General features: G+C 25.7%; 2 protein-coding genes across 2 annotated transcripts; one reads left to right on the forward strand and one right to left on the reverse strand.

Moving 5' to 3' along the window:
• Nucleotides 1-2561: 2561 nt before the first annotated feature.
• On the reverse strand, nt 2562-13466 carry LOC145832302 (tryptophan 5-hydroxylase 1-like). Its single transcript, XM_082939620.1, has 9 exons — nt 13308-13466; nt 11874-11941; nt 11645-11695; nt 8720-8837; nt 7692-7822; nt 6580-6739; nt 4491-4586; nt 3178-3311; nt 2562-2661 (listed from the first exon to the last, which is right to left on the reverse strand). The coding sequence occupies exons 1-9, from the start codon at nt 13464-13466 to the stop codon at nt 2562-2564; spliced, it is 1017 nt and encodes a 338-aa protein (XP_082795746.1).
• Nucleotides 13467-19162: 5696 nt separating this feature from the next.
• Nucleotides 19163-36550, forward strand: LOC145831880 (heparan sulfate 2-O-sulfotransferase 1-like). The gene is made up of 9 exons (XM_082939230.1): nt 19163-19289; nt 23312-23412; nt 28025-28122; nt 28227-28364; nt 33334-33417; nt 33929-33998; nt 35253-35347; nt 35782-35939; nt 36019-36550. The coding sequence occupies exons 1-9, from the start codon at nt 19169-19171 to the stop codon at nt 36186-36188; spliced, it is 1035 nt and encodes a 344-aa protein (XP_082795356.1). The 5' UTR covers nt 19163-19168; the 3' UTR covers nt 36189-36550.
• Nucleotides 36551-57461: the final 20911 nt, after the last annotated feature.

Here is a 57461-nt window from a genome sequence, read left to right on the forward strand (position 1 = left end):
GTGGGCTAAGTTTAAAAGCACTACTTATGGACAATCTAATTTTGTTACATAAATTTAAATTAATCTTGTTTTGTAAGTAAGAAGAAAATTATTAAGTTTTTAATTTAAATTAGATAAAAAAAAACTGAATATATAGTATTTGTATACTATAACTATAAAATTTCCATAATTAAGTAATTACTACCTTAATTAGCTTTTTATTTACAAAAAATGCAAAAACTAAAAAACTATGTCTACAACTTTAACCGGAGCATTTAAACTATTATTTCTATGCTATAAGTTATAACTATTTAATAAATGAATAAAGCAGTTTTTTATTCTTCATGTACAAAATATTTTAATAACAAGATTGTTTAAATTAAAGCAGTAATATGTTTAAAGTATACCAAAGATAAAACTTAGTATACAAATATTTAAAAAAAAGTTTAATAAGCTAAACTTATCTAGTATAGTAAGGTTACAATTAAGGGTATTAACACTCATGATGCTCTTACTTAAATTATTTAAAACTAATTTTGACGAAACTAAACTGTTAAATATTTAAATTTTAAATATAACTTAACAAAACATTAATAATTTTTAAAAAGTCAAACAAGCAGAGCCTATTTTTGTCTTAAAAGTATTTGCGTATGACTTCCTTTGTTTTTATATTTTATTTTGTAATTTAAAAATCAAACTTTAAATTAAAACTTTAAGTTAAAGAGAATGAACATTTTAAACAAATTTAGTTATTCTTACCAAAAATTGTTTTTTTTTTGATCGTTAAAACAGTCGATACGTGAAAATGAAGACTATAAAGTTTTGTTCAAGTTTAAATTGAATGTCTAAAACTCTAAAACTTAGTGCCTTGCTACATAAAAATTTGATAACTACTTGGCGATGAAAAATATATAAATTTAAAGTTTAAATGTCGCTGTTAAACAAATATGTTATAAACAAAATGTCATCGAGATTTTATTTAATCACTTTTTGTTTACGAAGATTTTTTGTACTGTATTAGAGATCAAGGGTTTAACCCATCTTGTTCAAAATTAATTTCTATTTGAATAACATAAGGTTTGATAATACCACTTCGATCATCAGACCACAAGCTTTCGGTAGACCGAGACCAGGGTTTCGTTCTCATTGAAACTCATCAGTCAGTCGCAACCGAAAAACTTGCTGTCGCAGTCTACAAACAGTCTATGATGTTTTACAACGAAGTAACCGTTGGCTGGTATTGATCAGTGACGTAAGTATTGTCTTTTACCATGCAACGTTTAACACATTGTCCACTAGGCAAGACGAGTAGGTGTCAGAAAAGCACAGTGTCACTTTAGCAGGGGGTTGTCACTTTAGCACGGACTGACACTTTAGCACGGCGTCACTTTAGCACAGAGTGAAACTTTAGCACGGCGTCATTTTAGCACGAAGTGACTCTTTGGCACGGCGTCACTTTGGCACAGAGTGACATTTTTGCATGGTTAAATTTTAAATATTTTAAAATGTTTATTTATATAATGTTTAATTATTTTATAAAATTTAAGTTAGCAAACAAATAAATGTGAAAGTTAGTTCTAACACTTTTGAAATTATGGTCTTAAAAAAGTTATAGATAAAGTTTTTACTATGAGTACTATAAATTAAACTGTTTCTTAAAGATTTAAAACAATAAAAGTAATAAAAAAGCTAAACGGGTAGAAAAGTTTTTGAATTAACTTTATTTACTCTTGTAGTAGTCTATATACAATTTTTACAAGACATAGGTAAGCATAAAAAAGTTGCGAGATGCGTGCATGTAGACATAAGAGGAACTTAAAATGTTTATGTATTATGATCTTCAAAGCTATATGTATTTTTAAAATAAAATAAGTAAGTTTTTAAACTTTATATATACCTAAGTTTATTTAAATTTAACGCTTTAGCACGGCGTCATTTTAGCACGGAGTGACCTTATCAAATTTAATTTAAGCCTTTTAAAAAAGTTTTAAGAATCCTAGAGGTTGTATATATTGCTAGCGTTATAAAAATAGTTTTATGTCGGAAACTCTAAAGTAAAAGTATCAAAACATTTTAATTAGAAATTATTTAGTAAAATAAGTTAATGAAGTTTGTAAATTTATTTTTTTTTAAGTTTTGATTACAGCTTAAACTTCTAACTCATTTAAAGTTTTTTAACGTTTAGCTTACATGTTGCATAGTTCGTTTTTATGTTTTTAAAAATAATAGTATAAACTTTTCTATTTAAGCATAGAAAAAAATTGCAAAATAAATTCTGTGCTAGTATTTCACTCCATGCTAAAGTGTCATTCCGTTCTAAAGTGTCACACCGTGCTAAATTGTCACTCTGTGCTAAAGTGTCATTCTGTGCTAAAGTGACGCCGTGCTTTTCTGACGCGTTCCCAGGTGAGACAGCTGGTAATTGAATACGATGAAAGAAAACATCGGTGAAAGTCTACAGAGCCTAAGCCTGGACTTTATTATGCCGTTAGACAAGCTCAAAGTTAGTATCAAGGTTTGATCGTACCAATTCTCGATCATCAGACCACAACCTTCGGTAGACTTAGACCTGGCTTTCGTTCTTATTTAAGCTCGTCAGTCAGCCGCAATCTTCGTGGTAAAAAATGATAAACCGTTCGTAGATTGACGACTGCAAGTTTTTCAGTTGTGTATGACTGACGACTTTCAAATATAAATTCGAAACTAAAATATGTTATAACAAAAGATTTTTGAACTTTGATTTTCATTCAAAATTGCTTCTTAGGAAACATATTTTGAAATAAGTTGGATAAAATATTGTCGTTATTGTATCGAAAACAGCGTTTTTACATTTTAAATATTAAAACTTTTCCTTAAATTAATTAAAATTTGAGTAAAATTGAGATATATTAATAAAACTATAAGTTTTTAACAGGTTACAAAAATATGATTTACTGAAGTTAAGCTTCTTATAGTGTTACAACAATTTATAAACAGACGGAAACATTACATATTTAAATTTGAATTTCGTGTGTAAATAAGTTAGTTTCGAAGCAGCTACAGAGTTATAAACATACTTAAATAAAAGTTTAGTAATTACAAGTAGTGAGCTAAAAAATATCTTGTAAATTTTTTAACTACTATTGATTTTAAGAGAAATAAATATACTTGTTAAGTTACTTTTATATAACGTGTTGCATTAAACCGATTAAAACCAACTTCATTTTTGATTGGGCTTGCTCAATAGAGGAAGAAACGAAGTAGGTTGACTGAAAAGATGTTACTTTAAAATCTTGCTTACCAGCTTCGTAAGGGCAAAATTCCTTATGCTTTGATGAACTTTTTACTGCGTGCTACAATATAAAACTTTTTAAACTAAATTTAAGTAACATTAAACAAGGTAAACAGCGTTGTAAAGTTACGTTTTTACAATTCGTAAAGAATTTAAGAATTTAAATTAAACCCATTTAGTAGCTCAAAAGTAGTATCAATTGACACAAGTCTTTAGAAAGTATAATATTAAAATTTAATCTAAGTTTCTAGTTACTAGCTACGCTTAAGATTCTTAAAGTTTTATCAAATCTTCGTCTTTTTAAATTTAAGTTCTTACTGAATGCTGGTTGTCATTAAAAAGTGGAGTAAAAAAGAATATACATATAAAAACCTGTTACAACTTTTTTAATATAATAAGGTTAAAGTTTAAATGTAATGATTGGGTCTTCTAAGGTTAATAACGCTGAAATAATGAAATTGTTGTAAACATTATTTTTTGAAAATAATTAAGATAACATAAATAATTTTAATTTCAAAATAGTTGAATTTAGACTCAACTTATACAAGAACAGTTATTAAAAAGAACTCAGTTTTTGTCGTTATTATTTTTAAATTGAGTACTTTTCGATCACTTTTGTTTTTACACTCGAACGAACTGGTTTCGAATTTTTGTTTTGTCAGCAAATATTGTTAACAATTAGTATTTAAAACATTTTATCAAACTATAGCTATATTGAACTATGAAAGCATATTATACAGACAAGGCATGTTTGATTGTAAACAATATCTTTTTATTTTTTGGATTAAAGATAATGAAAATTTATTAAATTACTTATTTTTTCTTACTTACAACAAAGATTGGTGAATCCTTTTTGGTTTCTACTTACGTAAATATTTTGAGCTTGAATCAAAATTTTATATAAAATCAGTTTTTTATTTTGTCTGATTTTTTTTCCTTGTTTATTATGTCTGGTTTATAAAAGAAAAGCTTGAAAAATATTTTAAAAACACAAACGCCGTCAGTGTTTTACTCTTTCAAAAAGTCTTAAAATACTAAAGTTCTAAAAATCTCTATCTATTTATTAAATCTAGTTTTAGATAATAGTTTTTCTAAACTATGTTATACACAAGTTGTGTAGTACTTAATAGTTACTTTAGATTACTTTTGTAGACTATAACTATTTAGAATTCTCAGCTTAAATCTACAACTTTAATTAAAATAATTGTAATTGAGTATTAAAAGCGTATAAAAAATAAACCTCTAATTCTAGTTTAGAAGAAAGCAGACCTGCGCCATATGCTTTAACAGTTTTGCCTTCTTTTATAAGTCCGAATTCAATAGAATAAAGGTAACACTGTAAAAGTATAAATTTTATAAAAAAAACAGTTGTTAACAGGCGATGAGCTTTACCGCTTTTAATGTTTATGATTTATATTTATATTAAACTTTAACATAAAATCAAGTTTCTTGGCTACCTTTAAAAGTTTTTTGCTTTTACAATATTAACTCTTTTGCAAATTAACTAGACTTAACCAACTAGCAAAGTTTAAATGATAAAAAAATATTTTTCCCTTTCTCAATTTACTTATTAAATAATCAATTCTAAATTGCCTACATTTGTTAACAAAAACTATTCTTAGTCGTAAAATAAATATTTAGTAACTTTTTACAGATATTATAAATAAAATTTTATTTGTTTATTTTATAAAAACAAATAATAACTGTAACACTTTTGTTTGAGAAAACTTTTTGTTAATATTCTAACTATTTTCTAAAGTTTTATAATAAAAAGTTAGTTGGTTTGTTCTAAATTATAAATGTAGTTATACTTTATTAATTTTTTTTTACATACTATACAGTATTATAACTCTACTAGTAATAAAAAGTTTTACAATGTTAATTTAGTATAATTTTATCGATTTAATTAAAAAGTTATTAAATAAATTTGTTTCTAGAATATGCAAGTATTTTATCAACAGAATTAACCGATTTTAAATTTTTTACTTTGATATACTTAAAAAAAAATTTTATTGTGTAAATCTATATCAGGGTTTCCCAAAAAGGGCCATGACAGATACTCAGCGGGCCATGAGCAGCAAAAAAGCCAAAGGGGGCCCATGTGCAGTTAAGGAGTCACAGGGGGGGCTTGAGGTTATAATTTGTAACTTACACTAAATATTCTAGAGTTGTTGATGAAAAGCTAAAAAAAAAGTCTTTAGTGTTTTTAACGGTAGTTTGGAAACTTGAACTAGATTTTCTGGAGTTTTTGATGAAGAGCAAAAAAAAAAGGTCTTAGGTGCTTTTAATGGTAGTTTTTTGAGTAATCTTGTTGAAGGGGGCCATAGCTTTTTTGACTTCTTTAAAGGGGGCCATTTGAAAAAAGTTTGGGAAACCTTGACCTTTGTGTTTTTCAATAAACGCCTTGTTAAAAAGTAAAATTTTGACTTAATAATAACTTTTTTTATTATAGAAATTGGTTGAAATATTAATATTCTTTTAAATCATTTTTTGTAGCTAGTGCATTTGTCCATACTTAAATTTAACGTTCAAGTATGGTTTATTGAACGACAAAAAATACGCTCAAAAAGTTCGGTCCAAGGACCTGGTGTACGAAAAAACATTTTAGTCATCGAGTCGTACACCAGAACAGTTTAATGTCATGTCCAGGACAGTAATGCGTATCTTAAATTAATGAACTAATATAAAATATAGTACATGAGTGTTCTACAATATAAAGATATATTATATGAAGAAATTACATTTTTCCGTGCTTTAAAGACTGTATAATAATCAACATTATTCAAAATAATTTCTTTGTGTAAATAAAAAGTTTAGCATAATTTCAGTTTTTCTTAAAACCATAATATAGCTTAAACTAGTAGTCTTCAAAGTGTGCACCAGTGCACACTAGTCTACACGAAATTTATTTTAGGGTGCACGAAACTTTTTTGGGTTGCATAAGTCGTAATTTGAAAAATTATCCTACATTTTGAAATTTACACTATATATTCTAGAGTTGATAAAGAAGAGCAAAAAAAAAAGGTCTTAGGCAGTTTTTTGAGAAATCTTGTTAGAAGGTGAAAGCACATTTTGGGAAACCCTGCACTAGATATTACGGGAAATTTGAAACTTGTACTAGCTATTCGCACATTGGGGTACACAGAATATGAGTATTTTGCATTTTAGGGTGCACAGATTTTGATTAGCTTGAAGATTATTGGCTTAAATAACCAAACAATAAAACTTTTTATTACATTTTTTTTTAAATAAAGCATATTATATTAATTGTGCTTAAAAAAACCTTATTTTTAAAAGTATTTGTTACTTCTAAATTAGAATAGAATAACCGAAGCAAGTCTTTTTACATCTTCTTCCGAGGCTCCTAAAGATGCGATTCCAATCATTTGTGAGTAGTCAGCAAATTTTTTATCAGCTAGCATAGGCATATGTCCGAGAATTTCATGACACAAGTCAGGTTCAGGTGTATAAAATGGGTCACTATGGTGCCTTAAAAACTTTGATGGTATCGTTTACACACTAAAAGTATTACAAAACAAAATTAAATTTTTCAATTACTTTAAGACATAATTTTGTGTAGTTATAAAAATAGATTAATTTCGAAAAAAAAAAATTGTACCTTATCATATACAACGAAATAAATAAAACTTATAAATTATTTTTTAAAGGGATATAAAGAGTACAGCGTAAAACTTTGTTAGTGGTAAAAAAGTTTGTTACCATTTTTAACCTTTTTTTTTTAGTTTACATATAATGTTTGTGAAAAAACCTAGCTTATACTAATCTTCCAGGGGAAAGATTGATTATTAATTGAATTTAATAATGATACCAAAATCACTCACAATTTTCATTTGTTAAAAGAATCTACAACTATTTATTGATTAAAATAACTAAAAAAATATCAAAAACCGATAAAACTAATTTATTTTAAACAATTGTATATGGCGAGTTATATAGTTTTAGAAAATGTAAAAGTGACAACTTTTTTTTATATAGCTAATTAATAAGAGTTTGTTCTAAAAGATTTTTAGAACTTCATTATTTTTCTTTAGTACTAAGGTATCTAGTAAATCAAGTTGATAATTAAAAAATAAGTTATTACTCTACGGTGTGAATGAATCTACAAAATAAGATTTTTTATTAGAAAAATTGTGAATGTCACAATTAATTTTATATTTTTTTGTTCGTTTCAAAGCTGTCAAATCTATAATATTTTGCCTAGAACGTAAATCTTATAAAACTAACTTAAGTTCTAAATAAAACCTTAAATTATGTAAGTGTTACAAATTTCAGACCAAAAACATTGTTCTATGTGTTTGGTAAACTAAGTTTTGTAATTAAATAAAAAAACTAAGTTGGCTAAAAAGTTTATACTGAGTGTAGTAAAAATCGTTAAAATTAAAATATTATAAAGTTTAAAGAAGCACCAAACCATTTAAACCTTATATACTGAGTACAGTTGAAAACTTTAAAAGCTAGAGCAGACAGGAAGTCTCTTGGATTCAAGTATCCCGCACAAGGTCGTAACCTGAAGCCAGTTTTTTTCATCAAGTATTTTGAAATATCTCTTAGCTGTACATGTTTAATAAAATTACAATTAAATTCTATAAATTTTTAAAAAGTTTGTCTAAACGTTATATAAATGTTTAAGTATACATAGAGCCACTTTATTGTTAAATGAACGACTAAAAAGCGAACAAAATATTTGGTTCTAGGTTCCTGGTGCACGAAAAAACCTTACGGTTATCGAGTCGCACACCACTTGGATAACTTTTAACGTCTTGTCCAGGGCAGTTTAAGTTAAAAGTTTGGTTCTAACTTTTTATAAACAGCTGTAACTAAGAAAAAAATAAAAACAAACTTTCTTTTTGTTTATACTTTTCCAAAGACTTTATTAAAAAAAACTCAGTTTTTTTCCTAATCAATTCTAAAATGGTTTTGAAAAAATACAAAACTAAATTCAAACCGTTTATAAACACCGCGTAGTAAAACTTTTTTATTTTAATAAATATAAAAGTTACTAGTTTGCTAAATTCATCTGTTTGTTAAAATTGTAAAATTTATTTCTTTTGTAAGTTAGATAATTTTTACTAACACGTTTTATTAGTCAAGTACGGTGGTTTTTAAATTATTTGAATTATAGATCATAAAAAAGTGACAGAAAGTCATAGCGAATATAATAACTTAAAAAGTTATACTTTTTTATGGTTTCATTGCAAATATTGATAAAAATGTGAATAAGTTATTTAGATCGACCATAATACAAAAGTTAACCTAATAATATACACAACACATACCTAGTTTGAAAGTATATTTATTTAAAGAAAAATATTTATAATAAAATTAAAGTACGGGTAAACTATACACTACAAGTCATTACGTCCACGGGAATAAATTTCATAATACTCTAGTTTTCAAAGAGTTAAATACTAATTATTTAGATGCCACATTAAACTCAACAATCATAACCTGGGGAATAGTTTTGGAATTAATAAGGTTTTCTTTTTTCATCAAATCTAAATTCTGTCTATATTGCTTGCATGCATGAGTAGGATACACATTTTGAAGTTCTAAAAAAACTACCTCCCTATGAATTTAATTACAGTTTAGAAAACCATCAAAACAAAACGTTTTGAAAAGGTGATTTATTTTTATACTCAAGGTTTTTAGAATAAGACCAGTAAAAGGTCTCCAAAAAATATTTTTCTATAGAACTAGTAAAAAGTAAATTGTCTTAAAGGGGTTAAGTTTGATAAAAATATGTTTTTTTACTAAAAAAGTTTTGTATAATGATATGTACTGTAGCTCTAAATAAACACATATAGAAATTATATGTACCTAACTATATAGAATTACAATAAAAGTTAAAAAGTGATATTAAAAAATAGTTAAATCTAAAAAATAACAGTATTAAAGTTATTTATATGTGTTAGCTAAAAAATATAAGTGTACAAAACTTAAAACTTCTCAATAAATTACACTATTTTCTTTATAATTTACTTTAAAATGATATATAGAATATAAATATTTCCACACAATTATTTATTAAATACTGTTAAAACAATTTAAGATTTCTTTAATAACTATATAAATTTTAATAATAGATGTTTAAACAATAACAATATTTATAAAAGGAAATTTTTGTTGTAAGCATTGATCTTAAATCGTTTACTACATCCTGATTAAATAAATAATTAAAATTAAACTGTTTAAAAAACTTAAATACTAAAAATGATCTGTCGTTAGTTTTCTAGTAGGGAACATTTCTGAAACAGTTCAATATTAAAACATTTTATTATTTTAAAGTCCTTAATTTATATACGACTACTTATTAAATTTATATACTCAAAGCTTATTTGATTTTAACAACGGTTTTATTTAACGTGTTAAAAATAAGTATATTTGGTCTGTTTGTAACATAAAAGCAGTTAACTTTCTTGTATATTTTGGTTTAAACTTGTAACACAGTTATTGAAATGTCATACTTCAATTAGTATTTTACCTGATTCGTATCTGCATACAAACTTTTGATAGAAGTTTTACAAAGTGGGCTATTTTTCCACATGAAAATTAGAATCTTTTTAAAAAGTTTAGTATAAAATTATATAGAATTTATTATTTCAAGAATTTATTTTACAAACTAAGTTTCAGTCAAAGACCTCGTCAGTGCTTAAATATATCTGAAAAGATATGTAACAGTCATTGAAAATAGCATTTAAAACAATTAAATTAAAATAAAATCACATTTTTACTCAATTTTTTTTACTTAAAAAACTAGACAAATTAAATTTTAATATTAAGATTGAATTTAGGGTTGAAATGCTATCAATTTTTTGTTTAAATGCTATTTTCCATGATTGTTACATATCTTTCTAGATTTTTTTAAGCACTGACGAGGTCTTTGACCGAAACTTAGTTTGTAAAGTAAATTCTTGAAAGAAAAAATTCATTATTTCTCTTCCAGTAGTTAAGATCTCTTTATTTATTTTCTTAAAATTAAAACATATAATAAAGTTATATAGGTTAGTAAGTTGTATGGTGAGCTTTGTTGAAGACTGTTAGAAGTTTTAATAATTAATTAAAAATGTATAAGTGAAAAACTATGACTACATATTGGAAAAATATTTTTAAAAGTACATAAACTGTAACAAAAAACATGCCCAATTTTTTTTATCGTAAGATTAATGTGAAAAAACTTAATAAGTTATATAAAGCGTTTTTAGTAGGTAGACGTAGTTGATCATTAAATTTACATACACAAAAAATAAGAAGTTTACACAACTAAGTAAAAGAACTTTGAGTTTAATCATATTTTTAATTTTAGTTTCTCTTTTAATCAATGATTAGATTTATAGGATCTTGTTTAATTTGTAATTTACAGTCACCTCTCGCGAACCTACGCACTCGTTTGGTTACGCTCTTTCGTTTAACTACGCATTCAAAAATTCTCAAAAAATAAAAAATAAATTGAAAAATCCTTAATACTTTTTAGTTAATGTTTAGTTATTTTTTTTACTTAATAATACATTTAAAATTTTATATATTTCAAAAAGATTTATAATCAATATTTTAAAATACAAAGGAGGTGATAGACTTTTAGTAAAACAAAGATCTTTGTATTTTTAGTTAAGCCTTTCATAAGGAACCTATTGAACTATATGGCTTTACTTTTTATACTTTAGTTGTCTTAACCGCCCCTTTACACCTTTAAATCAAATAAGGTACAATGTTCAATTTCTCACAATATTTACGACATAAAATTTCATTTCAAATCAATAAATCTCTTATTTTTAGCTAACTTGTTCCTTGCCCACCTTATACTAAATTTTTATTGCGTGATATTTTAGAAAAACTTTTTTTTAATACCATGCAAGACAAGTTTAATCTTAGGTGGGCAAGAAAAAAGTAATAAAAAAATAATTTTATTACACGTTAACAATTTTTATTAGAAATATTTTCACATATGTGTACAATTCGAATAAAACTTATTTTTTTAAGCTCCAAAAATAAAAAAGTCTCTAAACTTTATTAAATCAGCAACATTATAAGAAAGCAGCTGATAAAGTAGGTTATTTGCTACCTCTCTTTTAGTTACGTCCTTTTACTGTAAACACAATGTGCGTAGATTCGCGAGAGGTGACTGTAATTTAAATTGCAAGCATTGCCATTTCCTTTTCATTGTCCTCGATATTTTTTTAATAGCATTCTGTGGATAATGTGCTTGGAACTTTTGTTTATAAGTTCTGTAATTGACCATTGCAAACTTTAAATTTCTGGTGTACTTTACTGATTCTACCGTATTTAAGATATTGTTTATAATATTCATTTTTAATCAATATGCTCTTTAGCATAATATAACATTTTTTTATATAAAAAAAGTTAGTTTGTAATAACCATGTCTTCATTTCTTCTTTCGTGTACATTACTTCCGGAATTTCATCTTCTCTGTTGAAAGACAGTTAAAAGTTAGTGTCGTTTTCTAAACATCATTTTAACAAAAAAGAACAGTGAAATCACAAAATAGTCAACTAAGTAATATATTTAGAACTTCTCTTGTTCAAGTAATGCAAGGCTAATCTCTACTCATACAAAACTATCTAACTTTTATTTAAACAAAACTTACTGGTTGAATTTCAAAGCGATTCGTGTAAAAATTTCTCTGCGTTTTCTATAAATTTCATCTTGAAATCCCTAAAAATTAGATTGTTGTTTTCAATTAAAACATAATTTAGTTTTATTATTAGGTTGGTTGAAATGAAAGTTATATATGTTAATTACTCTATTAATTTGTCTATTTTATTTTAGTTATTTACACTTGATATATATGTACTCATTTATTAAAATAGTTTTCGTACTTGTTAAAATTATAAAACTTAAGTATATTATATATTTTTTTAAGAGTTTTGTGATCAAAGCTATATTAAAACTGTATAAACTATCTAAGCAATGTGCATAGAAACCTTATTGTTGTGCACAAAATAGTTTGATGAGAAATTAAACTATCTATAAAAATTATCATTGTTTGGTTTAATTTAAATTAATAAATCAAATCTTGTAGATCATACAGAGTTTAGATATATTTTGTACAAAAAAGTAAAATCTAAACATAGAAAGGTAGTTTTCTAGTTTATAAACTTGAATTTTTTTTTTTATTATTATCTACTGTGGAAATATTTTAAAGGTATTAAAAAATACTTTTAAATCGAGTGTTGCATAATTTTATCTATATAGTTTTTTTATTCTTACTTATTTAAAGAATTTAAGAACTTTATTCAAACAAATTGTTAAAACAAAGTTATAAACTTTTAAGGTCATACTTTTTCATTTCAATTATAAATTAATAAGCTATTACTGCCGTAATTTGCGAATGTTGTTCGTTATGAACACTGTTTGAAGCTTGGCTAAAAAAGGTTTACAATTATCTTTAAATAGTCTTATTTTTTGTCTAACTGATTGGGACCAATATATGGTATTTTTGATCTTAGATATTATGATAACAACTTTTTACAAGCAAATAAGCATTTATGTACTGTATGTACGGTAAAGATATTTCTACTGCTGTCTATTCTAGAATTGTGTTAACATCCTTTTTAGAAAGTTTGCAAAATGCAAAAGTTTAACTATTAAAAAAGCTCTGAAAAACATTTTTTATCTCATGATGTATAACAATAGTAACAACTTTACACTACGTCCTTATACAGTGAGTATAATTTTATGCAAATCTATAAGTTGGGTTTTGCTCTGGAAAAAATCAAATGTTAAATCTTTCCGATACTTAACAACAACAAAAATAAAAATCTGCGATTGTTTATATAAAAAGCTTTAAAGTATTAAAATACAATTTTGTGACTTGGGTACTTAATAATGCTACATAGGTAATTATTGAAGAACATTTTTAAAATAGCTAATCATGCAGCGACGAAAATTTATAAACACAAACTGTGCTCTTAATATTTTCATACATATTTTTTTAAAGTAGTTGTTGAAAAAGATTTTGTTTACTTTATTTTGTTTGTAACATAAATCCTGCTTAAAAACTAAACCATTTAAAACTTACTGGATGATTAGCATCTAACTCACTGCCATACATAAGAACATTTTTACACGAAACATCTAAATCTTTTAGGCATTTCGGAATTTTCAGTGCAGTTGGAATTTTTTGCTCTATTAGTTGGGTTTTTGAATTTATTTTATTAAGTACATTTTTAGTTGGCATTTTCACAATTCTGTTGATTAGCACACATTTTATACATTTTTTAAAGTATATTACATTTGAAAACTCAGAAACAAATCATTTTTATAATGCTTGGCAAACTTATTCTATATGTTTTAACTTTTTTTAACTTTTTTAATTTTAATTACTTTTTAAAATTTCTACAATGTTAAATAATAGTTTTCTTTCTACCAACCTAAACAATAAAAACAAATCAAAAAATTAATAAAACCAGAAAATTTATCAGCTCAAAATAATTTAGATTAAACATTAGCTCTAAAGTTTATATTTATATACATTTTAAAATTATTTTTTTTATTTAGAGAAAGAAATTGTATGACGTGTAAGATTTTTTTTTCTTTAAAAAATCATCGATTTATAAACTTGACGTCATCTTTAAAATCGATTTGAAGAAATTCAAAATAAAATATTGTTTTGCAAACTATTGTATGTCATTGTTATTGTAAAATTTTTTATTAGGTGCTGCTGCTGCTGTTTTGTTAATATCGTTCAGAGTAAAAAGAAATTGTCTTGCTTATAAACGTAGTTGTTAAATAAATCGTTATTTTGAACATTCTCATAAACTCTAAATAACATCTCTATTTATTTTTATTTATAACTTAAAACGTATTTCAACTTTAGGAGTTATATTCTGTTCAAATAATGTATAAATAGATTGCAAAGCAAAAAGTATTTTACTTTTACATATACTTATTTTTACTACATTAGCTTCAAACAATTCGTTAATTTTTAAATAAAAAATTACGTTAAAATAAATTATATCACTTTAAAAATAATAATAAACATAATATCGAAAGTTACCATATTCTAGCTTAATATAAAATGAAAACAACTAAAAATGACTTATTTTTAAACTTTTAGTTTTTCTTTACTAGTATTTTTTAATCGTTATTTAAAAAAACAAATTTTAGCTAAGCTTTAAGTTTTAATAAAAGTTAGTAAAGTGTATTTAATTTTTTCTTACATATTAATAAATAAAAGTCAAAACCAAGAAAAACTATTAAGCTTATTTTAAAAATTTCATGTTCCATTAACATGTTTTATTTCTAGCTAGGTAAAAATAGTTTCATCCATGAAGTTAAACTACTAAAGTTAAAAATCATTTGTAGGGAACAGGTCAAAATTGCACGAAGAAAAAGCTGCACGAGGAGACAAAGTAGCACGAGGGAAAATAATTGCACGAAGACAACTTTGCACCAAAGGTCAATTTTGCACGAGTTACAATTTTGCATGGAAGGTCATTTTTGCACGAGAGTAAAAAAAAAACAGAAAAAAAGTATATAAAAACAGAAAAAAAATAACTAAATATAAGTTAATAAAAAAACAAAAAGAAAAAAAAAATACAGACCGAGGGTAAGGGTTAGGGATAACAGTGATAGTAAAAGTAAAAAGAAAAATAACTTATAAAAATTGTTATTTAAAAAAATAATTATTCTTTAAAAATAGATTAGTTAAAAAGAAAAAAAAAGCTACCGACCGAGGGTAAGGGTTAGGGGTAACAATGATAGTAGTGAAAAAAATTAAAATAAAAAATAAGCTACCTACCGATAATAAGGGCTAGGGGTAACAGTAATAGAAAAAAAAAACTTTAAAAAATTCAACCCGTGCAAAAATGTCTCCGTGCAAAAGTAACTTCGTGCAATTTTGTGCCTTTGTGCAATTTTGTACTCTCGTGCAAATTTTATAGCTACCCCACTTATAGAGATATTTAACAAAAAAATTAGTTTAAAATGCTTAACAAAAAGTTAACTTTTTAAATATATTATTTTTTTCTAATTTTTTTTTTACATTACATTTAGTTAAAGATCATATCACTACAATTCTCAATTTAAACTTAGTTGGATAAGTATTGTTTTGGAATTGATGACCTGGTTTTCTAAAACAATAAAGAAACTCTGAGTTAATGAATCTCGTACATAAATTTTTAACTAAAACTCAGAATTTTAACTAAAACTCAGTTTTAGTTAGAAAATTTTGCAAAGTAGTAAATATAGTTTAAAAGGAGTTTATGTTTTTACTACACAAAGTTATATATATGCTATGTTTAAGGTTTTATATAACTTGCTTTATACTTTTAACAATTTTTAGTCTTAAAATACTTTATTAACTTTAAGGTAAGTCTTATTTCGGCAATTAAGATTATAATAAATCTTTGTTATTGTAATTTTCTCTTTCAACATATTTTTCTAAGTTTTTTTTTTGCTATTGTTATTTTATTATATAGACCAGGGGTCGGCAAGTAGTTGGTGCTCGTGGGCCATTCAAGTTTTAAAATCTTTGCGGGCCGCAGTTTTAATTTTAGTGACATATTAATAATGTATTGGTTTTAGTTTTAGTCACGAAAAAACAGTTTTACTTTTATTCACTATATTATTTTAAATGACTTTTAGACACACAGAGGGCCTATTTAAATTGTTATATTTATTGTTTATTCTTAAATAAGAAACACTGCTAGAATGCTAATCTATCTTTTCTTCATTTTTAAGCCTAAGAAGTAAAAATGCTCAGTAGTTTTAAAATTTTATACAGTAGAGAAACTGGATGACCTATGGGACAAACAAGCCAATAAAAAGTCATTTCGTATGCTCAAAAAATTATAACGATATTGTTTTCCCTTGTTTGTAAACGACGTAATATGTATCATTTAAGCGTTTTAGAATCTTTATTTATAAAAACTAATAAGCCAAGTTTATGTGAACAAAAAGTTGTTTATAATTCTAATTGTTTAATTTATTATAATTTTGTTACTTTGTTTCGTTTTTGTTGTTTAATTTCATTTTAAAAAAAGTTTAAATAAGTTTATTTTCTCTTATTAAAATTGCTTTTAATGCTTTCAATTTCTAGTACTTTAGCTGTATACTTTAAATTTTGTTAAATAGTTTTTTTTATAATTTTACGCCGTATAAAACCTTTTTAAAAGCTGATATTAACGTCAAATTATCGTAGATTATTTTAGAAATTGCTTTAATTTTATAATTTGTTTAGTATCTGATAAAATAGTCTTGTATTTTAAAGTTTTTCATTAATAGTTTTAAAAATACTTTATAATAACATTCCATTGTACATATAACTTTATTAACCTACTATGATGCATAATCTTACAATTTTATTCAGTTTACTGTTTTACACAAGTATGTTAGTTGTCTACATGAACTTTTGACAAGCGTAGATCGAAAAATTTTTAGTTAACAAAAAATAAATTGCAAAATGAATTTATGTCTCCAATTTTTAATAACATATTAATTATTTAAATGAATTATGTACACCTTACTTTAGTAGTTTACGAAATATTTTATTTAGAAAACTTTGTATGGTAATAGAATTTAATATAACCATTGTTAATACTTACTATTATAATATTAAAATCTAGTATAAACCTACAATGAATAGTTTAATTTAAAAATATTTTATAAGATATGGTTAAAATAAGTTATACATGACTATGAAAAATGAGTATGAATTTTTTTCATTGTCAGAAATAGAATTTTTGTAAGTTGATAAGGCATGTAAACACTTTTAGAGATGTACTGACTACTGAACATATTTAATTTATTATTTTTTACTGACCAAACAAAGTTTTGCAGCTTGTATAATTTGATCGAGCTAGGTCGTTTGTACAATTATAATCTACCAAGAGATATTGGGTTATTTAACTTGAGAACCTTGTAATATTATATATACTTTACATCCACAATATTAATCATAATTTAATTTTAAATTAACTTATATTAATAAAACTGACTGATACTTAATGCAAACTAGACATAACAAATTAAGTGATTATATTCTATTATTAAGAAGCATGCACAAAATATTAAAATAAAAACTTTACTTTAGATTTTTTTTAATTGAATTGAAACCTTTAAACATAAACTATATCTAAGGTCAGATGTTTAAAAAGAAAAACTTATATTGGTTTAACTATTTTCTTGTACAAATTAAAATAGTGATTTGCTTACAAAATGCTCTTAATTTTTACAGTAAAGCTTTTTTAAATGTACACATTAATTCGTTCCTTTTATTTAAAGAAGTCTTCAAACTTTATTCATCTTTAAAAGTCAGATGTTTTAAGAAATTTTAAACTTAAAATAATAGAACTTTAAATTATAAAGCACTTATAAGAAATAAACGTTGTTTAATAAAGAACTTTTCAATAAACAATGAAAACAATAATTAAGTCCAATTACTGGAACTACATTTGACACTAGAACTGGCAGCAAGGTTTTGGCTCAAATCTCTCCACACATTCTCTGCCGCTAGCTTATGTATATATGTATATATATATTCATAAAAATTAATATAAACATAAAGCGCTCAAAAAGTTTGATCTAAGAACCTGATGTACAGAGGAACCTTCCGGTTATTGAGTCGTACACCGCATGCTTTTACAATTTCTTACGAGCTAATAAACATAGTTTTTTATCATCTAATATATCTAAATATTTAAATCTTTTGAAATAAAGTAAACAATAGAATTATTTTAAGCTATAGTTTTGGATCCTTATAAATTAAATCAAAGATCATCTGACTTTATATAATGTGTAACGGTATCAAATATAATAACTTATTTTTATGTTTCTACTTCGTACAAGGTTTAATGTTGTACACATCAAAGTTTAACAGTTTTCTAAATACATTTTCAGCAGTTGAAACAAACATTCCCATTTGTAAGCTTCATGATTACAACTATTAATTGTTTTGCAGTTTGTAATTTTTTGACAGATTATGTCAAAGGTAAGAAAATAGTTTTTCTTTTGAGTCACACTGCATATTTTAATAACATATATAAAGAACCAAAAATTAACCTTTAACTTTGGACAAAATGTTTTTACTTGATTTTTTTACATAACCGAATATAAAATTATTTAGTTATAATAAATTTAAATTTTTACAAAATTTGGGTATACAGAATTGAATCAAAATTGATTTTAGATAAACTATTTTATAGACAAATCTGCAGAGAAATGATAATTAAAAAAATATATCTAATTAAATACTTACTTTGCAACTTACTTTTATCTATAGCGCACATGTTATTTTAAATAGGTTTACTTATTTTCTAAAAAACACTCCAGCTGCTAACGACAAAATTAAAGGGAGTTAATTTAAATTATAAACTCTTTAGTACATCGTTAATAGGACAGAAACTATTTGATAAACCTTTTGAATTTTAAAATTCATATTGATTTGTAAATGTACAACAGTATAAAATGAAGGAAACTAGATCATCTAAATCTATAAAGACTATATAAGCGCTTTATATTCTAATCGTTTAAAAAGTTTGTAGTTTCAAAATATTTTGTTTTTAACTTTTGTTTATGGCTTATAGATTCTAGTTCTATTAATAGCTAAAAAAAGTTGTTTATAATTATTGTAAGTTAGATAAGTTTTCTTCAAAAAAAAAAAAATTTTTTTTAAGTTTAATGTTGTTAGTTCTAATATTTTTTTGCTTAGTTTTTTAACATTTATATTAAATACTTCTTAATAAATTAACTTGAAATTTAGTTTTATCACGTAAGTAACCCTAGAAAACAGCGATTACAAATTTGTTCTTTTATTTTAACTAAAACTGAAATAAAACTGATAAACTACTAATGCCCCGGGCAAATATACTTTCAATGGTATATTATTGAAATACTGAAGCGTAGATATAGAGCAAGAAAGTAGAAAAACGACTACTACAAATGTTCAAAACTAGAAGTTTTTTTAGAAAATATGAAAGAAAATGGAAGTATTTTACTTCATTTGGGATAGTTTTACTTATATTTTATTGTTTACATACACATCGTGAAAAAATATACAAAAGTGAGTATCTTTTTAAGTTTCTTAGGTAATTTTGTTTTAACAACTAATTACACAAAGTTTATTTACTTAAACACATTTATAAGCCTATTAAAAGATTTTAAAGCAGTCTTATATTGACTTTAAATTTGAATTATGTATAAGTGCAGAAATAGGGTTGTAGTAGAAATTAAAAAATAAACTACATTTTGTGACATTTGTATTTTTTTAAATAAAATGAGTCAAAGTTTTAATCAATAATAGGTTGTTTTTAATTTAATTAGTTAATTAGAACACAAAAAATATATACTCTTAACTAATTTAAGTTAAGTATAACTTTGTACTTAGGAGACTTATAAAAAACTTAGATCTAATTATAAATTTGTTAACTGGTTATTTTAACTTTTAAAAATTATTGTATTTCAGTTCTATATTTTTTATAAGTAAGCTCTTTTTTTACTTATATATATAAATTTATTGTTTTGCTGCATATGAGTAAAACAATTTAATTATTGTTACATAAAAAAATATTTATTTTAATAAATGTTGTTTGTAAGTAAAATATAATTTATATATTAGTCCTTTTAAGATAAAAATTTTTTATTAACCTTTCTTTATGAGTTAATCAAAATTTTTCTAAAAAATTATACTATAATATATTTTCAAACACTTTTTTTGTAATACAAGTTTTTAGCTATTTGCAAGTGCTCCGATTTTAATTGCATTAACTTAAATTATATTAGTAAAACATTTATTTACAACAAGTTGAAACTAATTCAAAACAATAGTTGAACCAAGATGCAAGGTAGCTGCATGCAATTAACAAATCATTTTTTTATTAAACCTTATTATTGATATAACTGGTACAAATTAAAATAGATATGGTTGAAAAATTTTGAATTTTAACTAAATAATTAGATGAAAAACTTTAACTTATTCTTTAACATTTTAATTCAAATTTCCATAATAACAATACGTTTAGATACCAATTGTTTGTTTAGTACTACAATGGTTTCACTACTTTATAGTATATATTTAGGTACAATAAAAAAAGGACGATTTAAAGAACTTTATATATATATAAACATGGGAAGGTAATTAGAGGTGATTAATAATACTTTGATAAGTAATTATAAGTATACATATGTATTAGTAGTTGTTAGGACAAAAATTTTACTAAAATGCAATTAATTAAGCTTTTACGACTAAATAAAAACTAAAGTAAACTAAACTAAATGGACGATTCAAAAAGCATAAACTAAAATACAAAAAATAAAATAAGATTAAATTAAACTAAGTTACTAATTAGATTCAGTATCACACAAACGACTATTAAAAATATTGAGTCAGAATGGAATACATGAATCCTTAGTGAAGTGGTTCAATAAATGTTTAATTGGGAGATCACAAAGAGTGGTCATTAATGATACGCTGTCAGACTAGTAAACGATATACAGTGGAGTACCACAATGTGGTATTGGTCCCCTTCCTTTTTTAATTTACAATAACGATATCAATTCAAACATTGGTATTAAAAGTGATATGAGTTTATTTGCAGATGATAAAAAAAATATTAGTGAGTCATACAACTCTTTACAATTTACTCTAGAATACATCTACAAATGGCTAAAAAGAAGATAACTTGATTTAAATCCCAACAAGTTTAAAATTCTAACAATTGAGAAAACCGAACTGTTTGACCCAATTGACCTATTAATCAATAACACTAAGATATCAACAGTTAACGTTTTTAAGGATTTAGGAATACATATCTCTAAAAATTATAAGTAGAATGAACACATAGATTATTTACATAAAGTTGCACAAATTTCATCCTATATAATATCAAAAAGTTTTAAAACTATTACAGCTATTATTCTTAAAAAAAGTATAATACGTTCGTCCTAAGCTTGAAAGCAATAACCCAAATTTGGTCACCAAATTTAAAAAAAGACGTTAATAAAATTGTGCAAAGAAATTTAAGCCGTTTGATATGTAATCGATGTAAGATACCCAATACATCATATAATGATAGATTGGTAAACTTGGATTGAAGTCTCTAGAATATAGAAGATGGGAGTTTGATTTATTTACTCTATATAAAACTATTAACGGCAAATATCAAGTTTTTTTCAGTCAATTTGTCAGTTTTTCCATAATAAATATCAGTTAAGAGAAAATAATAATCAATAGTTAAATAAAGTGTATGCATAATTTTAACAACAGTCAGTGGCAAGGGTCATTTTTTCACAGCGCAAAGAAAGTTACCACAGGATATGGTATTGTGTGAGAGGGTGGAACATTTTCGCTTAAAACTAAAAAGATTTTATTTAAATAATATCAATATCAGTAAAATTCAGTAACTCTCCATTAAAAGCAATAGATATAAATCAATAAATAAAGTTTTTATAGTATTTATCTTATCTAATTAAATACTGATACTTTTATTTTTCTATTTGTAATAATAAATATTTTTATTTCCCTACGCCTCCCCCCTAACAGACTACTAATTTGCTTTGGTTATTTTTGTACAAATGTGTTTGTATGTCCTAATTTATCGCCTTTTATACCAAGTAAATAAGTTTCAACTTATTAATGAGTTCTTTATAGTTTTAACTTTGTTTAATATTTTATTTATGATTATTTTTTGTTAAGTATAAATGTTTTTTTCTTCGTGTGTGTCCTATTTAAGTTGCTCTGGTTTAGATTCCTGAGTCCAACATTGCACAATAATCAACGTGATGATAGTATATTAAAAATAGCAAGATCTGAAGTAGGGACACAGGGCAGCGAGCTCTGTTCGCTGAACCAACGATCTTTCTCTGTTAGATTCTGCGATAGCAATTCTTTTCAAGTTGCATATACTGCACGCTTCTGGTTTGCCTGTAGTTTTATACATGATTGACCATGAGATGTTGGTGTGATTTAAGCAGCTTTTCTTTATATATGCTGACAACGTTGTTTGGGTAGATTTTTTGGCTTCAAGCTGGATTTTAAATTTTCTAAACTAGTATATTACTTCTTTTTTTATAGCAATGAATATAGATTGACTTTAGATTATTAGTTAAAAAAAAAACTTTTTAATTATAGTTATATTTTTAAACCAATTTCTACTTGAGTTCTTTTAATTATGATAAAGTTACATTTCTTGACAAACAGCTAAAAATTTTATTTTACAAAATGATATTTTGTTCATCATAATAATGATTAATACAATTTTCTTATACCCTATCTTACAGAGTTCAAAATTAATTGTATGAAGTACCATTTTAAAACACCAATAAATAAATCGTTTTTAACATATTTTACAAAAAATAATTAAAGGGAAGCCTACTTTTTGTTACTAATACGCTGAAGCGCTAAGTAACACAGTATCATAAGTTTTTTTTTCTAGCAATACAAAAACACTAAACTCTTATAATTTATCATAATCTTATCAAAATTTTTCAGTCTATCAATTTACATATATTACAGAACACTACTGACAAAACTGTTTTATTATTAAACTCAATATTAAACTTACAGTGTTTATTATATCTATTATATCCAAAGATATGTGCATTTAAGTTACAGATACCCATAAACTTTCCTTTATGTAAGTACAATGGGAATAAATAAAAATTGCACGGATAAAACTTTTGTAAGAGTCGTCTATTTGCGAGATTTTTCAGATTTAAAAAAAAAATAGTTTCAGAAGTTTAGAACAGAAAGTGTTTACACTTTTAAAATATTTTCAATTTAAATATCATAATGTTAAATACTTTTATTTTTAAAAATTATAAAATATACTTATAATATATTTACTTTTCATAAATCAATACTTTTTAGAACTATAAGATTAAAAAATCGAATGTTATTAAACTACACAAGTATTTTTATTTATTTGCTTATTTTAGCGTTTCAAGCTTTACTGTAATTTTAACAGTCGTATTTGTTCGTGTACGACAACAATATAAAACGTAAATCAAGCTTTTTAGTTGATTAGTATAACATTTTTGGAAAAGTAACCACTCTAAAAATTAATAACTCAAGCTAATTAAACTAAGGTACAAGAACTACAGAATTCGAAAACATAGATGAAGTTTTGGACCAAACAGACAAAGTCATTATTTCTGAATATCGAAAAAAGTTATCAAATGGAAAAATAGTAATTATTTTTTAGTTGTTTAATAAAATTACTCGAAAACTTCCGGTGAACTTAAAATAGTAAACTATATTGATTCCAAATTGAACTCTTTTAAATAAATACAGTACACTACCGCTTAAGTACGCAAATTGAACCCGACCAAAAAGTGCGTACTTAGCACGGGTAGTGCGTACTTTTTGACGACATAGTATAATATGAAATTTAGTTGTTTGTTTTCTTTCTTACAACTAGCCACCAAATAATTAAGCCAAATAAACAAGTCTTTTTATTTTAAATAACATTTAATACATAATTCTAATTTGTAAAATTTTTTAATAGATTTTAAAATGATTTATTTTTTCAATAAAAAGTTTCTACATAATTAATACATACATTTAATATAGAAAGTCAATGTCAGTCAATGATTTAAAAAAAAATATTAAGCTACATTTTGTTTTGTTAGAGGAAAAGTACCAAACTACATTGTGTTTACCAAACATTTTCAAAACATCAATGTATGTACATTTAAATTAAATTATGACTTAACTATTTTGTACATGTAGATTTTTTTAACTTTGTCATCTATATCTATTTATTTTATAGCATTACAGCTCAAATATCAGTATTATTTTTACTTTTCTGCAACCACTACATAAGTATTTAGTTTATTAACATTTAATAACAGGACTGTCACAATCTTAGGTTACTTAGACTACTCAGGATTACTCACCCTAGTTTAAAAGTTGTGAAAGTCTCAGGCTAACTCAGCAATTTGGCCATTCTACCTGGAAACATAAAATAATCTGGAAAAACTTGATGATTGAAAATTTAGGCAAAAAAACTGGAATTTCTTAGAAGTTCTAGTATAACATCCTTTACTTTGTCTTTCTGGATAAGTGCGTACTTAAGGCGTGATGCGTACCAAAAAAAGTGCGTACTTAAGCGGTAGTGTACTGTATTGAATTAATTGTAAATTGTAAATAATTGAATTAATATTTTTGCAACAGAAGTTTATTAGGTTTTAGAAACGTTCAATACTTTTTTGTTAAATTTTTGGCATAGAAAAAACAAGTTGTATTAACTTATTTCTAAAAAAACGTTGTTAGACTAAAACTATCAAATGCTTTAACTAATAAAAGAATAATGCAAAAACCTAATTTTTTAACTTAGAAAAATTAATATAAGTTTTTAGTCAAAATATTAAACTTTGTACAAAACTAAGAATAAAGTTTTAGAGTTTTATACGTTTTTTCTTTAAGATTTTAGACAACTGAAAAATTTCATGTATTTTGATTTTTTTTTTTAAATAAAAGAATCTCAACTTCAAGAGGAAAAATAATATGTTTTTTTCTTTCAAGACTTTATTATACAAACTAAGTTTCGGCCAAAGACCTCGTCAGTGCTTATATAACAAACCTAGAAAGATATGTAACAGTCATTGAAAATGATACTTAGACAAATAAATAAAAACAAATCTTTACTTAAAAACTAATCTTTACTTAACAAAAAAAATAAGTTAAATTTTAATCTTAAGGTTGAATGTATGACAAATTTTAAACCTTAATTAAGTTTCAAAATCTAAATAATAATAATAAAGTAATGATAATAAATGTATGTTCTTATTAGTAAACTTCTTGTTAGTTTTCAAAACAAATATTGTTTAAATAAAATTGTAGTTATCAGTAGTAAAAGAGCTTTAAGTTAAAATATATGCTTGTAATGACTATGAAATTTTGAATTTTTCTTCAATTTTATAAAAACTTTTAGTTTACTAAAAATAGTTGCTACATAAAAAAGTTTTAAGAGCATACATAAAGCAAATATTACGGAAAACTTAAGACTTAAGTTTTGAAGTGAGGGATGGAATAGAAGAAATCGTATCGTTTACTTAACTACTACAAAGAAAACGGGACAGAAATATCGAAATATATCTGGAGACTTAAAAATAACATTGATTCTTAAATAGATTATGAAATAATCCACCATATTGGCAAATCCAAAAACCCACAAAGTACTTGCATACTAGAAAAAGTCGTGATTGCCAAAGCCGACAGAATGGATAACTTAAATAAACGGTACGAATTCTTTTATTCCTGTCCTTACTTCAAAAACTACACTTAAACTTTTGTCTTGAGTTTTCCGTAATATTTGCTCTATGTATGCTGTTAAAAAGTTTTTATGTAGCTACTATTTTCAGCAAACTAAAAGTTTTTATAAAATTCAAGCAAAATTTTAAATTTTCTTAGTCTTTAAAAGCATATACATCTTTAAATTTTCGATAGCTACGTCACCATTCAAATTAGCTACATTAGAGTATATTTTAACTTAAAGCTCTTTTACTACTGATAACTACAATTTAGTTTAAACAATGTTTGTTTTGAAAACTCACAAGAAGAAAAAAAAGAAGCCTACATCTAGGTTTTATTTTTATACTTTTTTTTTAAACTTGACCAAAATTTAAACTTTAACATACATCCAACCTTAAAAATAAGATTTAATGTGTTCTGTTTTTAAGTAAGTGTTTATTTTTAAGTAAAGTTTTGTTTTTATTTATTTGTTTAAGTATGTACTACTTTCCATGACTGTTATATATCTTCCTAGGTTTTTTATATAAGCTCTGACAAGGTCTTTGACCGAAACTTAGTTTGCATAATAATTTCTTGAAAGAACTAAATATATTACAACGAAGAAATGTTAGTTAAATAGCTTTGACTTTTGTTTTAGGAGTTATTAATCAATATCAAATAAAAACATAGTATATTGTTCAACTTTCAAAATAAAAATTGCAACAATTAAATTAAATGTGTTTGGTCTTGTAATAATGTATTTTGTTTTACAATTTTAATAATCAAATTTTCGTATGCAGACAGTGTTAATTAAAAACATTTTTCAAGTACAGACCAACTTTTTTTAGTTTAATGCTTACATAAGCTACAAAAAAGTAGTTTTTAGAGCTTGAGTGACAGGTTTTTTTGAGCACACTAATACTTTTTTAGGCTACCTCTGGCAAAGCTGAGACCTTTTTCACCCAATAGTTAAATATGCACTAATTAGTCTGCACTGAACGACCATTAACAATAATCCATGTGACAATATATGACCTAGATTCGTACTTATTATGACTCATCAGGCAGTCATGGTCACAGTGGATCGTTGTAATAATTGAAACCAAACGTGTTTTAGTATTTTTGCACTGGAGTATTTGTTTGTGGATACAGCCATAAACAAACAATGATATGAATTAGTTAGCTACGTCAGTTTTTTTGCTCTTCTAAGAAACGAACGCTTTAGTGCGAAAGTAGTTGATAATTTTTGGTTTTGACTGATACAACGCTTTATTACTACCATGTCTGCCTGATAAGTCTTAATAAGGACGAAACCAGCTCATTGATTGGAACTGCAAAATCCCCAACCAATCAAGTTCGAGAACCGCTTACCCACCAAGGTAAGAGGTAACAGTTATAGTGAAAATAAAAAGTTTAAAGACAAAAATAAATAAAGAAAGAAAAAACAAAATTTTGGTGAAATAATGCGCGGGTGGGAGTTGTGAGTATACCTTAATTGTCACATGTACTGTTGTTGATGGTCGTGTGGTGCATCTTGTGCCTATTAAACTAAGTAAGAAAAAATTAATGTTAGTTCTCAAAGTGTTAGTTACTTTGCATATTTTAAGTTACATATTTATACGACATTAAAACAAAAAATTTCAACTATCAATACAAATACAGTTATAGAAAACCAGAAAATATATACATTAAGAAAAAGGTTTTTGTTGTCATTTAAAACTTGTCAGAAGTAAGTAGTTTATCTACTAGAATTATAAAGGAAGGAATTATGTGTATCAGAGTATTAACTTTTATTATTTTTAAACAAACAAATCTTTAAAACATTTACAATACTTAGTTAAAGGTTTTTGTTAAAACTGTTTTAAATATTCATGTAGCGTAATCTAGTTTAAACTGTATAAAAGAAAAAAAACATCAGCTTATGCAACAGCATAAAAATTTAGTTTAAAAATTCAACTTGTTTTTTGTTTTGTACTTACGTGTAGAAAACTTATATCTTGATTGGTAACAAGTTTGATAACGAGTTATGTATCTCACATTCTACTCAAAAAATACCTGTTTGTTCTATCTTTTATACTAATAGCTACACATCAAAATTTTGAGAACAGTTATAATTACATTATAAAACAATTTAACTATTTTTCACCTACTTTGGGAATTCGTTAAAAAGAATAACTTAACAGTTTTGTAATCGTTTTTATGAGCTTCTGTAAAATTCATTAACGTCATATATTTTACAGTATTTTAGCTTTTTTCGATGTTTTTGTGTCAAAAATAACATTTCTTTTTAATTAAAGTTTTCTTCATGTTATCAATATAATCATTTAAATGAAGATTATAAAGCACAAAACAATAAAATGAAAGCTAGCTATAAAGTAAATCTAAGAGGAAATTTAAAAACTTATTCAAATGATTACTTTTTTCAATCATTTAGTACTTAGAACTAGTTAAATAAATTATGACTAATGTGTATAAAAGAAGTAAATAAAATAATAGTTTGATTAAAAACCGTCGATTATGTATTTGTCTTTATTTCTGTAAACATTAAACAATTGGTGTTGTTATAGAAAGTGCCAAATGAAGAATTTATTTTTCACAACAAGTTTCCGAAATGCGGGAGTACTACTCTTAATTATATTTTGTTGAACTTAGCAAGAAGAAATAAGTAAGTTAATTTAAATATTTTTTGTCCGTCAACTGGTATTTTTTCTTAAATTTAAAACTTGTAAAAACTGAAAACATTGTGTTAAAGAGAACTTTTTCGAACAGGTTTAATTATGAAAAAATTAATGCTGGAAACATAGCAAACACAATATCACAAGATGCACCAGTTCTTCAGTTCGTCCAAAATAATTTAAAGCCGCCCTACCTACTACTTAAACACAACTTTTTTGTAAACTTTACTTCGTGAGTAATATTTCAAAGTAAAATTAATAGTTACTTTATTTAATATATAATTATCTAATTAGAACTATTAAACGTGACTGTATAATTATGTAAAAGAATCTCAACCTTTTTATTAACGAACTTACTTAAGTTCAATTTTAAGTAAGGTACTTAATCTTAAGTTTTTTTTTTGGATAACTTAAAAAAAACTATTTTTATAATACGTTTTTTTTATTTATATTTTTTAGTATAACTAAGTCTTATACAATACAAAATGCTCCTGCTTCACGATAAGTGTGTTATAACTTTTTATGTAGTATAACTCCTGGTTAGCACTGAGCAGTAGTCTTGCACGCCAATTACATGACCTGCTTTAGTTTTAAAATGATGCTTCTACACAGATATTTTGAAAACGTTGTTGTGTTTTAATGTAAAGTTCTAACAACTCCGAAAAAAAGTTATGAGGACAGCTATTTTAAAAATTGAAGATACCTTAAACTTTTTAAAGACTTTATTCTAGCAAATTTTTAAAGTACAGTTTGCTATTCTGAATATAAGTATTTATTAAGTTCTTTTTTGAAGAGCTTGTTTATATCTGAAAGTTTTAAGTCATGTTAAACTATTCCTCGATCTTTCTAAGCAAACAGCGCAGTAAACGGTGCATAAAATAGTTTAATACTTCTTTTTGTATCTAATTAGCTCTTTCGTTCTAGGTGCTTGGCTATTCAAGTTACGCAATTTAAATTCTTTATATTCAAATTCTTTTAAAACTTCTAAAATAATTAATTACGATTGAGAAAAAGAAATCCAATAGAAAAAAATATACTGTGCTGGAAGGAAAGATTTAAGCTAATTTCAAATTGATTTGTATTCTTTTAAAACTTTAAAAAGCAATATCTTTAAACTAAAAAAAAACATACAAAATGCTCATGTAGGTCTAATGTTTAAGAGTATCATAATGAAACATAAAAAAATATTGAAATAATTATTATAAAAAATGTCCATTTTTTCGTAAGTTTAAAACTTCTTTTAGTCATATCTCAAAAGAAATTTATTTTAAGTTTAAATAAATAAATAATGATAAAGTAAGTCTACTGATAATATTATGATTGTGAACAAGTATTATGAAAAAAAGTTGTAAATAAAAAAAAATAAAAAACATCTAAGAATATTATTAAAAGTTGAGTTCTCAGAATTTGAATTTTTGTTCATCCGCTATTCTGGAGCAATAGGGATTTCAATTTTTCTATAGCCAACATTCAACAAAGACTTTACGAGTCGCTGACAAACGCGGCTGGATTCATAGTTACTTATCATATATATAGAACTAAAAGCTTTCTAAAATAGTTCAAAAACATTAATAAAAAAATATCAGTGAAGTATCCTTCAAAGCTGCGCTTGGGCTGTGAACTCTACAAACAAAGCCGAAAGAGTCTAGGGCTCAGTATGATAGTACTGGTTAATCCTTTTCAGTAGTAAAATAACCAATACTTATATTACATTGCCTAGATCAACATTAAACTTAATTATTGAATGGGTAGGTAATAGTTCACTGCAGCATTAATTTTAAGTTGTGGAACGCTTTACCTTTTTTTCAGCTCTAACTTGCGTTCAGTTAAATGAATTATGAGCATGCGCTAAGTTGATTTTTTAGGAATTGAAATATAAAGACATGATTAATAACACAAAACCTTATTATATAACTCAAGCTGTTATACATATAATGGGCTCTAGATCATTTATTAGCATCAAAGAATACTGTATATGTTTAATTACCTTGGTTATTTTTTTGAATACTTGTGCTTGCCCAATTCCCATAGACTAAAAAGTCACGCATGTTGCTCATTTGAAGTAAAACTATTTTTTGATTTGCTTGAAGGTTAGCTTTTATAGATTATGATTTTACGTTTTTAGCCAGATGTATCACCTAAACAGAAAAAATTGGCCAGCATAATAGTCTCAACTAATTTTTTAAACTAGTTTAAGTGTTCTGCATTTTGTATAAAATTTTGACAATTTCTTAATAAAAAGATTATTTTAGTCGAAACTTGAAAAAAAAATTAAAACAAGCTTAATACTGTTAGTATAAATTAAGCTCATTTAAAAACAAAACTTAATTGCTTTATTGCACTTTTGAAACTATTATGATTAATTTTACAACTTTAAAACTAACCAAAGATTTTTTTAATGAACAGCTTAACTCTCATTTAGTCATTCTTACTTTTTTAAACATTCTAATTTAAAATAAACGTTCAAAGTTCTAAAGTATTTTTTTATATACTTTAATATATTTCTGTTAAAGACGATTTTTTTTTAATAATTATAACAAGTTATTTTTCAGAACTTTGTTAGCAAAGTATAAAAATTTCCAAAAAGTCGTTTAACGTATAACGTATTTTGAAACAAACTACAACAAAATTTAAATATTTAAAGCAAGTTTTAAAAGTAATTGAGTTTTAAAAGATTGTATACACCCTAATTTCTTTATTATTTTAATAACCTGAAGTATGTAAAGTAGCAATCTTGTTTATGTCTTAACCATTTACAACTTAATAATTTGTACAGCTTGTTTATATTAGTGATGTACCGGACCCACAATTTCGGGTCCGGCCGGACCCGGATCCGGACTTTTTTTTCAAATCAGAATCCGGCCGGAACCGGATCCGGACTTTTTTTTCAAATTAGAATCCGGCCGGAACCGGATCCGGACTTTTTTTTCAAATTAGAATCCGGCCGGAACCGGATCCGGACTTTTTTTTCAAATTAGAGTCCGGCCGGATCCGGATATCAGACAAAAATAGCAATATCCGGCCGGACCCGGACCCGGATAGTGAGTACGGTATATCATTAGTATAAACTAGCCTAAGTCACAATGAGGTTTTTAAAAACTAAAACAAATAACTTTAATCTAATAATAAGTAGAACAGCTAGCCACAAGGTTTACAAATTTAGGTGTTATTTACAATTAAAAATCTGAAATCAAGTTCATGAACAAAATACAATAGAAAATTACAAAATATTGAAAACTGGATCAGCTTAAACTCATTCAAAGTCTAAAAGAAAACTAGCCTGAGTTTTTATAAAAAACTAAACTAGCCTGAGGCAGTTCAAAATTTTCTAAAATTCCCAAAAATTTTCAAACTAGCAGGGTTGCCACTGTTTAAGTCAATAAAACTAGCTAGAGTGAGTATAAACAAGCCTGAGTCAGAATGAGGTTTTTAAAATTACTTTAATCTAATAATCAGATAACAGCTAGCAAAGGTTGACAATTTGGTATTAAAGTTGTCGACTGATTGTGGTAAACTTAACTATTTAGTAGTACCCATCATAATTAAATCCTACCGCATATAATTAATATCTAACAAATAGTAAATTCAAACTGAGACTACTTTCTTTAATCAGACACGACAGTTTTGAGTGATGAATCTTTAACATAAAACACAACAAGAAATACTAGCATATACAAAATTTTTAATTACTTTGGTAACACTTTAAAAACTGGAAACTATTTAAATCTATTTAAAAAGACTTAAAACAATATACTAAAAATTAAATAAAACTTTTAGTAAACAAGAAACCGTAAAATTTTTCATAAACTATTAAACTATAAACCTGGCTTGAATATTTAAACAATTAAACACCAGTTGAAATATTCACTTTTAATACAAAACACTACTTACAATAAGCATTTACAAAAAGTTCAAGATATTTTGTTGCTTCAAGCTGCTCACCAAACTAACTAACTGCTTACATATAAACTGCCTGTCATGTTCTGATGTTTTGTTGCATCAGTATTTAGTTTGAAACATTTCGTCATATGATTCTCATTAGCTCGTACATTCAACCGTATTAATTCTAAATGTTCTCTGAGCTCAACTTAAAACAACAAATAATGCAAGTATTCATTCAAAAGTTTTAAATTTCACAATACTTGTAAAGAGTTGCATTTCTAGAATGTTTATTTCATAGTTTAAATGTAAACAAGTGTAAATTAGTCACGTGTACAAAATGAGCCAATCGGGGTAGGTGTTTAATTTTAAGTGACGAAAATGACTCTTATTAATTAAGACAGTTTTATTTTTCAAAATGCTCTTTTTTACTAACTAGATCCGGGTCCGGCCGGATCTCTATTAGGATCCGGCCGGACCCGGATCCGGACTTTTTTTTCAAATTAGAATCCGGCCGGAACCGGATCCGGACTTTTTTTTCAAATTAGAATCCGGCCGGAACCGGATCCGGACTTTTTTTTCAAATTAGAGTCCGGCCGGATCCGGATATCAGACAAAAATGGCAATATCCGGCCGGACCCGGACCCGGATAGTGAGTCCGGTACATCACTAGTTTATATACAAAAAACATATATTGCATGTTATAAAGTGAAAAATACTAGTTTCATTCAAAAAACTATTATATATGAAGTATAAGGGTATATATATCAAACACTTATTTAAAATTTAACTATTTTGTTTGTACATACTTAAAACGTGTTGTGAATTAAATGTTTTACGTTTTTAAGCACTTATGATTTTTTAACCATTTGATAAGCTTAAACGGTCCTTGACAAGACGTTAAAAGGTATCGTGGTGTGCGACTCGATAACAGAAAGGTTTTTTCGTGCACCAAGTCCTAGGACCAAATACTTTGAGCGTATTTTTTGTCGTTCAATAAACTATATATATAAGTTAAATGAGTTCCTACTCACATTATGTTTAGTTTAAGTTTAATTATAAAAAATTATAAAAAATTTTAGTAAAAAAATGTTTTTTAACTGTTTACATTTATTTAACAACTTTTTTCAAATTAAAATAATTATAAAATTTTTATTTCCCTTATCTTTAGTTAATGATTGTAAAAAAAAAATATTTTAGATACATATAAAGTTTTAAGTTTATTCTTATTTTGAAATGTATTTTTTCAGTTAACAACTTTCTTTCTTTAAAATTAGCTAAGTAATATTACTTCATTTTTACAAATCTTTAATATACAACAGAGAGTCTGAAGAGTACAGGCCAACATACATAAACATAATACGAGATCCTCTTGAGTGGGTTACTTCAAAGTTCTACTTTGCCAGGTAGTAATGAAACAAAACTTTAACAACAACTAAGTTAAACTTATTAGAGAACTAGACTGAACCGCTTGACCACCAACAGCAGTCCATGTGACAATTTGCGTCCTTGTTCAGGCAAATATAGTCACGATAGCTGTTGTATCAGCGAAAACCAAACGTAGTTACGTTCTTCAACTCCAATCCAACAAAGGTACAAATCTTACTCCCGGTTTTACTTATACAACGGTTCATAATGTCTACCTGATAAGTCCTGGAAAGAACAAAATTAGGTCGCAGGTTGTCGCGTTGACTGTTGTTGATGGTCAGCGGTACAGTGTTTAACAGTAAGTAATTACACTGTAGTCATACGTTTATGTCATAATAACGTTACAAGGTTTGAGTAGATACTTTAACATACAACTTTTACTTAAGTTTATTATAGCGTTTTTACTAAAAATGAGTTTAATTTAGTTTTTATTTCATATATATAACCAAATTTTAAATAACAACTAAGCCATAGTATACTGTGTATCAGATACGGGTGGAAACGTGATCCAGGGTGTAGAGGGGAAGGATGTAGCATGTCTAAAGTCGACCATGATATGGTGAGCTGCTTAATATACTCATAATATACTTTTGCTTGAAATTTTTTATTTTACTTTTTTTTTTACTAGTTTAAACTAAAAATGTATAAGCCTATGTAAATATACTTTAAGACCAGTTTTTAAAAATAAACCAAATTATATAAAACTTAAAATAGACTTTTTTATCTAACTAACTTTGGAAGTCGTTCAAAAGTAATAACATGTGTCCGTTGCAAAAAAATGTGTTCTACTTTTTGTCTTAGAACATTTTTTAATTGTTCTTTACATTAGGCATACGAGATGTTGACACCATTTTACAAAGATACTTAAAACTAAAATCCAATTTTAAATTATAGAAGTTATATATCGTAGTCAAACAGGTTTCTTATAAGTTTTAAAGACTTCATAACTAGATTTTTATCCATTTTCGTATTTAATTTATAATTTTTTATAAAGTCAGCGTAACGTATATTTTTACTTTATTTTATAAAATGTATTTAGTCATTAAACTAGTAAGGCTCGGTAGTAAATCGGTAAGTTTGGTAGGAATTTTTATGACTACTTTATAACTGAAACATTTATTGCAGCATTGGTTGATGCAAAATTATAGTCAAATACCCATAACATTGTACCATAGTGTTTGCCTTTTTTATGCTGACTGGAGTGTTTTAACTAAAATTATTTTACACTTTGCACACTGGATTACATATTTTGATTTTGCAATTTGGTTTACTGGTGCTTTCAAATTGTTTAAAATTTAAAACATGTTTATATACATGAGAAATTTTAGACAGTTATGTAACTTTCTAAAGTGTTTTATTAAAAGATACTACAGAAAATTCTCTATTATTGAAAAAAAAATTTGCAACCCTGCTAAAAAATTTTAGACACTCACTTACTTGATGTATGCATAAATGTTACTAGTTGCTTCAAAAATATCCTGAGCCTGAGTATTATGTAAACAATATATATAATAAATTATCTAAATACTAGTACAGTGCTTCTGAACCTTTTTCTAGTGGCGGAACCCTTTTCCAACGTTCAACTTTTCCGCGGAAACCCTAACTTTTATTTTACATAAAATGTTTAATTAAATAAATGTTCTTTTTTAAATTTCGAAAGGCTTCGCGGAACCCCTGAGAGGCGTCGCGGAACCCTAGGGTTCTGCGGAACCCCATTTCAGAAGCACTGTACTAGTATATACACTATAAGTAGTATTATATTTGTGACAAATTATTATAGTTTAGCTAGTATCAATTTTTTTCTGATAAACAGTCGTTGGATGAATGTGTTGAAAAAGAACTTGATATATGTACAAAAACAACAAGATACTTTTATTACTTATGTGGACCAACAACAGAGTGTTACAGGTAATTAAGATTCAAATTTTTTTTTTTTAAATTATTATATTACTTTTTTACAAATGATGTATATATATATTCAAAGTAAGCATTTTAGTTTAAGTTCGTTCTTCATTTTTTATCGGTTTTTCATAGCTATAGTGAAAACATTTTTGAACTACTTATTACCTACTATTTTTTGAAACTTGAACTACTTATTTGTTACTACTTTATTTATTTACTAAAAAAGGTACTAGAAAGTTCAAAATATAACTTGACTTTTGATTATTTAAATTATTATTTTAACATAAAGTTTTCCGTGTCTAGAGTCAATGAAATTTATTTTATCTTTTGCTGAACAAAGATATGAATGATAAGTATTTGAGTTAGATCAATAGCCCTTCTAAACTTATTTTAAAACAAATTATAAAACAGACTTTTACTTTTTTTTATAAAAATTTCAGTAATAGAAAAGATCTTGTGTACAAAAAAACCAGAGAACGAGTTTTAAACGATTACTTTTTTATTGGATTACTTGAACACTTGGAAGAAAGTTTACAAGCTTTAGAATTATTACTGCCTAAATACTTTAAAGGAGCTGTAGAAATCTACAAAACAGAACGTTAGTTGATTTTCTATTTATTATACTTTGTCTATATTAAACTATATCTCATAAAACAACATTCTGTTTTTTTTTTTAGAAATTCAGAGGCAGTCAAAAACCACAGTTACCAACAATAAAAAGGAAATTAGTGAAAAAACTAAAAAATATTTTGAACAAGGACCACTTAAGTATGAAAAAAAACTCTATGACTTTGCCAAAAATATTTTCAAAGAACGTTTGAATTCTTTAGGAATTGAGCTTAAATAAGTAGTTTAATAAAAAGTTTATTCGATTATTAAAAAACTTTACAAGTTACAACATTATAAAAAAAAGCTTTGGTTATTTTATTTTATTTATAAAATTATCATTCAGCTATGATTTAACTTTTATTGTTACTATATTCAACTTTAGTTAGCTTGTACCTCAAAAATAGACTATGCAAATTTACTTTTATAACTTATAAATAACAATACTAGAGACTTTATAAATTTTATTTAATGTTTAACACAACCAATTAATTTAACTAAAAAGTAGTAAAGCTATAACTGCAGACTTCTATTTTAGATTAAATACTATAATTTTCTTTTATAACATTATTTTTTGCCTTTTCTGTTAAATAATACTAATGAAAGCACAATATTTATAATTTATACTTAACGTTTGCTTGTTTTTGTTATTAATGGTTTTTTATCAATTCTTTTATTTAAAAAATAAAACTTTCAATAGAAAATGAACAGTAGTTTATATTTTTGTCTTTTTTTAACTAATACTATAACGACAAATTACTACATAATGACTCTGACACATAAATGTTTTTATTGTTTTTCAATTATTTGTTAAAATATTTAAGTATTTTAAAACTAGAAGTGAATAATAAATTACATTTCTTACTTAGTATTTTATAAGTTTTTTTTTTACCCGATACATCATTACTGTACACTTCATAAATTTTATTAAGTTTAGTAGTAAAGTACTTGTTTTGTAGTAAAATTTAAAATTGGAATTATACTTTTTTAACTTAATTAAAGTAAAAACTAGATAAGAGGTAAATATTAAACTAAACTCTTTGTATAGAATAATAAAGTTATTTCCTGCCTACTGCTGAAACTTGTAATATTTTAACTTATTGCTTTAAATGGTAAATTTAATTGAATGTATTGTTTCAATTTTTCTGTTAATTTAGTTTTAACTAGGTTTAATTAAATGCAATGTTACGACGCTTTTGTGCATAAATAAACCATTTTTTAAAGAGAAAAAAATTGTAGAACCAATGTAGTAAAACAATAAGCTTAACGAATAAGAAACTAGACATGGAGATTTTCATCTCAATATGTTAAACAGGATAATTATCTTAGACATACAATAAACTAAGATCATAGTTAAAGTTTAAAACTTATCTGGTTTAGTTTTAATTCAAATTAAAGTTTGATTTTCAAAACACAAAGTTAAACACCGTCTTTATTTTTTTTCAAGTTTTAGTTAAACATGTTTTTTTTTAGCTTTCAGAAGCAATATAAAAAAATCTAAATTTTTTTTTTTATATTTACGAAATTTTATAACTACTTTCAACTTAGTCTCAATTTATATGCTTAAAATATATATTTTGGCTAGTTTTAACTTGTTTATTGAATATAAACCCATTCTAATACTAAAATTGCTACTGATAGCTCCTTAGATATTTTAATTTCTTTGTTTAAAGGGTCGGTAAAAGCCCTAAAAAACCAGGTCGTGTTATCAGTATTTTTGATACCTGAAAGATATTTTTGATTTAAATTTAAATACATTGAACACACTGTTAATAGTCTTAGAGAACTTAAGCAACAACATTTATATTGGTAGTTTATTTTTATATACAACAATGTTTGTTTTACTAAATCATCAGCTAAAGAAAAATTCGTTTTGTATTTTTTAAGTAAACTACATTATTATAGTTTATTGAGAAAAAAAGACGCTCAAAATATTTGGTCCTGGAACCTGCTGCACAAAGAATTTTTCGGTTATCGAGTCGCACACCACGGATAATTTTAAACGTTTTGTCCAGGACTACACCAAACAACCATCATCAACAACTACTACAGCCGATTAAAATGTAAAAATTATTTGTTAGATTCGTCGTTTTATATTTGTTACATGAGTTCCCTACGGCTTAGATATCTATAAAATTTTGTTTAAGTTGAAGCTTACACTTAAATTTGTTATTAGAGATGGTTTTAAAGACTAGAATTCATAAGTTGTTTTTTTAGTTCTTCATCAGATAAAAATTCATTTTATGTATTTAAGATAATAAAAGTTAGAACAAAGAAGAAACTATTCTAGTTAACATTCTTTTATCGACTGTAAACACATTTTTTTTTATAACTTAAAAGCTTATTAGTGTTTTCACTTCTCAAAAAAATGCCCAAGTGATATTATAAAGATGGTATTTACTTAAGCATCAAGGTAACTAAATGTTATACTGATCATAACTATAGTTAACTTATTTTAGAAACATATGTGAACATTAACATATAAACTGTTGTTTTAGACTATATTTTAAATCTATGTAGAAAGCAATTTTTTGCAATCATCTCTTTTTTAAATTTACTTCAGCAATAGGGTGCCAAATTTTTAGTAATAAAGAGTTCTAAACGTTGAATAAACGTTTATTTGATAAAAACTTAAACTACATACAAAGTTAGATACATAAAACTAATCAAATTACTAATTATAATTAGAGCTAATTAAATAGAAACACAGAAACACCAAAAAAAACAATACTTAATGTTTTTTTTGTGTTTATATGTTTGCGTTTAATTAACTTCAATCAAAATTAAATTTTTATTCTCAAATAACTGTTGGAAAATATCTCATAATATTCCGGTAACTATGACCTAGTAGTCAACAAGACTGTTTTATATTTATTTAAGTATTAGTAAAATGTTTTTTTAACAAAAATTCTTAAACTCGACTTCCACCAAATTTTACGTATAAATAAATAGATAAAATAGAAAAAAAACTACGAAAAGTGTTGCTCTATTAACTACAATACACCTTAACAATTTTAGTGTACTGCAGGGTCGTATCTAAACTTTTTTCGATGAGGTAGCACTTTATTTTCAATAATAGAGTATTTTCTGTAGTAGCTTTGAAAAATAACATATCTAAAGTTTTTCTAGATCCTTAAAACTGTTTTACTTTAACCAATTTAAAAACACCAATAAAACAGAATGCAAAGTCTTAATAATTAATCCAGTCTTTCAATTTATAGTAAAATAATTTAAACATAAACCAAAGTCCTGTTCTTAATGACAACGTAAATTTCTCCCTTAAATTATTAAATTAAATTAATCAACGAAAACTTATATACATAAAAAACTAAACACAAAGTAATAATCAAAATTAGTAATTAATTTATCTTAATAATAGACAAGACTTATAAATCGAATATAACACTAAAATCTGTCCAGGACACAGTCAACGTTCGTTTGTGATTTTTTCACGGCATCAAGTAAATAAAATAATCGGACGATTCCTTGAAATAAATCTGCAAATTTTTGTTGCACATTCAAATTAAATCGTTTTCAAGATTTCTTCTCTCTATGTCAATTAACTTTTTTTGAACTTAATAGTTAGCTAAAATTTAAACTGTAAATCAAAAAAAAGATTGAAAGCAATATAGTAGAAGTGAATTATTATTTACAGCCTGATGTGAATAGTGAGTTTTAAAACTAATTTTATAAAATGAATACAATTTACGAACTGGTCAATAGTTTCCTTACTTAAAAAACCTTGTAAGTGTAAAATCATTCAAAAGTAGTTTTTAAAACACTTTTGATTGGATTTATTGGAGTCAAAAGTTTTCTTTTTCAAATATGCTTCTGACATAATTGTATATTTTTTATTTAACTTGTCTATTTTTTTCTACAGAAAATTCAAAACTATTTCATTTTCACAAAAAAAAACAAACTTTAAAACCTTAGTGAAAATATAACTTAATAGCAAAAAGTTAACAAACATATATAAATTTTTAGTCAATTATTTTAAAAGGAAACCATATTCGATCGCTTTCTTTTGTTAGGTTTTCTACTGATTTCCAGGGGTTGCACAGGAAACCAGTCAATGCACGACCCTGGTACAGTGTATAAGAGCAAGAGTTTTTTTTTTTGAAAGATAGATCAAATATTTCCTTATAAGTTCTTGTATAATTACATCTTAAAATGTATTTTAGATTATATATACATAATTATATTGTTGATCATGCCAATTCGATCATCAGACCACAAGTTTCGGTAGACTGAGACCGGTTTCGTCCTTATTAGGACTCATCAGTCAGTCACAACCGAAAAACTTGTAGTCGTCAATTGACGACTACAAGTTTTTCGGTTGTGACTGACTGATGACTCCTAATAAGGACGAAACCGGTCTCAGTCTACCGAAACTTGTGGTCTGATGATCGAATTGGCATGATCAACCCTTTTGTTAAATTTGAGCTTGTCTCACGGCAAACGAAAGTCCGGACTTGTTCTGCAGACTTTCGCCGATTTTGTTAATTATATTGTTCATAAATGGAAAACGCTTCTGTAGTTTATAAATTTAAAACAATTAGTTTGATAACTGGTTAATAAAGTTAAACCATTTTGGCCCTAATAAAGTGCTATTTTTAAACAATACCCTTGTACAAGGTTCTCACTAAATAAAGCAAAATAAAATAGATGGATTCACCAAAATTGCCGATTAGACTAAAAATGAGCCGAAGTGTAAACACTCAGGGTGCCGAATGTTTTTGGCAAGTTTTCTCCAGGTTTTCAAAACTTCTTCCAGGTTTTTAAAATTACATGTTTTAGGGTCTATTTTAATAACTGTGTAAGTAGTATAACAACAATGAAACGTATTTTTTTATTAAAAAATTTTGGTGATGACAAAAAAATATTTTAATGACATATTTATCGTGTAAAATAAAAGTTTTACTACTAAAATGTAAAAATTATTTAAAATTCCATGTTTTTTAGTAAATTTTGTTCAGAATTTTAGGTTTTTGCGAAATTTTTAAAATTGTAGGTTTTCCAGGTTTACTGGCCACCCTACAAACAAGTACTGATTGCATTGACAACAAAAATATTGCTCATAACTAAACAAGTAAAGGCTATTTTAAAAATGAATAACAATTTGCACTCATGTGTTATTTAACTATAGATTATAAAAAGTAGATTTTACTTATTTCATACTTCTGTATACTTATACATTTTAATTCTATATTACCTCAACATTCGTAAATAATAAACTTAAACTTTATCAAGGTTGTAAATAGAAGTTTAAGAAATCCACTCAGATTTAAAAAAAGCAAAAGCTTCATTTAAATTATAAGAAAGCTTCGTTATTATTTATGTGCTTTGTTTGATACAATTAGTATTTGATTTACTGGGAGCACGGCTATTCAAATTAGGACAAATAAATTTTAAAAATATAAGTTTTTTTTGAATATCTAACAGACCATATCTCTAAAATAAATATATATATTTGAAAAATTCGATAGCAGGTCTTATTAATACCTCAGGGTTGCCACATATCGGGCTAAAATAATTCCCTGACTTCTCTTTTTGACTTCTCCTGAATATTTGATAAAGTTCTTGACTAAAACAAACTCAAAAATACATGAACAAAGACTTTAAATAATGTAAGTTTTCAATCTTAGTTTTATACAGGTTGAAACTAGTGATGTACCGGACCCACAATTTCGGGTCCGGCCGGACCCGGACTTTTTTTTCAAATTAGAATCCGGCCAGAACCGGATCCGGACATTTTTTTCAAATTAGAACCCGGCCGGAACCGGATCCGGACTTTTTTTTTCAAATTAGAGTCCGGCCGGAACCGGATCCGGACTTTTTTTTTTCAAATTAGAATCCGGCCGGAACCGGATCCGGACTTTTTTTTCAAATTAGATTCCGGCCGGATCCGGATATCAGACAAAAATGCAAAATCCGGCCGGACCCGGATAGTGAGTCCGGTACATCACTAGTATAAACTAGCCTGAGTCAGAATGAGGTTTTTAAAAACTGAAAAAAAAGAACTTTAATCTAATAATAAGTAGAACATCTAGCCACAAGGTTTACAAATTTAGGTGTAATTTACAATTAAAATTCTGAAATCAAGTTTTTGAAGAAAATACACTAGAAAAATACAAAATATTAAAAACTGGATCAGCTCAAACTCATTTAAAATCTAAAAGAAAACTAGCCTGAGTTTTTATAAAAAACTAAACTAGCCTGAGGCAGTCAAATATTTTCTAAAATTCCCAAAAATTTTGAAACTAGCAGGGTTTCCACTGTTTAAGTCAATAAAACTAGCTAGAGTGAGTATAAAAAAGTCTCAGTCAGAATGAGGTTTTTAAAAACTGAATAAATTACTTTAATCTAATAATCAGTAGAACAGCTAGCAAAGATTGACAATTTGGTAGTAAAGTTGTGGACTGATTGTGGTACACTAATCTTATTAGTACTACCCATCATAATTAAATCCTACCTTATTTAATTAATATCTAACAAATACTATATTCTAACTGAGACTACTTTCTAAAATCAGACACGACAGTTTTGAGTGATGAATCTTTTATATAAAACACAACAAGAAATACTAGCATATACAAAATTATTAATTACTTTGGTAACACTTTAAAAACTGGAAGCTATTTAAATGTATATCAAAAGACTTAAAAGAATAAACTAAAAATTAAATAAAACTTTTAGTAAAGAAGAAACTGTAAAATTTTTAATAAACTATTAAACTATAAACTTGGCTTAAATATTTAAACAATTAAACACCCGTTGAAATATTCACTTTTAAAACAAAACACTACTTACAATAAGCATTCAAAAAAAAGTTCAAGATATTTTGTTGCTTCAAGTTGCACACCAAACTAACTAACTGCTTACATATAACCTGCCTGTCATGTTCTGATGTTTTGTTGCATCAGTATTTAGTTTGAAGCATTTCGTCATATGATTCTCATTGGCTCGTACATTCAACCGTATTAACTCTAAATATTCTCTGAACTCAACTTTAAACAGTAAATAATGCAAGTATTCAGTCCAAAGTTTTCATTTTACAACATATGTAAAGAGTTGCAGTTCTGAATTGTTTATTTCATAGTTTAAATGTAAACAAATGTAAATTAGTCACGTGTACAAAATGAGCCAATCACGGTAGGTGTTTAATTTTAACTAACGAAAATGACGCTTTCAATTTACACAGGGTTTGTTTTTGAAATCATACTTTTCAAAAAGCTTTTTTTTACTAACTAGATCCGGGTCCGGCCGGATCTCTGTTAGGATCCGGCCGGAACCGGATCCGGACTTTTTTTTACAAATAAAATCCGGCCGGAACTGGATCCGGACTTTTTTGTCAAATTAGAATCCGGCCGGATCCGGATATCAGACAAAAAAGGCAATATCCGGCCGGACCCGGATAATGAGTCCGGTACATCACTAGTTGAAACACAGTTCTTTAGCTGTACTCAATCATTTAACTTTCATTGCACCATTTGAACCATCTATGTATGATAGATGTATTTGCAATAAACAGAAGCAAAATACTTGTATCTCTCCCACATAGTAAACACACCAAAATATCAAAGAAGATTTTAATTAATTTCAAAAAATTCAATTAGACCCTGAAAAAAAAAATTGCAAAAGCAATTTTTTTTGAAAATAACATTAGCAAAATATAGTTTATAGTGATGATAAAATTTTCTTATTAAGAGCATGTTTATATCAAATTTACTAACTTTCCTGACAATTAAAAAAAAACAATTTTTACTGACTTTTGTCATTTTTCCTGACTTTGTGGCAACCCTGATATCTAAAAGATTTTTTTTCTTTTTTACAAAGCTTTAAATATTTTCGTAGATATGATTAATCTATATTTTAAAACATATTTAAAAATACTGACAAATAAATTGCATCTTTATTGAAGTAGAAAATTTTTCGGTACACAGTTTCAACTACTATTGTGTATAACTAAGCTATAGAATATGATACTAACTTAAATTCTATTTGAATAAGATTTAAATTGTAACTGAAAACCCCTTGAAGGGTGAAACTTGGTTTTGCGTATAAAAATTTTGAATAATTAGTCTTGTATATAATATTATCACTTATTAAGGCTTTATAATAAATACATCATAATGAATTTAAATAAAAAGTATAAAATAAAAAACTGTTTAGATAAGAAATTGGTAAAATTAATTTCTTATCTAAACAGTATTTATTTTCGATTTTTAAACTAAACTCATTATGAAATTTTTATAAACAAGCCTTAATAAATGTCATAATTGTTTGATAGCTTAATTATACTCAATAGCAGTTGAAAAGCGTATATCAAAAAATATACTTCAATAAAAATGTAATGTATTTGTTGACATTTTTTATTTAAATTTTGTACACTGAAAAAGTTATTTTAAATATAGTTAATCCAATTAACTTTAAGATATCCCAAAAATTATTTCAATTTTTAATTAAAATTTAAAAAAAAATGGCTTGTAGATATTAATAAGAACTACAACGTATTTTTTAATTTTTTCAAATACATATTAATTTTAAAGATATGGTCTCTTTAAGATTTTTCAAAACTTGAATTGTTTGAATTTGAATTCTCCAAATTTTAATTGACATGCTATTTTATTTACTTCACTTAACTATTTTATTTTGACATAATAATTAGATCTTATTATTTTGTTTACAATAGTGAATTATCAATATAAAAGTAAGTTTTATTTAAACCAAAAACTTCATTTGAAAATTTCAAGTAGGTATTTACTAAAAATGCTTTACTAACATGTCTTAGTAAAGTGAAAATATTCAATGAAATCATATGCTTTCTATCTAATGGTTTTAAAAGGTAAAACACTAGTTTTAGAAAAACGAAAATAATGAAAGTGCTTGAAATTTTTTTTTACAATTTGGTTTTTAATACCAAAAAACTTCAAATAAATAAGTTATGACAAACACTTATCAGTGACGAATACTTAACAACATTTCAGTAAAATATTGAAGCTTGAACGTACAACATTACTACTACAAATTGTAAAAAACTGTAAAGGGTAAATGAACACCATGTTATTAGAGATAATCGTTTTTTTTTTTTTTTTAAATTAGAAACTGAAGAAAACTGAACATTTAATACTTTAATACTATTTACTATACTAAGAAGCAGAATATCATTTTTTAAACACATGATTGAATACTTTAGTTGAGTATCTTAAAGATTAACAAACAATTATAAGGAATGTCAAACAGTAAATTTTTTGTATATAAAGTTTTTATTCAACAACAAGTTTATGACTCATATATTCAGAAAAATCTGGAAGCTCTTGTTCCTGTTTTATAGTTGCTTTTGGTTTTGTTGGTTCTTTTTTTACTTTTATTTTAGAAAAGGGAACATATTCTTCATCTTCATCTTCACAGGATGATTCATTATCACTTTTTGGTGGCAATTCTTTAGAAGTCCAATCATATGAATCAGTAAAAACAGTACTATCATGCATAGAAGTACACTCTTCTTCGTTTATGTCGATTTGTAGATCAATATTAGTATTTTCCTCCTTTGCGTGGGGTTTCTTGTTAGAACTAACTTTTATTGGACTACTATTTACAATGATTGGCTTGTTTTCTTTTTTCAACAAAGCAGCAAAGCCAAAAAGATTTTGCACCCCTGTTGCAGCAATTGTTTTTCTTAATTTTTTCCTAGTTGCAGGGGTAGAGAAATTTGCAGGAGAGCTAAAGCTAAAACTACTACTTTTATCTAAAGTTAACATTAGATTTAAATCATTTATAGAAATATTAGTAGATGGCTCTTCTGCTACTTTTTCAGATTTATTTAAAATTTTTAAATTATTAACATGTGAACCCTCACACAATGAACCAACATCACTTTCTTCTACTAACAATTCTTTATTACTGTTAACTTTATTATGACAACATGACTGAACATGAGGTGTGGTTTTTTGTGAATTTTTTGAGCATTCTTTCAAGTCTGCAATTGAATCAATGTTCTCCTGACAATTTTCAAATTCTTCAATTGAATCATCATTATGAGAACACTCTTTTAAATCCGAAGTTGTGTTAACATTATCAGAACAAACTATACTTGTGTTAGCTGGCTTATACGTTGACAGTAGATCTGTTGCATTTTCGTCAACTTTCTTTACAGAATTCAAAGTCTTAGAAATAGCTGTATCAGGTGCTAAATAAGATTTATTTTTTGGTCTAATTACTTTTTCATCTAATTTAAACTTTTTGGTTTTTGGAAGACTTTGCATTTTATGTTTTAGAAAGCTAAATTGATAGTTTTTAACTTGCTTTTTTATACCATTATGCAATTTATACTTGCTAAGTTCTTCAGAAGCTTTTAATTTTTTGGACTTTTTATGAAGACTTTCTTTAAGCAACTTTGATTTAACATTAACCTTTTTAGTATTTGTATTTCCAAAATCTTCAAAATCAAAAATATCAAGACCAGTTTCCTTTTTAACTGGTGACGTTAAGTTTATAACTTTATCTGTTTTAACATTTTTAAACTTATGTTTGGTTTTCTGATGCATATCTACTTTAATTTTTGTTTTTTCCTTTTTGGTGTTAACACAAGATCTAAGACCATCTTTTAATTTTAACTGCTTTTTCTGCAATGGCTTTTCAGGACTTTTAAGAGAACTTTGCTTTTTGATTAACCGCTGTGATACTCTAAGTTTTTCTTTTTCCTTTTTACTAGTAACTCTAGAATTTTTATTAGGCATCTGTTTCTTTGACTTTGCCATGTGGTATTAAGGTCCTTTTTATAACAATAGTAGTGAAAACTATGGACTTAAAATATATTTTTTCTGTGATAAAACAACAACCAAGTTTAATTTAAGTTTCTTACTATTTCTATTGAAGTACGAGCTCTAAATAATACATGCTTATTTTTAAGTTCATAATGCAGAAATGATGAAATTTTATCATTGTTTGTTATTTAATAAAAAAAATTTAATGTTACAAGAAAAATATGCAAACTAAACGTATTAAAACCAAGTCAAACTAAAAAAATATAAAAAAACAGGCATTTTCTATCATACTTCTATTAAAAAATAAGTAACAACGTATAAGGTTAAAATTTTTTCAAGAAAAAATAGAGGCCTTGGTAAGTAAAAACTAAGCTTAGTTTATTGGTTAAGCTTAAGAAATGTTGATAAGTTTAATATTGATATGCTGAAATAATAAGTATAAATTAAATTGATAATCTAAATTCAATACACAAGATTGCAACTTTGAACACTACTAAAGTGTCTTTGTACAACTATAAATATAAATTATTTTTCTGCCATCATGCAATTTTGTACACACATGCAAATTTGAAAGCTACTCTTAAAAATGTACTCAATATCTTTTTTTACTATTCATATTTATTAACTTTTAAACACACAGAAAGATAAGTTAGTTTTATAAAGAAAGAGTGATGTTTAAATTTGTTACTATTTTTTAGAAAACATAATTTTTTAAGAATAAACTGGTTTCAGTGTTATAAAAACTAGTCTGTGGTTGCCTGACTTAGTCACAGTGGACCAAATTTGACTTGACTGGAAATAAAAAAATTTAATTTTTTATAAAACAGATATTTGAAAATACTTTAAAAGTGAAGTTTAAATGGGTGCAAGACTATTCAATTTCTGACAATAAAAACTCATATAATTTTTATTAATGTTAGCTATTTCTTTTAATTTCTTTTTTACTATTATCATCTAATAAATTGGATCTACATGAGCATTTTTATTGTTTTAAAACTTTAATTATTTAAATATTTTTATGAGACTCTTTAAGAATTTTTTATTAATTTAGACTATAATAATTTGAATTGTTGTAATTTGACTAGTCATCTCATTGATTTTACTGTATCTAAGATTAGTTCAATTTAGTTTTCAAACTAACTAAAAGAGTACTAGACTTTAGGAATAGTCTTTGGTCTCCATTTATAAAATCTATAATTATCTTAGCAATAACACATACTATTGCAAGGTAGATTATATACATTTTTTAATTTAATAATAAATATGTTATAATGGTAAAAAAGTAAAATTTTTACTGTCAAAAGTACATTGAACAACATGTCAGCAAAGTTTGAGATGTTTATACATAAACTGTTTGTATTAGATGTCAAATTGTACTGGCTTATAAGTAGATTAAATCTTGGTTTTAAGAAAAATAAATACCAATCTTTAGGTAGTGGATTTCTAGAATTTTTGTTTAATTAGCAAACTTTATTAACTTTGAAAAGAAGGAAGTTAAGCTTTTACTTCTTTTTTTTAGTAAAATATTTAAATGATTATTAGTTGTAAGATACTAAGTTTTTATTATAAAATATAACATTTTCTACTTTATTCATAAAAATTTTATATATGCAATCACATCACCCATACAAAAACTAAAAACAGCCATTTGAACAACTTAATGTGAACTTTACTATAATCCACAAATTCAGAGAGCTAATTTAATATGTACAGGGTTGACAAAGATTTTGAGTAATTTCTTTTATGTTTTCTATTTACTTCCAGGTTTTTAAAAGTACAATTTTTTGGTCTATTTATAATATAAAACTAAGTTTAAGGTAAATAACTGTCCTAATTAGTACAGGGTTGTCAAAGGTTTTGGTAGAATTCTTTCAGGTTTTCTGAATTTCTTCCAGGTTTTTAAAAAACAAGTTTTTTGTCTATTTTTAGTAAAAAAATAAACTTTAGATAACAAACCTAATTTAAATAATTTAATAAGATTTAAAACATACTTTAAAGCTACAAAACATGTTTTTTAATGAAAATTTTTTAATAACAAAAACAAATATTTTATAATGGACTTCTAATTTCTATTTGAAATTTTTTACTTTTAATGTAAAAAAGCTCAAAATTCCAGGTATTTAAGTGATTTTTAAAATTTTAGATTAATAATTTTTTTTTAATTACTTTAAATTTTAGCGTTGTGAGTGTTCTCCAAATGGCGGGTCACCAAGGGTGTTTGTTTAAAAGAAAGTTTTTTTAGATAGCTAAAGTTAAGTATTAAGGGCATAGGGGGTAGAGGGATAAACACTTTTTTTTTGAAATTTGATCTTATTTTATATAGTTTTTACTAAGTTACAAGATGCTTTTTACAGATTTTAAAAATTCAAAATTTTTTGTGAGATATAGCCGATCAAAGTCGGATGCAACAATAGAGTCCTTATGGGAGGCGCAAACTAAAACAGCTAATAACTAGAAATCACTAATGATCTATCTCCTCCTACGTTTTTTGAGATAACTACCTCAAATTTTCGAAAATGTTCTTTGATATATTTAAAAAATTCTGTCTAAATTTCAAAAATTAAAATTTAATAAGAAAAAAACAAAAAAAAAACTTTTTTTTGTTTCTTTTTTATATAAAATTTTTATTTTTCAACTTATTTAAAATTCTTTTCGACAATATTTTTTAAATATATCAAGGAAAATTTCTTAAAAATTTGAGGTAGTTATCTCAAAAAATGTAGGGGAAGATAGATTTTTAGTGAAATAGTTTGTTTTGCGCTTTTAGTTTGCGCCTCCCATAAGAAACCTCCAACTTTGACCGGCTACATCTCAAAAATTATTTTGAATTTTTTTAATGTGTAAAGATCATTTTGTAGCTTTGTAAAAACTATATAAAATAAGATCAAATTTCAAAAAAAAAGGTGTTTATCCCCCCTATGCCCTTAATAGGGCAGGTAAAATTACATATGATGTAACACACTCACTTTTCCCCAAAAACTTTATCCTTGCAAGGGGTAAGGTTTGAGACTGATGTTTTTTTATCATGAAAAAAAAGAAAATCCAGGTGTTATTTTCTTTATAGTCAAATTCAATGTTTTTCCAGACTTCCAAGTTTTTTGGCAACCCTGATAGTATTACAACATTGAAAAGATATTGTAGAGCTACTTTTAATGTGTTTTTCAATATAAATAAAATAACATTACCAAAAAAATATACCTATACAACAGATTCTTTGTGTCAAATCGAAATTCCATTACTGTGCATGTAAAAATTGTTTAAGGGCATAGGGGGAGAGGGTTAAATATTTTTTTTCACTTTTGATTTTAGTTTGTTAAATTCTAAGTAAGCTTAAATCTGCTTACTACAAATTTTAAAATTTCAAAATATTTTTTGAGATATAGCCTGTCAAAGTTGGACACTACAGTAGGTACCTTATAAAAGGCACAAACTAGAATGGCAAAAAAGACTATTTGTCTAAAATCTATCTCCTCCTACGTTTTTTCAGGGTTGCCACTCGTTTTTTCAAAAATTTTTCCAGGTTTTCCAAATTTCTATCAGGTTTATAAAAGTACAAATTTTTGGGTCTAGTTTTAGTTTGAAGTTAAGTTAACTGTGATTAATAAGATAAGAAACTGTGTTAAATAGTTTAAAACATTGAAAAAATACTGCAAAGATACTTTAAATATGTTTTTTAACAAATAAAATTTTTGATGAAGACAAAAAATTTTTATCTATATGATAGATTTTTTGAGTCAAATTAAAATTTTACTACTAAACATGTGAAATTTATTAAAATTCCAGGTTTTTTTAGTGATTTTTGTTCGAAATTCAAGGTTTTTCCAGTTTTTTTTCAAAATTTCTCAAACTCAAAGTTTTTCCAGGTTTCCAGGTTAACTGTTTTTTGAGTTAATTACCTCTAACTTTAAGGAAATGGTACTTGCAATAATTAGACATTTCTGTCATAGCAAAATTTTACAATAAAAAATTTATTACAAAAATAAAGCAAAAAAATTTTTTTTTTTGTTTTTTTGACATAAAACTTTTATTTTTCCATTTTTTTCATAAATATCAAACTAGCATGAGTACATAGCAAACCTATATAATCATGTTTAACTTTTTTTTGTAGTTTTTTGCTAGATCTAAAAACTAAGACTTATATTTTTAATAATAAATTAGGAGTAGGTAGTTTAATTTTATCACAGTCACATTTCAATTTCTTATTAAAAGTTTCTCACTTTAACTAACAATGGATTTTTTTTTAAATCAAAACATTAAGCAAAAAAACAGGTGAGAATTTGCTATAACATAAAAGAAAACAGGAATTACTAAAACAGTATAAAGCTTAATCATGAATGAGCTAGGGTAAACTTTAATAAAATTTTATGTATGAATATTTTGCAATTACAGCAACTGATTATTGGTTTTGGGTAATTAAAAGGCAGTAATCTAAATCACATTGTTTAATTGTTGATGTATTTAGCTAAAAGTAGTATTATAATTGATATTGTATTGATATATAATTGTATTGAATGAAAAAAAAGCGCTCAAATATTTGGTCCAAGGATCTGGTGTACAAAAAAACCTTTTGGCTATCGAGTCATACACCAGGATACAGTTTAATGTCATGTCCAGGACAAGTAGATAGTTTACCTAACTACTATAAGTTTAATAACTTATTGTTAAGTATTTAAATTTTTTAGTACATAAACATTATCTTAGCTTTTTCAATTTTGTATTTTCCCACAATTTATGGTATTTAATGGGTTTTTAATTTTGTGTGCATGAAGTAATGTAGCTTCAGCCAGTATTTTCAGCCAGATCAAACGAGCGCAGACTATAATCTCACAACAAGCTGACAATGTCTGAGACGTTGAGCTGTGAATGATTAAGCTGTGTCATTTTTTCAACTTTACCCACAAACGGTCGCTTCAGTACATTGTACTTAAGCCCGCTTGTTTAAGATCACAATAGCGGTTTCTCGCGACTATTCCTGTCTGATGAGTCCTAATAAGGACGAAACCGGTCGTAGGATTGTCTCGGATGCTGTTGTTGTTGATCTTGCGGTAAAGTTCATTGTTTATTATATATATATGTAATGTAGCTTCAAAAGCGTGCAACTATTTTGCATATATCAAAACACAATTTTTCTAGTATACTTTTTTAATGTTCCTTTTTATTAAGTTACAATTTTCTTTCATTAGTTGTATGTTTAGGTAATGTGGTTAGTTAGGAATAAGGGTACAGATTACAAAATAAAATTTAAGAAACTATAAAATAAAACTTATCAAAGTATATCCAAACTAGTTGTAGGTTTTTGTGGTGCCCTTGAAGTAAGTTTATATATATATGTATTTTATTAAACATCAAAAAGCGCTCAAAAGTTTGGTCTAACGATCTGGTGTAGGAAAAAACCTTTCGGTAATCGAGTCGTACATCACATGCTTTTACAATTTATTATAAAACTAAAATGTTCTTCAATTTCAAAACTCTAGATACTAGATATCCACACAATTTTAGTTCTATTAATATTAAATTAAAGAAGGTTTTTAACAGACTCTTTTTTATCAAATAGGTTGTTTTTTTTTTTTTGAAAACAAAATTTTGAACTTGTAAAATAAAGCTATATTAATTTAATATTTAAAAGTTATCTTTTTTTAATTACTTATATTTCTGTCTTGGACAAGACGTAAAAAGGAATCCTTGGTTTGATGTACGACTTGATAACAAATAGCTTCTTTGTACACCAGTTTCGAGGACCATATCGTTTAATCGTCTTTTTTTGACTTTCAATAAACTATAATTATTGAAAATTAGACTAATTTGTGCAATCTTTACCAAAATACTTTAGCAGATTAATTTATCTTACTATATTTAATATCATTTACTCTCTAATTTCTCTAAAGCTTTTTTTTTAGTTTTCGTTTTAACCTAAAAAACATAATCTTCTTACAATCTAGTTTACTATCTAGCCCAGGGGTCGGCAAACTGCGGCCCGCGGGCCAATTGCGGCCCGCGAAGGATAAATCTGCGGCCCGCGAGCACGTTATTTTTTTGAATGGAATGCGGCCCGCGAAAGAAATTTTTGTGGCCCGCGAGCATGTAAATGTGGCCCGCTGAGCAAAAATTTATTTCAAATTAATTTTTTTTCGTAAATTCGACTTAATTTGATTAGCTTGGTTTTAAGTCTCTGTATAACATTTCAAAATATTTAGAAGAAATTACTGCTTTAGTTTAAAAATGTGAAAAAGACAGATTAGCATTCTAACAGGATTTTTTTCTCAGTTTCATAATAACTTCTTATTTACAACAGCAAGTAGTTATCTGAAAAATGAGTGTAAAGAGTGCTTGGGATTACAAAATTAGTTACATAATACTTATTTATTAAACAAACTAAATGCAAGTGTTTTCAATGTTGTACAAAAGTAATGCACAGTAATTAACTAAAGTGTCATTTCTATATATCTTAGATATTCTTTTTCAATATTTTTTATACCTAAGTTTCTTTTGTACATTTTTTATTTGTAAATGTTATATTTTAGTGTAAAAACATATAAAAAAACATAGTAATAAGAAATAAGGTTTATTTGATTTTTGTTTCGACACATTTTAATTTTTTAGAAGTTTTTTTGTACTTTGAATTAATTTCTATGCACACCAACTTGAAAAGATCCTCATATTTGATACTTTAATTAGTTTAAGTTTAGTTTATGCATAATTTTCTAACATTGTTGTTTCTATATGTAATATATAAATTTGTACAGACACATTTAAAACAATATATATGACATAGATTAATATAGTTTTTGTTAGGTATACATTTTCATTTTTCAAACATTGTTTTTGTCAAACTAAGCTAGTTTTTATGCCTGCATATCAATACACACAGTTGCTGTTTTTTGGAGCTATTTATTTAACATAAACTATATTTAGCGATGGTTAGTTTATTAAGTTTGTACATTTTTAATCAAAATAGTTCAAATTCAAGCAAATACACAATTTAACAAACATTGCCACACACTCAGACTATCACTACTTGAAGACTACAAATCTCAGGCCAACTAAGTCTTTTTTTAAGTTTTTGACTAGAATTTTTTTTTGTATACAAAAATATCAGGAAAGTTTTTGTTGACTAAGGCTGGCTTTTTTGGTTAAAAGAGTGGCAAATTAAACTTATGATGTATGTTTTTCAGTCCACAGTGTTAGTTTGAGTTGTAATATGTGTTAAATTTTAAGTTTTGCAGCTAATACAATTCAACATATTGTTTATATTATTGTGTACATTTAAGTGTGAACAATCAGTGTTGCCAAAAAATTTGAATCCCGGAAAAGCTTTGAATTTGAAAATTTATGTTAAAAATTTTTCATGAATTTTTGAAAAACCTGGAATTTCAAACAACTTTTACATGTAAAGTAATAAAATTTCGATTTGACAAAAAAAATTACCAAATGAATTTTTTTTAATTAAAAAATATATTAAAGTAACTTAACAGTATTAAACTTTTTACTAAAAATAAAAGAAGGAATTGTACTTCCAAAAACTTTTTATTGGTGGTTTTCACCTTTATTTGTAAAATTTCACCGATTGTTGTGCTTCGTGTTGGAACTAAACCAAGAAGTTCTACTAAAATGTCAAAGCTAGTAAAAACATCTCTAATTAACATTCTCAGATGAGCAATAGTTTTTCTATCAGTGCTCCCATGTTAACAGATTGATTAAAGTCCTAATTTGATTTATGCGACTTTATAACCTTATTGAATTTCCTAAACACCACTTCTTGTTGTAATTAAAGAAATAAACAAAAGTTTTTCCTTACCGCCTACATTAATTCTTTAAAAAGTTTTCAACTATAAACGGTATCTCATTTTAAGTAATAAATTTTGCTACTTTATAACTTAACAATTTTTTCTGATCATTCTGTAGTTACTGAAGGTAATCATGTGCTTTGTTGGAACTGACTTTGGTGATTTGATTTTAGTTTTTCTCGCAATAACTCCAAACTAATTTTATTTTAAGCTCGTCTTATATTTTACAATTACTATTTTTAAATGAAATATTTATATTGCAGATAAAGAATTGCTATAATGTTTAATAAAAAATAAGTTTTTCTACTTCGCTAATGACTTAATAAAGTTTTATACTTTTGTTAAATTTGTTTAAGAAACTTAATTATCCATTCCAGCTAACTTTTACTTTTTTTGGCATATAATTTATTTACTGTATTTTAGCTTGATAACAACTACTTATTAGCTTTTTTAACTTTTAATAAACTTAGGCTGGTTTGATACAAGTCAGACATTTTTGCTTTTTAAATGGCAAATATTTAAAAGACTAATTACTAATAAAATATTTTATCAAAGTATTCGAGAATCAATTATTTTGAAGAATTTGTTTTAGCTTTCTAGAATACAAACATGTATTAATTCAATTAAGTTAAATGATCACTAAATTTTTAGTAAGTGTAAATTATTTAACACGCAAAAAATTTTTTTAAGTTAATATTCTTGAAAAAACGGTTGATAATGTAACAAATGTATAAAAGTAACGCATAAATTGTCTTTCAATTTAGGTTTTTATAGAGAGTTAGGTAGTAAGTAAAATTACATAAATATTAAGTTTAACTTATTAAGTGCTTCTGAAAGTACATAGTTTATTAACACTTAAGTTTATTCGTCAATGTAAATTCTATTCTAATAAATATTAATTTAAATAGGCATTCTATGTATAGCTAAAAGTCATTTAAAACCATAAGTTGATTAAAAGTAAAACTTTTCTCTAGTGTGACTAAGACTAAAACCAAACGAGTATTCAAATGTCACTAAAACTAAAACTGCGGCCCGCGAAGACTTTGGTAACTTGAAATTTGGCCCGCGACCACCAACTGCCTGCCGACCCCTGATCTAGCCTACAGTAATTTTTATCTAATTTCTTATATGTTTACTTGTCATAAAATTGTTTCTAGTTTTGATGCAAATATTTTGTTTAAATTATTTTTAAGGAACTTTTTATTAAGTATATTTTTCTTAACTTTTTAAAGCGTTTTTGTAATTTTCCAGTACAACTCACCCTTTTTTTAATTCGTTAACTAATTTAAGCATAGTTGCCATAGTGTCGATGAGCGTATAGCTACAACTGAGTTTGTTTATTAAAGCATGGCTATTATATTCAATGCTTTTTTTAATTATATTATCTTATTAATAATAAATTCAATTCTTTTGAAAAATAACCAAGCAAAGCAATTACAACCGCTATATTCAAAAATACTCTATATATGGAAAATTACGGCATAAAAAACAAATTTCAGTGTAAAGAAAAACATCGTAATCTCTAATTTAAAAAAAATATAAAATACTTTGAACCAGATTCTACTAGTTTTTATTTTTTATACCAATTTCAACTCATAAATAGATTTTTTTTTGTGTCACAACTCACAACACTTTTAAACTCTTTACTTTAGGGTTTGTTTCTTTTTTCCATTTTACAATAATACTAATTAGCTGAAATACTCTAATCTAAAAATATATATTAGATTTGTATACTAATTTACTTGAATATATACGCTCCTTTTAAATACCTTTTCAATTAAAAAAATAAATTTTTAAAATAGAATCAAATAAAATTATCAAATTTTTAAACTGAAATTATGAAATAATTTTAAACTTCTAAAAAAGAATTATATAGTTTAAAAACTTCTAAACTTAACAAAAAATTAAACAGTAAATCATTAGTCAAAGTTTACATTAAACTTTTAAAAGTAAAAATTACATATTTACAAAATTTGGCGTACATACATAGTTTGCTGAATTAAACTTTCTTTTTCGTTATTGCATAAAAAAGATAATAATATGTTTACTTTAGTCATTAGTTTGAATTAAAAATTGAAAGTCATTCTTTTTAATTACAAGTTCAGCTTGATAAATAATATCATAGGGTTCTCTAAAATGTTATAAAACTTAGATAATTTTTCGTAAAATTAAAAAATATCTTTGATTGATAAATTTTGTTAAAAGTTTAAAACTAGTCTTTTGTAGCGATAACTAGGACATAGAACATATAATAGATCTTTAATTTATATTAAAGAAAGGGTCGACTTCATTCTTTTGTTTGAAACGAGCAGGGGCTTAAAAGATTTATAGTTTGTCGGGCCATATTTTTTGTTGAATTTCTTATTTAATGGTTTTATAATAAATGAGTAATTGAATAGTAAGCTTTACTAAAACTATGTTCATGAATCCTAAATCAACATCAATAGTCAACATCTTCAAAAGATTTTTTTTGTTTCTCTGTCGATAGTTTAACACTAATATTTAAAACGGTAAGTTAAACAAGACATGATGTAATCTCTTTCTTTGACATGAAAACGTTTACAGTTCTATTAATTTTAGTTCTAAAGTAGGGGTAGGCAACGTTTTTGATCGGCGGGCCTGATCAGGAAAAATTTAGTCCTTGGCGGGCTGGAGCAATTTAATCTAATAATATACCGGATCCAGTATACGCATCCGGTCAGATAATTCCTTTTTAAATCTGGATCTGGCCGGATCTTAATTACAAATGGATCCTGATACTAATTTTAAAAATCGATTCGGATCCGTCGGATACTAGTTTTATGTATCCAATTGATCATTATTTCGAATCCATTTAATTCACAAAAATTTTTAAGGGTGACATTTTAGGTAATTAGTTATTAAGTATTTATATTTCTATATCTATTATAACTCTGGGAAAAAATAATTATAAATTATAAATGCAATAATTTAGTTACTAAAAAT

This window comes from Thalia democratica, chromosome 3 (genome assembly GCF_965202585.1).
Source record: "Thalia democratica chromosome 3, ktThaDemo2.hap1.1, whole genome shotgun sequence".
NCBI lineage: Eukaryota > Metazoa > Chordata > Thaliacea > Salpida > Salpidae > Thalia > Thalia democratica.

Coding starts and splice junctions, on each gene's coding strand:
- LOC145831880 (XM_082939230.1), top strand. CDS start 19,169: ATGTTCAAAACTAGAAGTTTTTTTAGAAAATATGAAAGAAAATGGAAG. Junction 23,413..28,024: donor AGTTATCAAATGGAAAAATA/GTAATTATTTTT, acceptor GTGTTGTTATAG/AAAGTGCCAAATGAAGAATT. Junction 33,999..35,252: donor CTAAAGTCGACCATGATATG/GTGAGCTGCTTA, acceptor TCTGATAAACAG/TCGTTGGATGAATGTGTTGA.
- LOC145832302 (XM_082939620.1), bottom strand. CDS start 13,466: ATGCCAACTAAAAATGTACTTAATAAAATAAATTCAAAAACCCAACTA. Junction 8,838..11,644: donor AAAGAAGAAATGAAGACATG/GTTATTACAAAC, acceptor TTAAATTCATAG/GGAGGTAGTTTTTTTAGAAC. Junction 2,662..3,177: donor CAAGCCCAATCAAAAATGAA/GTTGGTTTTAAT, acceptor TATATTTGAAAG/TCGTCAGTCATACACAACTG.